This window comes from Heloderma suspectum, chromosome 9 (assembly GCF_057233095.1).
Source record: "Heloderma suspectum isolate Gila_16-S chromosome 9, 16-S_ref, whole genome shotgun sequence".
In the NCBI taxonomy this organism is placed as follows: domain Eukaryota; kingdom Metazoa; phylum Chordata; class Lepidosauria; order Squamata; family Helodermatidae; genus Heloderma; species Heloderma suspectum.
This window is the reverse complement of record NC_139466.1, coordinates 31,236,997-31,309,085: the sequence shown is the minus strand read 5'-3', so window position 1 is coordinate 31,309,085 and position 72,089 is coordinate 31,236,997. Positions and strand designations below refer to the sequence as shown.

The 72,089-nt window shown below is 45.2% G+C and overlaps 1 protein-coding gene across 1 annotated transcript; it reads left to right on the top strand.

Moving 5' to 3' along the window:
* Positions 1–26,175: 26,175 nt before the first annotated feature.
* Positions 26,176–55,793, top strand: TBX22 (T-box transcription factor 22). Its single transcript, XM_084813345.1, has 8 exons — positions 26,176–26,308; positions 28,330–28,465; positions 33,285–33,386; positions 38,707–38,881; positions 40,569–40,733; positions 42,430–42,494; positions 45,258–45,343; positions 55,180–55,793. The coding sequence occupies exons 1-8, from the start codon at positions 26,176–26,178 to the stop codon at positions 55,791–55,793; spliced, it is 1,476 nt and encodes a 491-aa protein (XP_084669471.1).
* Positions 55,794–72,089: the final 16,296 nt, after the last annotated feature.

Here is a 72,089-nt window from a genome sequence, read left to right as displayed (position 1 = left end):
CCCAGGTGGTGCCCATCCAAACACTGACCAGACCCAGACCTGCCTAGCTTTAGCAAGGTGGCTGCCTCATGTGCCTTCAGACCATGTCCTGGGAAATGCTACTACAACACTCCTGCAGGCTGCAATAAACACAGTAAGCCAGGTATCCCAATCTCAACTGGTAAAGGAAAGAATAGTAGTAGCATTGTCTCACGAACACTAAGACCTGCAGCTGGTTGACACTGTAAATTACTTCACAACGTCATTTCAGTTCATCCCAAACTTTGAGAATATATATATATTGTACAGTTCACATCAACATTTATAAGCGTTATTGTGCACATTTCTCCAAATACTTGTATGTTTGTACCCATTGTTGCCTAATAAAACACACTTTTTTTCAAGCAATTTCCTTATGTGATGCATTTTTTAACATTATGTTCCCTTATATAAGAATTGTTGTATACTTTTGTTGTTGTTGTTAGAGAACTCCATTGCAACATTTGGAGAAGTGTAAATTTTGAAGGATAACTGTCTGAGTTTCAGTTTGAATAGTGGTTTGAAAGTGTGGACTTAGGTGAGTGAAATTGCCTTTTGAAATGTGGACTGATTGTCTTTCTCCCCTGTCCCTAGTATACAGAGGCATACTGAATCACCAGGGTGAGTGATGCTGGCATGAGAAATAACCCTGCATTGTGTGACCAAACAAAGCAGAAATGGCTCCCATGCCCCCACAGTAATGTATTTATTGGGCTTAAACTGCTGTATAGTACTGTGGTCTATGCAAAATAATTCAGGTGATCATTCCTCATAAGAATGGTGTAATACAGGAAGAAACACAACATCTGGCCATTCATAAGGTTAGCTGTGTGGAATTGCTATGGTGGCTCTAAATATGGAAACAATTGCAGAGACTGAATCTGACGTTTGGGAGGGCTGGAGAGATTACAGGGTGGGCCTTGAAATATAGTAAGTGTCCATCTAAAAACCAGAATCCTGGTCATTTGGGATTTCCAGGCAATGAAATAAGAATTACTGCCAATGACAAGAGTTATATTCTAAACCTATTCCCTACAGAGGATTCAGATGAAATTGCAAATGTTACGCAGGGCAATTCGTTGGAGATATTTAAAAATTATAAATATCATCAGGCACAACCTTGTTTTACTACAGATGAATAAGAGAAAGCAGAACACAGGATGGGGGTGCAAAAATGCTACCCTATTAACAGCTTGATCCCACAGATTCCCCCCTTCTGACATTCCAGATGCTACATCCCAAGGGCAGTGAAAGATTTGACATTTTTATGGTTTAACACAGGGCTGGACAACTTCAGAGGGTCTGTGGGCCAATTTCCGATGCCCCAAACCCACCGAAAGCCACACTCCCCCTCCCCCAATCTCTGCCACTGCCAAATTGCCACAGAATTGCACCAGCATTTCAGTGGCAGCAAAAAAGTTGTATTTTCACTTTAGAACATGGCGTGCAGGGAGCATGTGCCTTGTCTTAATGCAAAATCATGCTCCCAGAAGCCCGGGGTGTGTGTGCATGAATGTGCATCAAAACACATTGCACACTTCCTGTGCTCCTTGTTTTAAAGTGAAAATTCAGCTTTTTCAAAATTCATACTTGAAGTGACTCCTGTGCCTCAACAGTAATGTATATATCGGGCTTAAATACAAGTAATGTATTTCTTGGGTGAGAGCAATAGACTTCAACTATAGCATTTGCCAGTATCCAGAAGTAAAAACAGTCATGTATTTAGAGCAAGAGATCAAGTGGCTTGTATAAGTTCCTGAAAAAGGAAGCATTCCGAAGCGTGTCGAGCACAATAAATTCTGTTTTCTTGAGCACCAGAGCTTGTCTCTCCCTTCTTCAACATGGTGCTCTTTCCCTCTTCACTTCTGCATCAAACCTCTGTGCCATCTTCATGGGCTTCCCCCTGCAGACATCCATGCCAGCACAAAGATGTCCCTGGGGCAGGGCCAACATCAGCAGTTATAATGCGGAGCTCCCTTGATATAATCAGCACATGAAGCTAGCTATAGTTAAAATAAATCAACCCCAGTAGTTGAAAGAAAAGGGGTACAATCCAACATATGTCCTATTTCAAGTAGACCCATTGACATGAATGGGACTAACTTAAGCCCCATTAATTTAAATGGGGCCACTCTAAGTAGGACATAAGTTGAATTTTACCCAAGACCCATAGCTCAATGGTAAACCACATGCTTTGCTTACAGAAGGCCACCAGTTCAATCTTTAGTGGTGCAACTCCTGGTAGGGGTGGAAAATACATTTGGAAAAGATTCCTGTCTGAAACCCTGGAGAGCCACTGCCAATCAGTGGTTCAGAGGTGGGCAACCTTTCTTCTGTCAAGGGTCACATTATCTCATGGTTAATCTGTTGGGGACTACATCTGGGGCCTTCCTCTGAGTACCTCTGCCAAGGGGAGCTTGGAAGGTGACAACAATGGAGAGAGTCTTCTCAGTGGTGGCCCCCTGACTTTGGAATGAGCTCTGGAATGATCTCCCCACTGAGGCTCACCTGGCACCAACACCATCATCTTTTTGGCACCAGGTTAATACTGCCTTCTGTGCCCAGGCATTTAATGGCATATGACGGCATATGATGGGGCACTTATGTCAGCTGTCTTGAACAAGTTTGCTAAACTGAGAAATGAAATTCTTTTTAGCCAGTAAATTGTTTTAAATTTTGAATCTTAAACATTTTTAGACAACATTTGATTATAATGTTGCATTATGTTTATAATGTTGTAGTTTTTGTATTTATTTTTATGAACTGTTGTGAACCACCCAGAGAGCCTTGGCTATTGGGTGGTATAGAAATTAAATAAATTTGATGATGATGATGATAATAATCTTGGCAGTGGGCAGGGCTGAAATGGGTAAGCCAATGGGTAAGGCCAGATCCAGAAATGGGTGGGTCACCCCTTTTCTCTCTCTGCCACCCCCTTTCTCTCTCTGCCACCCCCTTTCTCTCTCTGCCACCCATTTTCTCTCTCTGCCACCCCCTTTCTCTCTCTGCCACCCCTTTTCTCTCTTTCTGCCACCCCCTTTTCTCTTTCCCCCTCTTACTTGTGGCTCAACAGGCTTCCAGGGAAGAGAGAGATTGCTCTGAACTGATTTTATGCAGACGGTATTTGAAATTAGGTTGAGGACCCCAAGACCATGCCACCGTAAAGCTGCAGGTTGGGCACACCAGTATAGAAAATACTGAGCTAGATGGACCATGTTGCTAGATTTACTGATGCCTCTGGTTACTGTGTAAAATGGACCAAATCAATTCACAAGCTAGGGGAAATGTTCCATGTAAACATAGCCTTCTCCTACAGGTTTCTTGCTGTGTATTAGCAACTCATTTTAAATCCATCACTTGAATGCGATTGGACACCCCAGGTGAAATGAAGGGGGAAAAAATCTACCTTGATTTGCAATGGTGTCAATCCAGAATGGCCAATTTCAGTCGTTGAAGGAAGTATGGATTAAGGGTAACAAGTCAATGAGGGTTTTGATAAGTGCCTAGGCAAAATTCTTTGAGATGGTTTCCTCTAAAACTCTGTGTGAGTGCATGTATTAAAAAAATAAAATAAAGAAAAATTCTATATGATTTTTCTGGATGCTAACCTAGGCAGCTGATAGATTGTCCCTCATTACATGTGACAGGTACAACCCCCACCCTACCCTAATCAAGTAGCCTTCAAAATATTTTTTCATACACACAAGAGAGAGTTGGGCCTTGCTTACATTACATACATTTTGTATCCTGGAGCATGGGCTCTCATTCTCTTCCCCAGAGTAAAATTTCACAGACTACATTTAGATGTCACTCAAAACCCTCCCCCCATTCCCAGACCTCCATTTCATTTTATTCATACAGGTTAATCTCTCTCTCTCTCTCTCTCACACACACACACACACACACACACATTCCCATATTATTGCACATTCTTTAAGTATTTTTTTAAAAAGTATTATGAGAAGATTTGACACATGTTGAGGATTCCCCCCCCCTTCGATTAATGGGAGAATGTGAAGTTGTTAGGGTCCTTTTTAATGGTTCAGGGGGAAATTTCCAAGAGAAAGGGTCTTTACAGGGGCTCTGAAAATGGCTCTCTGCAAAGGTCAGCAGGGTAACAGGAAACTGTTTGGGGATTTGCTCTTCTGAAGGGCTGTATCGAGGAAGAGTCCAGAACACTTTTCCAGCAAAAAGCGGGGAAGAAATCAAAACCAAAACACTACTGCATACCTCATACCAAACACTGTAACTTGTGAACTTTCCTGATTTGTCAGCTAGGAAAGAAAAATAGGAAACCAGCTGGTTGAAGGATTGCCCAGCTTGGGCCTCTTACAGCTTTTAGTAACCTGGAGAAAGATTTAGCTCACTGGCTGGAACCCTTAAAGGAGGCACTTCTGTTAGGAGATGCACTAACTAGGGGTGGACAGTTCTGTCAATTTCACTTCCTTCCACATTTGAATGTTTCACTTCTCAAGTTATTTCTGTCCTGAATATGAAGAAATTTGCATATTTTTGGTAAATCCTTATCAAAAATGAAGTGAAACAACATTCTCACTCATCTGCACTGGCCAAATTCAATAAGTACAGCTATTCCCAGCATGGAAAGGACCATAATGCACCTGCCTACAGTGGCGGCTGGTTCCCACTGTGCCTGGTGGGGCCGAGGACAGGACAGATGCTCAATATTCAACTGAGATTGCCAGGGGGACACAGGAGAAGACCACAGGTGGCACTTGGAGGCAGGGGAGCAAATGTACCTGGCTCTGGAGGGAAACTCTCTGCCACAAGTGGGTAGGGGACAGGCAGGGGGTCACTGCCCCATTGGCCCCGATATAGAGCTGCCTCTGGCTGCCTGCCTTAGAGCTAGGGATGTCAGAGAATTTCTCCACGAATCTCAGGGAGGCCGAATGGCAGCGCATTCGCCCCCCCCCTGAAATTGGTGGCGAAACGGTCTGCCCCCCCCCCGGACGGGACTTACCTTGCTCGAATGTCCCTGGCGGCGGCTGCTCTGGTGGAGGTGCGGCGGCAGCAGCCGGTCTTCTGACTGGCTGCTGCCGCCACCATTTCCAAGTAAAACAAACAAACAAACAAACGTGATAGGCTACGTAAAGATTTACGTAGCCTATCACGGCTAGTTTTTTTAAAAACATCATGATAGGCTACGTAAATGTTTACGTAGCCTATCACGGCTGACTTTGAAAAAAAAAAAAAAGCGCGTATGCAAATGGCGGCGCCCATGGGCGCCGCCATTTGCGTTCCTTATTTTGGCACGTGTAGTCTATGTAAACATTTATGTAGACTATGGCGAAAATAAGGGGAACGCAAATAGCATTGCCCTTATTTTCACCGTAGTCTACGTAAATATTTATGTAGACTACACGTGCCAAAATAAGGAACGCAAATGGCGGCGCCCATGGGCGCCACCATTTGCATACATGCTTTTTTTTTTTTTAAGTCAGCCATGATAGGCTACGTAAACATTTATGTAGCCTATCACGGCTGACTGCAGGGATGCAAATGGCGGCGGCTACGGCTGCCGCCATTTGCGTCCCGGCAGGAGACGAGGTTTCACGGCCGGAGGGACGGGGCGCCTTCCCCCCCGGTCAGAATTTCGGCGGGGAGGGACGGGGCGCCTCCCCCCCAGCCAGAATTTCGGGGGGAGGGACAGAGCGCCTCCCCCCCACCACGAAGCAAGCTTCGGGATCAGGTAAGGGACTTTCACCCCTCCCTACTTAGAGCTGTTAAAAATGAGGAGCCTGTCAGAAAAAAGAGGTGAAAACCTGAATTCTGTACTAAGGTGACTGAACACACAGGGCTTCAAACCCAGACTTTTAAGACCTAAGCACTCAAAGCCCTTTGCCTGTGTACATGAAAATGTCATTTTGGTTCCTCTCAGGTTCATTTTTGTTTTACATTTAAAGTTCTTTTTGTCCCAAATATGTAGAACTTTGCACAATTTTGTAAATTAAAAAAATGAACGGAAATGAACTTCTCATCCACCCTTAACACTGACAGATGATCTTGCAATTTCATTGTGTAGAATAAGTATAAATAATCACATCCATTCACAGGTCTGGAATTAGCATTCAGCATGGCCAAGTCTCTATGGGGCTGATACTCCACCAGAGAACTAGAGATGTCAGAGGATATCCAGTTGGGGCTCAAGCTTGGTGATTTCTTACCAGCTTGCCCCCCCCCCTGGACACCAGTCCGTGGATCCCTGCACTTGCCTGACTTGGTGCACACCACGTTGGGCAAGCACAGGGATCCCCGCTTACTTGCGAGCCATTTTGCATAGAAATTGTGGCTGCTTACATAAATTGCCATTTCTGCAACATGGCGACTGTAAATAGCACCATTTACTCAAAATTGCAGGCGTAAATGGTCTAATTAGGCCATTTGCATCTGTAATCCTACATAAATGATGCTATTTACAGCCACCATGTTGCAGAAATGGCAATTTATGTAAGTAGTTTACCCACAGTTTTTACACAAAACAGTAGCTTGCAGGAAGAAGGGGAGCTATATGCTGCTCACTGGGCCAAACATGGACCATCTGGCGGCTTGCCCACAGTGCCAAACAGGGTCAGATAAGCAGCTGGGGTCTGGTGAGCAGTGCACAGGGTAGGCGTGGAGAGGTTTGCCCATCCCTACAAGGAACCCACTGCCAATGAGAGCATCCTAAAGTGGCCATCTATCTGGCTCTGCCGTAGGATTAATGTGATGCTATATTGTGATAAAAACCAATTGAAATGTGTGCACACAATTTGATCCAGAGGGAATTCACATCTAAAAACTGGAATCCAGAAGTACCTGCTCTCAAATCCAACTACTAGCCAATAGGGATGTACAGATTTTGTTTAATCCATTCTGTGTGTATTTTGAGGATTGCCAGGCATCGTTTGTTCCATCATCTACTCATAGATGGAATTAGACTTTTCCCCCTTCAGAAAAGTATGCAAAAATGTCTACCACAATTTATGGAGCTTTTGCTGATTCCCAATATTTTGCGTATTTTTCTTAGTGCTACACAGTGGAGGCTGAAGAGAGGAGACGTTTAAAATTCTGTTGTTTATAAAAAGGGATTTATGCTAGCATATTTTCTACTAACTTGTCTGCTGTTTCTTATGACTAAGTTTGTGTACAATTCTGGAAAGTTAAAAAAAAAAAGTTCACAAGTCTGTGGAATCCACGCACCTTGGAAGATGCCAGTCGGGTCAAATTCATAGAAATCCAAGGTTATCTGAATCTGTTTCAGATTTCTTTGACATCCCTACTAGCCAACCATAGAGTGCTGTGCACACACAGATTGCATTAACCGAGATTTAGGATTCAGGGTGTTTTTTTTAAATGATGGCAAACTGGAACTGCTAAAATTTCAAAACCAGAAGATATTGTGGAACTTTGCTAATGCACATTCCGATCTTCCAATGGGAGAAGCTATCTTAACTTTCCCTAGATTTGGACTTCCTCTACTTCCTGCAGACATAGAGATGGAACTTTCCACAGTTTCGGAAACTCCTCCATGAATAATTTTGATCGTTGATAGAAACAGTAAAAGCCTAAACACTGGGCATATTAAAGATGGAGGAGAAAAATCTTGGCACTTTAAAATGATTGGCTAAATTTCCAAGATTTAGTCTTATCAATGGTCTTATTAATTAATGGCCTCTATAATGGTCTTATTGGCTGAAACAATGACTTGCTTATTTAATTAACAGTGTAGCAAATAGCAAATTATAATTAGGGCCATATGTTCAATATCTAATCCATTTTGATTTGGGGGCTTTGGGAGCAGGGAGGTTTCCTGAAAAACTCTTTGTGAGTGTTTTCTCCTTCCTTCTGCCCTGTTCTGTGGTATTGTTTCGCCTATCTGTGGTTGCTTCTGCGCACACATACCCTTTTCAGGTCACTCTTTCTTTCATCTTCCTTGATTTGCCACATGGAAAACCCTAGCCAGTTAGGCATCACATAATGAATGGGATGAGATCATAACAGTACATAGCCAATCAGATTTGGGTCCATGAAAATATAAGTGAGGGCAAAAAATGGCAACTGAGAATGAAAGTAATACTTCCTGGATCAGTCACATACATGACATGAGTCAGAGATCATGCATCAAATGGGATGTTTTCTTTTATTTATTATTTTTATTTTATTATGACATTTATATCTGCCTTTTCCCTTCTTCCAAGGAACCCAAGATGGCTTACATGGTCCTCCTACTTTCTATTTTATCCTCACAACAATCCTATGAGGTAGGTTAGGCTGAGAGCAGTGACTGACTCAAAGTCACCCCGTGAGCTTCATGGCTGAGTGGGGACCAGAACCCAGATCTCCAGAGTCCCAGTCCAACACTCTAACCACTACACCACACTAGCTGGAATTTATTACGTCCCAGTCCAAAACTCTAACCACTAATACTACACTGGCTGTCTTACACTGTGTAGCCAGTTTGGGCTATGTAACTTTATCACCAAGAACAAATGAAGTTAAATGACATGGAGAGGAGAGAGAGAGAGAGAGAGAGAGAGAGAGAAGGAGGGCAAAGTAGATGAATTGGAAAAGAGGTGGTTATGTATCAATACTGCTAAGAAGCCCCTCCCTTGAAAAAAGAAAAACAGTGAGCAGTTTTGGCATAACCCTAATTGTAACGTTAGTGGATGTAAGAGCAGGGGCTTATTAAAGTCCATTATGAGCCAGATAAGATGGAGAATGAAATTATAGCTATGCTGCGGGACTTGACATTTGAGCACATAAGGGAAAATAAGTTGGGCATGACTGAGAATGGACTACTAGGTATGATGACTGCCAATTTTTTTTTACTACATAAAAAAATACTTTTATTAAAGCAAGCCCAGAATCCAGAGAACCACATAATGGGTTAGATACACCCATGGGAGCATTAGACAAACAGCAATTTGTATTTTGATTCATAGCCTAACATTCCATTTACATTTTCCTAATAAATGAAGCTAATATAACTTACATCCTAGCCCCATGTGTTTACTTGGAAATAAACCCCATTAATTTCAATGGGGTTTGCTAAGTCATAAGTGTGCAAAGGACTGTAGCAGCTAGCCGAAGCCATAAACAACGGTAATAAGGTGCATGTGACCATCAATGGTGCCACAATGAAACCAACCTTTTCTCAAATGGAAAAAAAGCAGATCTGAAATGCTCCCCTGCTAAGAATTTTTCAAACTGTAGGGAACAATTTACCAATGTTCCACTTTGGAACTGAAAGTGAGTTGTATCAGATTTATAACTGCAGTGCTGTACACATCCCGTGCAGTATGTCAGATGCAGATCTAAAAGATATCAGGTGTCTAATGAAGTGCAGGTGATCAGTAGCTTTGTACTGTAAACCGAAAAGTCATACATCAATTCTTGCCTTTTATTTTTTTATTTTTTTTGTTACATTAAAAAAAAAAAAAGCTTTGCAAGCCAAATGTTCCTCAAACGAAATTAAAGGTGCAATCTGTTGAACACTGCTGCTGTAGAACCTCCTTTCGTTGCTGTCAGGTTTGTGCTTTGCACTCAGTTTTTGCAATGCATAACTTGGGATGAATGGATTTCCCCCTGTTATGTTCCTTGATTGTTCCTCTAGTTTGCTTTGCCCTTGCATTCCACTCCTGAATTCTGGATGAACCAGGAGAATTTCTACAATTAATTCAGGATTGGGGGGTGCAGCATTCACTTCATTTCCATCTTTCACACACTCATTGCACAGGATGCTTTACAGATTAATTAAAGCAACCAGGACAAGACAGGGCTTTGCAGAAAGAGCTTGTACACTGAATTTTGTCCATAGGGGAGACAACAAAGGGAAAGGAAGAAAGAAGAGAAGCAAAGCTAACAAGGGATGAGTGTGAGCAACACCACATTTGGTTTGGGAAATCAAATAAGCCCAAGTAGGTGATCCTTGCTTGATGATAGTAATATCAAGTGATGACTGATATGTGAGAATGGGCCATCACAGATATAGTACCACAGAAAAGGATGGTCATATATGTATTCCTTCCAATCGCCTTCAGCAGAATGCTGTTCAACTGAGTTGGTTCCTGTGCTGTTGCCATACAGGGGTCCTGTTGGTTCTGCCCCCCCCCCCAGATATTACAGCACCCTTCCCTGAAATCTCACCTTGCCTTTTAAAAAGACTGGAATAACTTGCAGGCACTAAACAGTGAACTTATTTTATGGTTCAGACAATTGTGCTCCATTTGTAAAATAAATTTTATTTTATGGAATCCAATTTCCTCCTGTGTGGAGGAGGTAAAAGCAGCTTGGTGGGGACAATTTTTGAAAGAAATAAAAGAGGTTTTGGAGGGGGAAGAAACACCTCCCTCCCCTACACCAGTCTCTCAAACTGAAGTCTCAGCATCATTTAGTAAAACAACAACAACAACACTTTCCTAAAAAGAATAACAGAATTGCATATAACCTCTGTTTCCGCCCGTAGGGCCAGTGTGGTGTAGTGGTGAGAGTGTTACACTGGGAGCTGGGAGATCTGGGTTCTAGTCCCCACTTGGCCATGGAAGCTCACTGGGTGACTTTGGGCCAGTCACAGACTCTCAGCCCAACCTACCTCACAGGGTTGTTGTGAGGATAAAATGGAGAGGAGGAGGATAATGTAAGCAACCTTCGGTTCCTTGCAAGAGGAAAAATGGCAGGATATAAATTCAACAAACAAACAAGGGCCAAACTAAATGAGCTAGCCAAGATCCATGATCAGCTCTCCTCTCTCATCTTTGTTAGTTGTTAGGTTTCATTCATATAGTAGTCCCTGCTGTGTGCATACCTGCGTGAGTTTTAAAATCCTGTTATCTGCTGACAGCCTGCCAGATGAGATCAGTTCAGCTACAGACCATTTTCTCTCCTCAGCATCCCTCTTCCAGTCAGATCCTTTGAGGCTACAGTCATAGGCATGCACATAGGCAAGCGGCTTAATTCTGAACAAACATGCATGGGGTAGTTCTCCTTGCTCCCGCCAATAAATTCCAAGGTTTCCTTTTCTTTGACTACGCATCCACACACAAAAAATACCTATTAGTCTGGTGGGGTTCAGCCTCTGTACTCTTGAAAGCAAGTGAGCTCACCCCCACAGCCACCTTGCCACTCTCACAATGCCACAGGTCCCCCCAGGTCATAATACGTACCACCCCTTATGAAAAAGCCCACAGTCCCCGAGCCAAGCTCAGTTACCTTTGGGCCTCTAGAAAGCCATGTTCTCTGAGAACAGACCTCCCAGGTAAGTTTGCATTAGAGTAAGGCTTAATACCATCCTCCTATGAGGACACAGAAGATGTGGCACGCAACGGAGGGGGTACAGAATGTTGAGAAGGATGAACGAAGGTCTCACTCTTTCCCAGTAGTGTGATTTTCTTGATGACGCCCCCCCACACACACACACACATTGCTTTGCCCTATCTCTAAGGGCTAAATATACAGGCCTGTCACATTTGGGGGTGGGGTTCCCCATTTTTGGACACAGAATGCTGAGTTAGGTATCTCTTTAGTCTGATCTAGCAGGATTCTTCTTATATATTAGAGAGCTTCAGCTATTAGGCGGTACAGAAATGTAATAAATAAGTAGATAAATAAAATATCACAGTGGTTACAAATTACCCTTTTCTTATTTTATCTTCATGGTAGGGTTGTTACCTCCAACCCCCACCCCACCACCACAGGAATATGTGTTGTTAAAAGTTGCACAACAGACGAACATTCAACTGGTCCATCTTTTTCATGGAGATCTGAAGACCTCAAGAAAACATCTGAAGATCTGAAGATGCATCAAGAAAACAGATCACAATGCTACAAATGAGGGGAGAGACAGTTCCGGTCCAAATGGATGAACCCAAAGCAGTGGGATTGATTCCAGATTAAGTGATCCAATAGGGTTGAGGTCAAGGGTGGGCATTACCAGGCCCCCTGCTGAGGCCCACATTCTGTGGGGTGGGCACTGTTGACCCCTGGAGCCTCTTACTCTGCTGCTTTCCCTCCTGGTCAGTACTTTATTTTATTTATTTATTTGCTTGCTTGCTTGCTTGCTTATTTATTTATTTATTACATTTCTATACTGCCCAATAGCCAAAGCTCTCTGGGTGGTTTACAAAGATTAAAAACATTAAAAATATAGTATACAGCGATTAAAAGCCATCTACATTTTTTAAAAAATGAACAGACAATATACACAAGAGAACATATATCTAAAACAACTTCAAGCAAGCAATCTCAAGCAGACAACCATAACCTTAAGACAATCCAGGATCAATTAAAATTCATCATATGCTGCCAAATGCCTGGGAGAAGAGAAAGGTCTTAACCTGGTGCCACAAAGATAACAATGTTAGCACCAGGTGGCCCTCACTGGGGAGATCATTCCATAATTGGGGGAACACCACCTAGAAGGCCCTCTCCCTTGTTGCTGTCTTCCAAGCTTCCCTCGGAGTAGGCAGACAGAGGGGGGCCTTAGATGTGGAGAGTAGTGTACAGGTAGATTTGTGTTGGGAGAGGTGTTCCATCAAGTATTACCAGCACCTTAAATCAGGCTCAGAAACATAAGGGCTTCCTGCTCACCTGTCCTCACATAACATCCAGGCAGTGACAGGAAGAAGGAAAAGGAGAAGCATCTTCCATTTGCCATGTGCATTCCTTCTAAACAATATTGTGAATTGTATCTACCCCAAAAACAAAAGGTAGCAGGACATCATGACCTTTCTACCCCAGGTCCTGTTTCAAACAAACAAAACTTGATTCTCCCCCACCCCCAAGTGCGTGCGTGCGTGCCTGCGTGCGAAAGATAAAAAGACTAACAACAGAGTATTCAGAATATATGTTTTAAGCTAAACGTTTCAGCTTCTGCCCTCATCAGTAGCTGTGCTGTTACATGGATATCAGGAGTGGCAGTTTGGAATGCCTGGAGATGAATATATCGTCACACCTTGTCAATTCCAATGCAGATAAAGCCCATCATTATTATACCAGATTGCAAGGGGTGAGGCTGTGTTTATGACATGTCAGCCCTGCAAAGTAGACCAGTGCTATAGCAAACTTGTAAAAGAAAGTGGGGGGAAGTTTAAAATGCAGCCCTCAGATCACCTCAAAGGATGTGGCCCAGGGGTGGGGGGGAATATTCTGGAGCAGACTGTGTTCTGATCTGCAAATGATTTGACAGCTGCAGATCAGGGAGTTTGCTCCAGAATGTGGACAACAACCCCTGCCTATATTTCTAAAGCATTCGTAACTGGATATATGTATTATTGAGCACACTGTATTTTGCAGAACAGAAGACCACTTAATTTAACTAAGCCATGCAGAGTCACAGACTGTTGATGCATTTAGCTAAATAAAATATCTTTTCAGACTACTTTTGAGGCCCAGATGTGTTTCATGCTTCTTTTCTTTGTCTTTCTTTTTGTTGTTGTTGCAGTGTTTATGAATGCACAGAAGTGAATGTGGATTTCAATAAAAACGCAGTATGAAACTGAACTTGAAAGATGCAGACTGAAAGATGCAAACTGAATGTTTGCTCTGTACAACATTCAGCAACAATGGCTGAACAATGATGAATCTGTTAGTACTTTGTTTAACTTGGAAACAATACCAGGTAATTCAGAACTTGAAAAATCTGGAGAGAAACTCAGATGCGGAGATATTTTGATGACAAGAGTGTAGGTCCTACCTTCATCATTTGCAAATACTACAGCAGAAAGGGCTCAGTCATTCAATGAAGATTAAGGCTTTTCATATTTATTTAAAAAGGGATAATAGTGCATTAATATGACCTAAGCCTCCAAACCATTTCTGATTATATCATCCCCAATCATGTTTTGCTTTTGTTTAATTCTTCACCATAGGAAATTAAAAAGAGTTTGGTTGATCCTTGGCCAAGGGATTTTTCTGTGTGTGTGTTTTCAAATGTGTTGCAGTGCAAAGGAAATAAAATACTTTTTTTTAATAACATGTCATCTCAGTAGAGATAACAGGTTCTTCATAATACCTTCAGCTGGCTTCAATTAGTATCAATAAGAGAACAAAGAAAGAAAACAAGTATGTACACTCTTTAAAAAAAACCACATTTCATCCTCAAATTGTAACACTCCATCATCACCAAAACTATGATCACATTTCCGATATTTTATATCTAAGCAAGGGCAAAAAACTCATATCTACATGGAAATGAAACCACCAAAACAAAAACCGTATGGTAGAGTGATTCATACTCTGTGAATATACCATAGGGATCTGGTAGAATGGGGCACAATATTAAGCATGCTGAGAATCTCAGGGTTTCTTTTCTTTTAAAAAAATCAAGATGCTAGTCCTTATGGATTTGTTTAAAAGATTTGAAAATTCATAGATAATGCTTTGTGAAATCTCAGAAAGTTGAATAGGGCTTTATTGCTCAGTGTGTGGGGTTACAAGATCACTCCTTACCACTGCCCACAGGCCCTACGGGTGGGGGGGGGCAACTATCCCCCCCCCAATACTTATTTCTTTTCCTGCTGTTTCTGTAAAATTTCACAGATGCTGCAAAACAGCTTGTCTCCTTTAGAATTTATTTTGGCTTTCCCCACCCATCATATTTCCCCCTTTAGCATGGCCACATAGCCCTTGCCCATGGCTAGGAGGAGAGAGGGAAAAATAATCCAAGAGATGCATAACTTCCATTATTCATCCCTTCTGGTCGCAAAATGTGTTGCTGTCATTTCTTCTTGATGAAAATGTGTGTTGCCTTGAGAACTTTAGCGTTGAGCTTGTTCAGTCCTACTTTGCCACAGTCTTATAAGGGGTTACGAGATCTCCAGGAAGCCCTATGGAAATGGATCATACACATTCCATGTCAATTCTGTTCATTCTTCAGCTCATAACAAGTTTGCACCACTGCATCATTCTAGGTCCTCTGACTGTTTGCTCTGATGATACGTCCTCTCCTATTTCCATTAACCTTTCCTTTCTTCCTATGTTTAGTCCCATTTGTGGATTACATTTCTATCCTGCTCAACTTTAAATAGGGCTCATGCCATTGGAGGCTGGGGGCTCCGATTTCAGTAGAGCTGTGAAACTATTCCGGGTTTCAATCAGAAACAGCCAGAACTGTAAAGAAGCTCTCCAATGTGCTGAGCCTATTTTTAGGATAGGATTCAGCACTTTACATAGCTCCTTTAGAGTTCTGGCTGAACTCTAGAATGGATTTACAGCCCCACTGAAATTGGAGCCACCAGCCTGCACTGGCTCAAACTGCCACGTTCGCCTTACCTCAACCCAGAAATATAGTCCGGTCTGAGAGACACCAAATTACCCCAGGTCACAGAGTGAGCATCATAGTTTTTTCCCTTATTCCCCACCCACCATGGTGTTCCTGTCTTCTGCTGTATTGCACCGTAAAAGATCCCAAACAGCCTTCCTCTTGATTCATGCAAGTTCTTTTAGCTACTGTATTAAGTCATTCCTCTCAGGACACAGATACATGTGCAAGCAGTAAACAGCAACATGCTATTTTCAAATCTGTACTAAGGACTAGCAACTTGTTGCTTACGAAGATGTATGTCATATATATTCTATTGAACTCAGTGGGAATTACTTCTACATATTGCATTAGAATAGTAAAGGTGGGAGTGGGGGGCCCTGTAATGTGTTGGCGATTATACTGAATGTTGCCATTTTGAAAGTTGGAACCCATGGAGAGAAATCTCTCTGTATTTGCAGGTTTGGACTTTGGCTTTAAAAATCTAGCTGCAATGAAGCTTCATATCATATTTGTTTAAAATTGCCAAGATTTCAGAATCTGAGTGCAACTTTTTGAATTCCAAACATTTTCACATTTTGCTTTTGAAATATAATTTATAAAGGATTCTAGAAAGAAAGAAAGAAAGAAAGAAAGAAAGACAGACAGACAGACTTTGATGCATTTTAAGTCTATCATGTTGACCGACTTTGAAAGTCACTACTTGTCCATGTTTTTCATTCTTTTTTTTGGCCATTAATATATTAAAAAGAAAGAAAAATGCAGATACAGGCACCGGGGCAAACAATAACTGATCAATTCTATCAATATTGTCTGGCAATATACACTTTTAGAAGTATATCTAAAGCCCCAAATACATAATTGGGAATATTTCCATAATTGGTAATTAGGTATTATGATTGGCATCTACAACTGCAAACATAAAAAATAGGTCTGCATTATTTACTTAATTCATTGATAAGGCTGATCAACTGACAAATCATTTGAGCTACTAAAAAAGCTGCCCTGATCCTGTATGTCTCTGCTCTCTCTCTCTCTCGCTCTCTCTCTCTCTTTCTGTGTATATATACACACACACACACGCATGCATTTTATGCTGTATTTTGTGGTTTTAATTTTTGTGAACAGCCCAGAGAGCTTTGCCTATTGGGCAGTATAAAAATGTATTAAATAAATAAATTATATATATATATATATATATATATATATATAATTTTCATAACGATACCTATAAAGACTTTTTTTGCTCCAGCTGTTGTTTTGTTTACATGTAACTTTATACAGATTCAACCAATTATTTGATTAATTTTAAACTCCTACAATTAATTAATGAAGATTTCTTGAATCGGTTAAGAGTCCTCCAAAGTACTGAATTAGGTGAGGATCCAGAGCAGAGTTTGCTTAAGAACCCTGAGCTTTGATTTATATTAGATTTATATAACTTGAAATATATCAAGTTATATTTATATTAACTTGAGTTCAGTGATGACTTGATACCTTTGAGTTCCTCAGTGGAATACGACATAAGTCAGTGTTTGATGTAAACGTCGGTTCCCAAATGTAATATCCAGGATGACCGCTACTTCTCCTCAAGGACACAACTAGGAAACAAACCAACAAACTGGGGAAGGGAGAAACCTCGCGGTTTCTGTCCAGAAGAGAACGCCTTGCGCAAAGGGACAGAGCCATCCTTGAGGCTGAATAAACGCCCCTCTCGATTTGCGTGAAAGACGGCGGAAACGTCCCCAAAACGAAAGTTCCTGTTAATCGCAACGTTCCAAACTCGCATTAAAGCCGTCACCGCGCGCAGGTTTGACTTCTGTTTCTTAGACGCGATAGCCCTAGCCCGCGTAGTGTCCTCAAAGGAAAGGATAAAGGGACGATCTCCAAAGGAACTACTGCAAGCGCGCGCTCCCCTTTCGTAGAGGGTTCGAGGCCCCTTTGAACCTGCTCAGCTTGATGAGAGCCGACGTGCCCACTTTAAATCGGAGTCCCTGCGTGGAAGTGCTTGGGGATAACGATTGATACAGGCGACTTCACTTTGGGGGTGGGCTCCCGCTGTCGTTCACATCACATGCAAAAGCAGGTGCATCACACACTATTCACACGCGTCGCCGTGTCCCAGGCTCTGGCTCTGCTCCCCGCTGAGTGACAAACCCGGGTTTGTGACCGTTTGTCTCTCCGTAAGGAGTGAAACGCCCTGCCCACTGTGACTGCGCAATTATTTAACTATTATCATTGTTGTTGTTGTTATAATTATTACTATTACTTTTTTTTGTTTATTTCTGGCTGAAAGGCGATAAGTAAATATGTAAATGTGGAAAGGAAAGAATAAATAAATGTGGAAGCATCATCTTTCTGAACAACAATCCGAAGAAGCAAAATAACGCTGCTAGCGTGTTTCCTCCATCTTTGGACGAACTGAGTCTACTTGCATGTAATTTGGAAAAGAGTCAGCTTGTTCTATTAATAATCGTCCCCACCTCCGTCACACACACACACACACACACACCCCAAGAATTGTTACGGTCAAAATGCCTGAGGAAATCCATCTAAATAGTTCCTGTACTCGTTTGATTTCTTCAGCCATTGGCTTCGTGGTGAAGGTTTGAGGGAGACTTTAAATCCTCTGTCCGCTTCCCTGGGAAAGAGTAGCATTGAATACAGCGGGGCTTCCTTCCCGGTAAACTTGCATGGGATCGGACTGGACATGCGGGGTACTTTGGATTGGAACGACAGATGTCACAAGTGAACAAACCCTGTAATCTAAATGTGCAGGTTGTATTCAGAGTAAATACCGTTTGCGCGCGCGCGCTACTGGCGTTAGAGACCCGTTGGGGTGGGGGGGTCACGAATGGAGCCCATTCCTAACCGTTCTTAGAGTACTGCAGAAGTATTGGAGTACCTGGAGGTCGCTTTTGTCGTGTAAGCAAAATAAGGACTGGAAAGACGGAAATAGAGAGGCGCGGGTGGGGGGCGGGGGGACGACACACTTACATAAAAGGGAGGCGAACCATTTCGGCCAGCGTAGAGAGGGATTCTAGGTTCCATGCGCACTTCGTTTGTTCCAGACCACTCAAGTCAATGGGGCAACTTTAAGGGAGGTGTAAGAAGATTGGGGTCTCACATTCCGCGCCCCCGCCCCGTGGTCAACCGATCTTTTTTCAAGACTGCGCGTGAACGTGAGCACCTCCTTCTCCCTACTCCATTCTTAGCCCCAGAACCTATTATTTAGCATTATCATCAAGTGCGTGTGAAGGAATTGGGGGGGGGGAGTGCATTTCAGCATGTGCAAAGTGCTTTCCCCTTGGCCACAGAGTCCACCCGTAAGGTTTTTCTAGGGCAGGGGGGCTGACTTGCAGGGGTGTGTGGGCTGTGTCCCGGCAACCTGTTTTTAGAGTGCTGGGCGAGGGCGAGGGCGCGCGGAGGGGGGGTGGTGCGAATCGCTCAGTTTGTGGGTCTATGCGCGCTTATTTGGTAGGATGCATTGGTCTGCGAGATCTCTGGTTCCCATCTCACTTCCGCCACAGATGACGACCTTCTCTTCTTCTCCGACGCCACCTCTTTCTGCAACAGGGGAATGACAATCTTTATCTACTTTTCGGGGCTGTTGTTTTAAGGATTGCTGGGGTAATGTGTGGGAAGCGGTTTAAACCATCCAAAGTCGGCAGAGATTGCTACTCGCGCGTGATTCCGAGGCATAGAATGCTGAACATCAAAGGGGACTGGAGAATCCAAAGAACTATATACAGTTTTCACTTTTTCCGCCCCCTCCCCAGCGGAAATGGTCTCCCCCACTCCCCGCACTATTCCGTGATACATCTGTTCCCCAGCTAAGTCGAGATAAGAAGAGAATTCTTGAGACGCACACGGATCTCGTCATGGGTGATATCTTTGGGGAGATTGGCGGAGAGGGTGCTGCCAACCTGGCCCTCTCCCCCCAGCAAAACTGGCGAAGATTTTATTAGTTGACGCGCGCCCCTCCCCTCCTGGGCTTGGCGATATTTTACTCCCAGGTCTCCTCCAATGTAAACAGGTGGAAATCAGATCGCACCTTTTCTTGTACCAGAAAGATGCATGCTCAATTGACAAGATCAATTACAAGGAAGTTTGTGACCTATTTATTTTCCCGCTGGCAGGAACACTTGGGTCTCTCTTGCCCTTATGTCCCTATTGGAGACCGATCGCTAGCCATGCTTGAGATCTTGTTCTTGATAATACAAAAGACGGGTGTAACTTGAGCCCTAGGATTCTTTCTTTCTTTCTTTCTTTCTTTCTTTTCTACTGCGATCGGGAATGAAATACCCACCTGTAAAATGCTTTGCAGGAAAAGAGCAATCCTATCCTAAAAGGGTACCATAAGGCCAATCCTACGCATGTCTACTCAAAAGTAAAAAACTAACGAGAGAGAAAGACACAAATTATGTCAAAACCCGCACTGATTCTTCCTCACTTTCGAACTAGTAGAGTTTTCAAAATACACGCTGGAGAAAGCCGAGAGGCGGCCGAGGAAGGAAGTGTCTTTTCGAAACGCGTCGGGCATATTAAAGCATTTTCAGGCGCCTGAGAATATCTTCTCTCTCAATCTTTTTTTTTTTAAACTAAGATCATGGCATCTGGCCCCATCACTTCCTGGCATATAGAAGGGGAAGAATTGGAAGAAGTGACAGATTTTACTTTCTTGGGCTCCAAGATCACCGCAGACGGTGACTGTAGCCATGAAATTAAAAGACGCTTGCTCCTTGGGAGGAAAGCTATGGCCAACCTAGACAGCATAGTAAGAAGCAGAGACATCACCTTGCCAACAAAGGTCCGTCTAATCAAAGCTATGGTTTTCCCAGTAGTAATGTATGGCTGTGAGAGCTGGACTATAAGGAAGGCTGAGCGCCGAAGAATTGATGCTTTCGAACTGTGGTGCTGGAGAAGACTCTTACGAGTCCCCTGGACTGCAAGGAGGTCCAATCAGTCCATCCTAAAGGAAATCAACCCTAAGTACTCATTGGAAGGACAGATACTGATATTTTGGCCACCTAATGCGAAGAGAAAACTCTCTGGAAAAGACCCTGATGCTGGGAAAGACTGAAGGCAAAAGGAGAAGGGGAAGGCAGAGGATGAGATGGCTGGATGGCATCACCGATGCAATGAAGCTGAGCACACTCCGGGAGAGTGCACAGGACAGGAAGACCTGGCGTGCTATGGTCCATGGGGTCACGAAGAGTCGGACACGACTGAACGACTGAACAACAGCAAAGACCTATTCAGTTCAATGGGACTTACTTCCAGGTAAAGGCCTTAAACGCTTATATTTTCAACCCGTCCCACCCGGAAGGCTTTGGAAGAATTTACAGCGGTGTAAACCCCTATTTTGAATGGATCTGCCCCCTGTCTATTTGTCTGGCAGCCGGTTCACACGTGCATATTGCGGGGCCATCGGGTGCCGATTTCGTCCAAGTGGATGAGCCACCACAGATGAAAGGCCAGGAACAAGCGCATTCCTCTCTCGTCTGGAACACAAGGCTTTGTAATGGAATCAGTTCACACATTCGGCTATTACTCATCATGTGTTGAGTAATACAGAGATGCGCATGCATATGTGAGCCAGCTGTTTGCCATAAATGAAAAACAGCAGCTGCTTCTTTTTAAACCTAACGAAACAGTCGCCTCAGCCACCAAAACACTTCTTCGTGCAATACTTTACGTGTCTACTCAGAATAAGTCCCATTGAGTTCAATGGAACTTCCTCCTGGGTAAGTGGCTATAGGGCTGCATCCTCAGTGGTTTCAAATTAAGTTTCCACATTCTGTTGGGGTTTTTTCCCCAATTCTATACTGTTCTACTCAGAAGTAAGTTCAACTGAGTTCAATCAGGCTTTCTCCCATGTAACCCTAAACCCTCTACTTGGGAGTAAGATGTATTGAACTCAAGGAGACTTACTTAGTGAGTAGACCTGGCTAGGATTGCACTGTTCATCTTGCACTAATACTTGTATAATGCACTTTTGACTGCGCAGGAATCCGGTTTATAAATCTCAGGCGGGGTTGGGGTGGCGGAAGATGTGCTAACACTATGAATGGATGTGCTGTGCTGTGCCTGAAATATGTACACCATTTATTACTAATGAATTGTGTAGTCTCTTCCTTAGTTATGTGAAGGAGTGATGGGGGTGGGGGCCCCTCCTACACTAGTTGGAAGGCAACACACTGACAGAAGGAGAAGTCACGCTTGTTAACTGAGATGACACACATTTTTGCAACCCTGATGTGGACGTCAAATATGACATCACTAGCTGATAATTTGGGCTGCGCGATTCTAAAGACACTTCCTTGAGGCTGGGCCATCTGTTTCTGTATTCCAGCTTCCATAAGCCCTAGGCCAGAATTGTTGGTCTGGTTCCAAGGATGTTGGCAGTTGCAATCCAACAATATCAGAAGGAGTCCTACAGGGTGTCCACCTTTGTCCTAGGGTGTAGGCTCCTCTGAACGCGGTGGGGCTTACTTCTGAGTAAACATGCAGAGGATTGCCCTGTTGAACAGTTTTCACATCACTCCTGAAAATACCCTTAGTTTAAAGTTTGATTTTCCCCATTTCTGTTCAACATACACAATACTGACACAGACCAGCAAGCCTTCTTAATAAATTAATTTTTAAACTCTCTCCTGGGGCGCATGCACGCGCGCGCACACACACCAGCCCCAGTCTAGACTGGACTAAGGCATTTGAAGACCAAAGCAAAAAGTCCAAATGGTGTTCTCCTTCCTCTTCCAGAAGTTAAAAGGCAATAAATAAAGGCAGTAGATAAGGATTTACCACTTTGTAATGGTGCCCCAATTATGCTAGCCCGATAGAGTTAGCTTGGGAGTCCCCATTTGGGGGTGGGGGTGGGGGTGGGGGTGGGCATATTGTAAATAGAGTTATCTTTGCAGTAGGCCAGCAGTAAAAAAACAAAACAAAACACCAAAACCTTAAATAAAATGAATTTAATTCTGACTAGTTTGTGTGAAACATTCTGATTATTTAAAGTGGAGCTTTGTGTAACTGACTAACTGTGGCCAAAATATGCTGATATGATCAAATACTTTATCAAGGAAAAAGTCCATACCTATTCCTACCCTTAGCCCAAAGAAGGAGTGAAGTATGTATACATGGATAAAGCAAGGCTAAATAAATACACAGCTATTTCCCATTTGGAACTAAATGGGAACTTAGTAGCAGCTGTGCTTTATACCCTGCAATCTGATACATGGCTACTCAGAAGTAAACCACACTGAAAGTACTGCAGCCCAAACAGCACATCCAAACATGAAATAGACTTTTTAATGCAAAATAACTCATGGAGAAACAGTGGTCTGAGTTTATGTTTAAACTAGTGCCATTTTAAGGTTGGTGGGTAACAAGATTTAGGCTGCAATCCCATACGTACTTACCTGGGAGTACGTCCTATTGAATTAGGTGGGGTTTACTTCTGAGTAAACATTCATAGGATTGCACTGTGACTCCAGTAAAATGATTCACAGGAGAATAGTTGATGATGATGATTGGAACAATAATATATCACAAATATATTTACAATGCATTGCTATAACCTATGTCTGTCCTTACTATATTTTGGACACATTGGGCATTGCAAGCCTCTACATGTTTACTTGGAAGTAAGACCTACTGTCTTCAATGGGCCTTACTTCCAGGTAAATGAATATCCTAAGCCATCAGACTGGGGGCTAGTGACCAGGGAGAGGTTTATTAGGGTGTTGTTGTTTTAGCTGGGGTTCTTATGGAACTCCCTCCCAGCAAAAACAGGTCTGCTATCTACTCTGTCTATTGCAGCGCCAAACAAAAACTTTTTTCTCCACTCTCCCAGGCTTCCTAACTACCTCTTTGAATGCTTTTTAAAACACTCATGGTTTTATAGTGTAACTCACTCTATCGTTTTTAGATTTTTAAAGTACGGGCGGGGGTATGTATTGTAAACTGCTCTGGGATATGTATTTCAAAGGGTGGTGTATAAATGTTTTAAATGAGTATATATATATATACCCTTGGGGGCTGCAATCCTAAACATTGGGATTGGAAGCAACGTCCATGTAAGTCAGGGGAAGTCACTACTGGGAATAGCCTATTCTTCTTGGTCGGATGATATAAGATCTTGAGGGAGCAGCTGACATGAGCAAGCCTAAAGGAATTATCTGTCTTGTGTGCAATCTGTCGTAATCCCTTCCTCTGGTAATCTGCCCCAGAAGAAGTGACTTCTGCGTGGTTCTGCAACAATATGATGGTCGCCCCACCGGCTTTGTAAATCAAAGTGTGGAAATATCACATCCTGCGGATTCTGAACCTCAACCAGTCCGTTTTGAAGCTGCAACAAAGGCCTGCAGCAAGGCTGGTTTTGGCTTCGTTATAGGATCTCTTTTGAGAACTCTTCCCCCACCCCCATGGCCAGATCTACACCTGGTGTCATATCCATACGATCCCATCACGGTGACCCTCGATCCCTCTTGGGCATTTACACCTGGTAGGACACACACACACTGGCATCTGTTGTGGTATTTTGGATAATGTGGAATACAAAGTGGGAAATAACGCTAGAAATCGGTATCCGGAACGCGTAATGTACCACGATGGTTCCCAGTGCACTTCAATACCGTTAAAAAGCACTCGTCTAGATTTAGCCCATATTTTCAGTACGTGGAGTTAAAGCACAATCTGATTCCTAGGCATGCTTGGACAAGGGGGGTGGGGGGAGTCCTTCCACTCCCGGCATTCCCCGGGCAGCCATGGCTGGCTGGGGAATGTGGGAGTGGAAGGAGGGCGTTGTTGTTGTTTTTGCCTGAACATGGATAGGATACCGCCCTAAATATGGGGGTAAAATATGGGGGTGCGGGAAAAACGTGTTAAGGCAGAAAAAAAGTCCTTCAACTCTCAGCATGCCCCAGCCAGTACGGCTGGCTGGGGCATAGCGGGAGTCGAAAGACTCCCCCGACCCCTAAACTCTTAACCTACCTAGGCTGCTTCTCTACTCCTTAACACTCCTGAAAGGCAACATGATGCCGCTAGACTCAGCATGTCGTAGGTTGCAATCCCGTATACACACTTACCTGGGAGTGAGTCTAATCGAAGTCAATGGGGCTTATTTCTGCATAGTCGTAGGATCGCTCTGTTAGAATCTCAAGCAACAAGGAATGTTATTTCTTTTTCTTCACCCGCCCCTCGGCTCTCCCCACTCCCCCCATGCCGTGTTCGACCCTCTCCCGGTCGGAATTCAGGGCTCGATCCCTATTTGATCGCGCTAGGGCGGGATTAACAATCTCCTCTTGGAATCAATAGCCGTTTCGAAGGGCCGGCTCGCGTCTTCCCAGTGGCAAACGCGTGGCGGCAGCGACCCGCCTTTCTTGCCGCCCTTAGTCCCTACAAAACCGTTCACGTCTTTGAATCTCGGGGAATTATCAATGAACTGTCGCTTCTTCTCATCAGCGACACCTTTGCTGGACAATGGATTGCAGTGGATTGCTAACAGAGCGAACCTATGCATGTCAACTCCGAAGTAAGTCCTATTGAGTTCATTGGGGTGACTTCCGCGCCTGAGGAGGTATAGGATTGCAGCCAAACTCCCCCGTGAAAGCCTTCTTTGGAAGATCACATCGTGTGTGCCTATGAATAACTTTTATTTCTTATTACATTTACATTCTGCTTCCCTCCCCGCCCCCTTGCAAGGAACCCAAGTTGTTCCCCCTCTCCACTTTATCCTCACAACAACCCTGTGAGGCGGGATAGGCCGAGAGTCAGTGACTGGCCAAAATCACTCAATGAGCTTCATGACCAAGTGGGGACTAGAACTCGGATCTCCCCGTCCAGCACTTTGGCCGTTACACCACACTGACTTTCAACAGGAAGCCCGATCCTATGCATGCTTACTCAGAAGTTAAGTTCCCTCCCAAATAAGAGCGCGTAGAGGATTCTTGTGACTGAGTTTTAGTATTCGAATACGGGTATTAGTATTCGAATACGGGTATTAGTATTCGAATACGGGTATTAGTATTAATAGACAGGATGTGAAGCAAAGTTCTTGAAACGCTGCTTCTAATCTCCAAGCATCCCACCCCCTCTCTCCAAAATCGCAGGGGGACAACTCGCCAGGCCTTAGCTGCGAGAGCAAAAGGGTCGCAACCTAATGGGACGCAGTCTCTGGTCCTTTCCAGGCTTCGATTGCCAAAACGGCCCCCAGTGCGCAATTATGTCGAGTTTCCTTCGAAGTTTGCCAACGGAACGGAGAACACCGCCTCTGGAATCCATCCCCGCAAGGAGGGGCGAGATCCCCCCAACCTCTTTGCCATCTCCTCCCCTTCCCCATTTCTCTCCCCCCCCCTCCATCTTTCTATGATCTCTCCCTCCCTCCCTCCTTTTCTTTTAAGCGCTCCCAGCAGTTCCCAAAACAAACTCCGGAGACACTGCCGGCTCGACCCCGGTTCGGCGGATGTCGCCTTTTTTCGCTCCCTTCCATACCCCTATGGAGCCTCCGGAGCTTCTCCGCGGGATTTGCCAAAGAGGGCAGTTCTGCTTCCCTCCTTTCAAGGGATTTCCCTTGTCTTTTTCCTAGCCGTTCTCTTGGAGAGCCGTTAGAAGGGCCTGGATGGAGCAGGAGAAACGGGCGACCTTTCCCCCGCTCTCTCTAGGATGCTGCGCAAACAGATAGAAGACGGGTGATGTGGACGCACGAGAACCGCTGAGCTGGACTGACGTTTTTGTTAGGGTTTGGGGAGGGAGGGTCGTTGACGGGGGGAGCAGAGGAAGGCGATTTCCTGCTGTTTGGGGCATTTCCCCCCTTTTTCTTTCTTTCTTTCTTTCTTTCTTTCTTTTTCTTTTTCTTTTTTTAAATTGAAAGAAGAGACCCGGCGTGGGGCGCGGGCATCATGGCTTTGAGTTCCAGGGCCCACGCTTTCTCGGTGGACGTTTTGGTGGGCAATTCTCCCAAGCGTAAAGTCTTGGATTTGGAAGAGGAGCGCTCCGCGGAGAAGGGAGTCTTCAGGAAAAGCCAGGTGCCAGGTAAGCTCCCCCCCCGCCCCGACTGCCACGCACGCACGCACACACGCACCCCTTGCTGCTCAATAAAATACTAGCCAGACAGCAGTCAGTATCGCCGTCCTCACTTCAACGCTGATTACTGTCCATGTAAGGAGCAAGCTTTGGAGTCACGCAGGACTCTTTCGCGTCCAGCCCGAGCACCGGCTTGTTTGTTTACTGGCGAGGCGGGGTGGGGTTGGAGTCCCCTTGCATGCATTGGAGCTTACACCTAGGGACGTGCGACCGGGTGCAGCTAGCTCGATCCCGCGGACATTTCCTCGGGAGTAAGTCCGAGAAACGACGGCTATTGCGCTGGTTTTGTGTACCGCTTCGAGCGCAATTCATTGCGGAAACTGCGGGATTCGAAGCCACGGACGAGGGCCAAACCGCGCAGAATTCCGCGGTTCTTGCTTCCGAGGGAGGGGGCAACGGATCGCAGCGCTGTGCAGCCCAAATTGTAAGTCGGTGGAACGGAGTTCTTATTGACCGTGCAATCTTATCCATGTCTACACAGAAGCAAGGCTCATTAAGTTCAAAGGGGCTTAGTCCCAGGTAAGTCTGGCAGCCTTAGTGCGCCTATCAACAGTGAAAGTCTATGGTCAGGAGTAAGTTCCATTGTGTTTGCTGGGGTTTACTCCCAGGTAAGTGTGCAGCCTTAAGTGTGGCGAGGTAAACGTTCAGGACCCGCCAAAGATACTATTCTCCTTCCTTCGCCAACCTGAATAATCCTGTGTGACCCCCAAAGCTTGCCTCTTACACTTTCAGTACCACTTTCTCGAAATAAAAAGACATTCTTTTGTTTGCTATGTTAAATAAGCAAAGGATTATTTTGCTTATTTACCAGGACCACAGATAGGCAACTCCCCCCCCCCCAAAAAAAACCCAGCCTTGGATTGTGATCCTGAACTACAGCAGCTGAGAACTGGGTTCAAGCGTGTTCCCTCAACCCGCCTGCGGAGGAGCAGGCCAGAGAGGTGGCTTCTGTTCTCTTCCGGGGCACAGCCCTAAACTTCTGTAATTATTCAACTGCAATGCAGTGGGAGAGATTTCAGCGGGAATCACAGCCAAATCCTTCATGGATCCCTAAGTAATCGTGTCAATATAGAAACCCAACATTCACATGGGGGAAGGGGATTTGCACCGTTTACAGGCTATTCCTCCAGATGTTTGGGGGTTTTGTTTTGTTTTTTTACTTGGGAGCCCCTCTCCCCAGCGTCTCTAGGAATCAAACGATGACAATGAAAGTACAGCGCAGAACTGAGAAACGGAAGCAGGACAAAAAAATCCAGTAGACTAAGGCTGAATCTTCACATATCAGTTTTGCCGTTATCATTATCATACTGCACTGATAACTATTGGTGTCATGTGGACCAATAGTCGTCATTAATGGTAAAACTGCTATGTGTAGATTCATACTTGCAAAACAGATCGCAGTGGCCTCTCCTTTCTTCCCGGCGCTTTGTAAGAATTGCTGACACCTAAAAGGATCGGGCTAGGAAATCTTTCCGATGCTTCTAATGCGTATTTCATGGGACATCAGAAAATGAATGGCCGACAACAAGCATTCGTAGGCCTCGAGTGCATTTCTACGGCCATTTGGAAGAGAGAACCAATGCTTTCCAACGAATCATGGCTGAAGGCACAATCTTATGGATGTGTAGCCAGAAAAAAAAGTCCTACACCGGGGCATGCTGGGAGTTGCAGGACTGCTTTTTCCTGTCAAGTATGCATAGGATTGAGCCCTTAGGGAAAAATCCAAAGTCCTACTTAGAATAGATCCATTGAAATGAATGGGACTAAAATTAAGTCCCATTCGTTTCAGTGAATCTACTCTAGGTAGGACATAGGTTGGATTTTAGCCTTAGTCTGTACTCTTCTATTCGCACTTACCTAATCTCACTGAACTTAATAAATCTTGATTCTGAGTAGGCACATGGATAGGACTGCAGGGTAAGAGTCCCTTTCTTTTTTTTCCGTCCGCCCCTGTATTTATTTCCTCTCAGAAAAGAAATCTAAAGGAGAAATGTCTGAGGAAACCAAAGAAGCAACAGGGGAGATCCAGGTGGACTTACAAGGTTCGGAGTTGTGGAAGCGATTCCATGAAATCGGCACGGAGATGATCATTACGAAAGCCGGCAGGTAGGGGTTTGGTGTTTCACCTGTCGTGTGTATTTCATCTATTCCTGGAGATCACATACATTGACCATAAATAGCGCTGCAACGCGGGGAGAATTTGCTTCCCAATGAATTCGCGTGTCACCGATTGTGCTACAAGTTATCACGACTCTGCCTTATCTTTTCAAATAAACTAGTAGCGCTGTCTTTTTCTTTCTCACACTACATTTCTGCGTGTCCGTTCTTAGTTAGGCTGGCCAGGAAAACGTGGTCCGAGGTCCGTGTTAGGAGTCCGCTGGCGCAGTTGTGGCGGTTATTGATCAAATAATCCTGTCTTTTTAAAACGCGGGCGCGCTCACACGTGATTTCCTCGTTTCATTTAGCAGTTCTTGTCGGGGGTTGTTCTGATTAACATCCTATTTACGAGGGACACGATCCAGGCCAAGCAAAGGAATCCGTCCCACTGGGTTCAATGGGAGAAACTTCAGCCTCTGTTGCTCAGCTCCCCCTTGTAACTCAATACAGCTCTCAGCGCTTAATTTGGGCTTAATTCATGGGGAACGTACTGTGACAGCTGATACGCATTTGCTTTCCCAACAACAACCCGGTGAGGGAAGTCAGTCCTATTTCCTCTCCCCTCTTTTCTTTTTGTTTCATTTTTTCTTTCTTTCTTTTAACGGAAATAGAATTGACTTCTGGATTGGGAGATCAGGTGACATTTGAACTCAGTTCCTCCAAGTCTAAGGCAGAATTCCCATTCATAGCATGACGAGCTAAACCGAAATGTCCGAAGCTGCCTTATATCAGACTGACTTAGTTAGAGCACATCCCTATGCATGTTTAGACAGAAGAAAGTCCTACAACTCCCAGCATAGCTGGCTGGGGAATACTGAGAGCTGTAGGACTTTCTTCTGTCTAAACATGCATAAAATTGATCCCCCGGACAATTAGTCAATTTACCCCAATAAATTATTCTGAACTGCAGGAGCACCTCTTCATGCTACCAAAAGTCTTCTCGTTGTTGTTTTAACTTGGAAGGAATCCCTGCTCCCATCCCCCAATTTACACTTAGATTTTATTTATATGAAGAAACCAGCTGTTTCCCATCTGAAGAAGGGCAAGATCTGTGGGCTAAGACTATTAAGGCCAGAGTATTATTATTGTTGTTGCTTTATTATTATTTACATTTTATATCCCACTTTTTCCCTCTTGCAAGGAGCTCAAGGTAGCTTACATCGTCCTCTTCTCCATTTTATCCCCACTACAGCCCTGTAAGGTAGCCTGACTGGCCCCAAGTCACCCACTGAGCTTCATGGCTCAGTGAGGTCTAGAACCCAGATCTCTCCAGTCCCACCAGTCCAACCCCCCCCACACACACTACTTAACTGCCCCACTTTTGCTCAGGCCTTGTTTCACAGGAGGTATGGCTTACATTGCAGTCCTAAACATGCTTACTCTGAAGGAACTACCCTTGTGTTCAATAGGGCCTTCTCTTGAGTATGTGTGTTTAGGATTGCAACTTAAAAAAAAAAAAGTTTATGGGGGTTGAAACTGATCTTATCCAAATAAACCACTGCCTGCCCCATCCTCCATGCACACATGCCCCCCCCCCCACACACAGACACCATTCCCTTGAAGAAAATATCACTGGAAAAGGATGCTTCCTAATAATAAGAGGTAATACCGTGGTGACCCTGGTAGTGGTATGGAAGATTGTGATTTGGGAGAGCAAGAGAAACAGACGATAAACTGATGTATGAACCAGTGAAACCCCCCACCTCAAACACTGAGCACTAACATCTCTCTCCAAATGTTGTGACATAAAGAAAACTTAATCTAATTGCCAAGAAGATAAAGCACTGATAATTTTTCCCCTCCCCATCTTTTCAAATTGCCCCTTTGAAAAGCTTATTCAGTCAGAGACAACCTCTTCAAAATACCTTAGACCAGGGGTCACTTTCTCTCTCTTACCTCCTCGCCCCAAGTTTTAAGTGCATCCCTTGCTGACCCAGACATGTGGCTAGTAGTCACCCCTTCTGGCTCATTCTCCCGTGTGTGTGCAGACAGTGCAGTTCTGTACGTATAAACTCATAAATAAGCACCATTGGGTTTAATGGGAATTACTCCCAGGTGAGCATGTTAAGGATCAGGGCCTCAATCACTTTAATTCCCAGATTTTGAGCAGGAGCAACAGTGCAATTCTAGGCATCTCTGCTCAGAAGTAAGTTCCAAAGGGTTGGATCCAGACTGAGTCATTAATGTCTGTTTCCAGATTTTGGGACATTCAGAAAACTTAAACCCATTGCCAAGGACATGGAGTCAGTCACTGACTTAGGTCCCCTTGCTTTGGATGGGTCTAACAAGTATGATGAAATGTGGATCCAGCCCAGTGTGCTCAGTGAGACTTACTTCCAGGACAGCCTAAGGATGCAAGCCCATATATACTTACCTGGAAGTAAATCTCCTTGAACTCAATTGGGCTTACGTGGGAGGAGACATGCATAGGATTGCACTGTAAGCCTCATGAGTTATGAGGATGGAAGACAATTTTCTCCACATGATTTTATCAACCAGCAGATGGTTGACAGTCAAAGTTTTAGGCCAAGGGTGAACAAATGGACATAGCTCTGAAGAACAAGGGTGCCTCTGAACATATGCTTAGCTCAGGAATTTGTTTTCAAAAGGTGAGCTTGCACGCAACATCTACTCCTGTGTCCCCCCCAAGTTTCCTTGATTTCCGCAGCCTAATTTAGGAAGAAAATAAGTCTCTTTGTTGTAGCTGCTGCTATTGTTCAACTACTGGGAGTCCAGAAACACTTGATCTACAGCAAATCATCCAAAAATCCATCAGTAAACCCCAATCCAGGACCTGAGTAGGTGTGCTAACCTTGAAGGAGGAGATAAAATGTACACGGCTTATTTTGCATAGAATATGGCTACAACCCTCTATACACTCACCTAGGAGTAAGGAGTAAGAACTCAGAGGGACTTACTTCTGAGTAAACATGCATAGATAGGATTGCACAGCACATTTCTGAGGAGCCCTTCTAGTGTGATGTCATTCTTTAAGATTAGTTAACAAATCAAATAATAAGTATCTCCTCTGACAAAGAGTTCTGTGTAACACCAAGGTCTGGGCTTCCAGCATTTTGAGCCCCCACCCCTTTGGGAGATGAAAGGCATGGCTTCATGGCTTCTGTAGCTTTGGGCAGCTGGTCTCTAGTGGATTGACCTCCCCCTCCTTTTCTTTTAAAAGGTTTTTAGCGAGAAAGATCTGTCTATAAAATATGAAAGTTAATGAAGGTCTTGAGAAGCCAGCCTGTCATTTCAGAGTCAAATTTTTCAATCAAACCAGCAGTTTATGAAGCTAGTGGTAGTATTAGAATGTTGAACAGGTCTCACAAACCACTGCTGGTGAGAAGATGAAAACTCTTGTAGGGCCATCAGAGCTGCTCACTTCATTAACTGCCCTGGAATAACAGAAGAACAGAGTCTAGAGTGGGGAGCTCGGCTGTGTTAGTCTGTTGCAACAAGCAACAGAGTCTTGCACCTTAAAGACTAACACATTTATAATGGCAGAAGCATTGGTGGGCTGGAGCATTATTTTCTTTTGAACATCTTTCCTTGCATGCATTCTATCCCTTTTGCAATTGAGCTAAAACTATCCAATTCCATTGCATCTTTCTTTTCCGCTCCAGCTGATATGGCCTGGCTTCTCCAGAAGTTCAGTTAACGAAACAGTCAGTCAGTCTGATACCTGCTTTGGGTTGGATTAAACCTTCCAATCCTAGGAGAGGAAAAAGATATCTCTTCCCCAAGCTACGTGTGTAAGGTTTAATGCCTCTCATTGAGACTGAACAAGCACATCTGGAGTAGACCCTCATTCGGATGTAGAACTGTTCTGGAAAACAAAACAGTCTCCCTGATTTTAAGCTTTAATGGGCTTCTGCCACGCATTAAAAACGTGGTTGTTCAGGCAGGCATTTGGGGTGGGTTAGGGTATTTTTAGAAATACAGTGTTTTAAATGTGGAATTTTATTGTTTTAAACTGTTGTACTATTGTACATCGCCCAGAGTGGCAGGGTGACCAGCCAGATGGGCGATTAAGAAATCAAATATAAATAAATAAATAAATAAATAAATAAGCAAGCAAGCACTTTTAGGTGGGCCTACCACTAGGATTAGGTGACATTAATTCTATCATAAAGCTGTTTCTCATAGCCGTTTGTGTGTAGCACTTACTCCCAAGAATACCTACAACAACCGTCCACATTATTACTCCTATGAATGGTTCTCTGGTCCTCCTCTTTTGCTGCTACACCTCCTTGGAAGTAATCCTCTTTCTTTCTTTCTTTCTTTCTTTCTTTCTTTCTTTCTTTCCAATGTTCGGAGGTTGTAGCAATAATACTCTGTAGTAGCAGCAGCAAAAATGAGGACCAATGCAGGGTTCATGTTTTCTCAGAGAAACACGCCTCACTGAGTTCAACAGGGCTTACTCCCGACCAAGGCCACATAGATTTCAGCTTTAACGTTGCATCTCATGTCAGTCGAACTTAAGCCTCATTCATTTCAATAGGTCTACTCTAAGTAGGACTAACATTGGGATACGTCCCTTAGAATCATTCCAACTGATCAAGTGGCATTGATCGTAAGGGAACTTCTGTCAAACCGAACTTAAATTCAAGCACTCCTGGAAACTTTGCAGTAAAGGTCTTTAAGCTGGTGGTGTTAAAACGCGGTGGCACTAACACGTGTATCGACGTGGTGGTAAAGCGGCAAGAATCCCTTTAAGGCATGGCAGCAAACGAAATCTACCGCGTTCCTTCCCTTCTGCTTTCCACAGGAGGATGTTTCCGTCCGTCAGAGTGAAAGTTAAAGGTCTGGATCCAATGAAACAGTATTACATCGCCATAGATGTGGTGCCGGTCGACTCGAAAAGATACAGGTAAAAGCAAAGGTTCCTCGCTGTCACTGTTCTCTGTTGTCCCTAAAGCCTGGATCCTACGCAGTTGGTTGACACGTGACGTGCATGGTGTCATTCGGGATTGGCTTGCCTGTTGTGTGCGACAGAACTCGCAACATCACACCAAACGCAATCCTTGTCAAGGCGAAGCCCCCACCTTCAGTGACGTGTCGTGGGAGGATTCATAGTTGCACGTGTGAATCAGTCCCAGTGGCGTCGGAGGGATCTATATTTTCAGTCGAAGCCAGGCAAGGAGAGACATCGTTTCGGATTGTCTTTATTATTCAATATTGTTCGATTTATTATTCAAATATTTCCCACTTTCATTCCCGTGTTTCACGGACACGGCATATTTTCTCAGAACAAGTCCCTCGGAATTCAATGGTACTCCCTCTCCAGTACGCATTGTTCAACTTGCGCGGGGGGGGGGGGATCCCCCGAAATCACTGAGGCCTGAGGGATGGGGGTGATCACGTAACCAATTCCCTTCTTTTCAGTTTTCCCGACTCACTGGTAAAATATATCAATAGCTGATCGTTATTTTTATTTAAAAACTGGAACTACGGTTTCACGGAAGTTCAGCGGTAGTGGGACCTAATCTGTTGCTCTTCCCATTAATTCTACCCGGTCTAAACTGCTAAAAACAAACACACAAAAGCATCTATCAGTCTCCTTCGGCTTAACAGATTTGTGGACAGGAGCCCTCAAATGTTTACCCCCAAATACGATCGGCGCGAAAGCGAAACGAGTTTTCGCAGCAGCCGTCAGTTTCTACAGAACTTACTTCCAAGGAAGGTGCGTCGTATCGGGGCTGGGGGCGCGCGGGGGGAGATGTGTATACTATAAACAGCCCTCAGAATCTGGGAGCATTTGGCAATGAGGCGCTCAGGACTTTCAAAAAGTTACCTTTCACTCCAGCGAGAGGTTTGAGTAGATGCTGGAGCGGACGTGTTCGCTAAGCCCGCTTCTCTCCTCTCCCCAGCCCAATCCAGCCAAAATGTAAGCATTTTAAAGGCCCAGTGGTTCCAATGGGAAATATTCAATCATGTGTTTGAGTCTCCCACTGAAATCAATGGGACCTAAGGCGCAATCCTATCCATGTTTAGACAGAAAAAAAGTCCTGCGACAGGCAGCATTTCCCAGCCAGCCATGCTTGGGAGTAAGTCCCATTGAACTTAGTGGGACTTACTTCTGAGTAAGCATGGATAGGATTGCAGTGTGAAAGGGTCTTTGTATGCGTGCGTGTGTTTTAAAGCAGAGAGAATAACTTCCCAGGACATAATCCAGCCAAAATTAAGCACCTTTAAGGACTTAATTTTGTGCTTATGGGCTTAAGAGTGCTTAATTTCAGCTGGATCATGTCCTGGGAGGTTAGATTATTTCTCTCTCCCCCTCCCCTGCTCTCTCATCACTTTAAAACACCAGAGAAGACCCTTTCACACTGCAGTCCTGCCCATTCCTACTCAGTCAGAAGTAAGTCCCACTGGGTTCAATGGGTCGTACTCCCAAGTGCATAGGATTATAACCTTAGGCTCAAGGCTGAGATCCAATGCACACTTACTTGGGAGTATGCCTTATAGAACTCGATGGGTCTTGCTTCTGAGTAAACATGCATAGGATGGGTGATCATCAATACCGGGAAGAAGAAATGAAGCAACATCTCTGTGCTTGAAAAGGGTATTGCAGGAAGCATTCCCAAAGACCCGTTTTCCACATCCCTGAGTTCTCCTGACTGACATACTTGGATTTCAGGAAGGGAACTTCCCAAGGGCACTACAAATAAATAACTTCTTCGGGGAAGAAGTGGAGACTCGGGGGGGGGGGGGCTTTAAGGCATATATTTCTAAGGAGCACAATCCAGCCAAAACTGAGTCCTTTTAAACCCCGTTCAGCCAGTGACACACAGTTGCATCAATGCCCCCAATGCGTTTATATTACAAGTCAATGATCCTACTAACTTTTCCCCTGTCTGAGAGGACAGCATTCTTTGCAGACAGAAGGAGCCAAAAATGCATCCTTCCATCCTGCATGGTTCCTTTTGTTGCACGTGTTAATGCAGGGCAGGATGCACAAAGAACAATCGAAACACCCCCACTTGCAACAATGGAGATTTTTACTCTGAAATGACAGACTGATTTAAGGACCAACTGATGGAAGAACCACATGTGATTTCCCCCCCCCCAATACCCCCATTTTCATATCTGATGCAGCAGAAGTCAGGTTCCCAGGGTCTTTCACAGTTGTTTAGAAGAAGGGATTTAAATATTTTAATTTTAATTATTATTACATTTATATCCTGCCATTTTTCCTCTTGCAAGGAACCCAAGGTGGCTTACATAATCCTCCTCCTCTCCATTTTATCCTCACAGAAACCTTGTGAGGTAGGTCAGGGTGAGAGTCAGTGACTGGTCCAAAGTCACCCAGTGAGCTTCATGAGTGGGGACTAAATTACTGATCTCCTGAGTCCCAGCCCAACACTCTGACCACTATACCACCCTTTGAGGGGCATGGAGGCAACAGAGTTGTTTGCTGCCTTGCTTTAAAAAAAGCTCACCTCTGGAAATGCCCTCTTCATAACTATGATGGTATGGAAATCCAGTTCTCCTTGCATATGGTCATAAACATGTATTATCATCATTATTAAAATCATCATTTATATCATCTGCTGCTGCTACTAAGAAAAGAATATAAGGAAGGGGCCAGCTATTCTAGCTAGGGATGCTGGAGAAATCCACCACAGATTCAGATGATTTTGGATTTCTATGAATCCATCCTGTGGATTCTGCAGCAGACTGGCTTTTTCTGAGTCAGGCAGGTTCTGCCAACTTGCAGACTGTTTTTTTTTTTTTTTCACTTTGGGGGAGTATTTGCATTAATTTGCATTAGCGCTAATGTGTATTAGCACAAGCAGAACAAAGTTCCGTGTTGTTGTTGTTTTTAAAAATCTGATTTCATCAATGAGCAGATGACAGAATGAAAGATACCTGATAATCTGCAAAACAGAGATGGAACAGATTTAATGAAACCCATGCAGCCCTAAGTCTAGTATCCTTCTTCCAACCATGGTCAGCCAGATACTTCCAGTGAAGTGAGCTGTGGAGGAAACAGCCCTTTTTGCTCCACAGCGCCTGGGTACCCTGACTGTTTCTGGACCTGCAATTTCCACTGACTGTGGATTTGCCTTTCAAAGCCATCTAATAAGCTCCTGGCCATTGCCACAACTTGTGCCAGCCTCTGTATCAGACCTCCCCCAACCTGGCACCCTCCAGAGGTTTTGGACTTCAATTCCCATCAGCCCCAGGTAGTATAGTCAGGAATTGTGAGAGCTGTGGTCCAAAACCTCTGGAGGGCACTAGGTTGGGGAAGGCTGTTCTATATTGTGCAGGGGTGGATAACATGCCCCCCACAGATGTTGTTGGACTGCCACTAGCCAGTGCTGAAGGATGATGGGAGTTGTAGTTCAACAGCAACCGGAGGTCCACAAGTTGTCTACCCCTAATATGGTGCTTTGGAGTGCTGAAGGTGCATCACATACCTCAGCCTTCCCCAACCTGGTGCCCTCTGGATGTTTTGGGTTACAACTCCCATCATCCCCAGCCAACATGGCCTAAGGCTGGGGATGATGTAAGTCATAGCCCAACACATCAGGAGGGCACCAGGCTGGGGAAGGCTGACATTTATTATTATCATTGTCTCTGTAATCCTTTAACAACAAACCAGCTAGGCAGGTCAATATTAGCTCTGCCTTGCAGACTTTGCCATCTTCATGATTTACTGTGCTTTATTCATAGTGTATAAAAATAATCTCAGTACACAGAATTCCAGCCTCATTGCCACTTGCTTCTGATTTCCAATAAGAAATAGATGGATCCCATTACATGGAAAACCAGTCCAATTTATTAAGCCTTTTCTTTGATGTGCTGTGTCCATCAGCTTACTCAACGTTGGTTCTCTCCCTGACCTGCTCCCCCAGTAATGAGCAGAAGTAACATTAACTGTGACAATAAGATTCACTGCTAGCAATCTGGGAGTGCTGGGGGAATCATCTCCCAGAAAATTTAAAGAAATTTTAAAAGCACCTCAAACTTCAACTGTTCACCCATCACATGAATTATGACCTGGATCACCGGCTGCCAATAATCACAGATGCCAGCTCCAGGTTTAAAGGGATCTTGGGCAACGTGCCTTGTGCTCTAGCTGTGGACCCTGGTGGGTTTATTTAGCAGTGAAAGGGAACGGTGCTCTGAGTAGTGATGGGTGACTGGATCTGGCTCTCCTCTTAATTTCTCACAGCGCCCTGGAGCAAAGATTTACTTATAAAGAGCGGGAGAGGGCAGAGCAGGGCTGGCCCCACCAGCTTGCTTGGGCCCTGGCAGCTGCCCACTGATGCTTGGTGTTGGCTCCAGCCTTGCCAGAAACATGGGCTTTGCGGACCCTGCTGCCAAATGTTGATAGAGATCTACATTGTTATTAAGACTGCACCTCCATGAACTGAAAACAGGGATATCAGAGAAATGCACAATGGAACCATATTTTTATTTATTTATTTATTGCATTTATATCCCGCCTTTTTTCCTCTTGCAAGGTACCCAAGGTGGCTTACATTATCCTCCTCCTCTCCATTTTATCCTCACAACAACCCTGTGAGGTAGGTTGGGCTGAGAGAGCTTGGATTTTCATGAATCTGACCTGCGGATTCCACAGTGGACCAACATTTTCCCTGTTGGGTGGATTCCACGGACTTGCGGACTGATTTTCTAACTTGCCCGAATTTTGCACAAATTTTGTCATAGAAAAGCATGCTTAAAAAACAACAACAATCCAAAATGTTCATTTACCCCATAGGCTAAAGCATGAAAATGCACATTTAGGGGAATTTGTGCATTTTCACATTCACAAAATTGTTCAGTTCTATTTTTTGCAAATGCAAATTTGCAGATTCGGGAACTACAAAAAATCTGATTCCATGGATGGGAGACGATGGAATGAAAGGTGCCTGTGAAACACAGATGGAAGGGATTTTACACAATCCGTACATCCCTAACTGAAGATATTAACTTTGATGGAGTTTATTTCATCTGTGAGGAGTCAGATACCCTTGGCATAAACTTTTGCACTGGGCCCCTCTAAAAGGTGAACTTATCATAAAAGTTTAACTGATTTCATGCATACTAAGCCCAAATTACAGATCAGGTTTGCAGAACTTGCCCCATAGATATGGTGAAACAATTGGGGAACTTCTCTGGGTTATTGCCAAGCCATTGATAACTGTGCAATCTCTGTCCTTGGTTTTGGTTTGAAGGTATGTCTACCACAGCTCTCAGTGGATGGTGGCTGGAAACACAGATCACTCCTGCATCACACCCCGGCTCTACATCCACCCAGATTCTCCTTGCTCTGGAGAGACCTGGATGAGGCAGATCATCAGCTTTGACCGGGTGAAACTGACCAACAATGAGATGGACGACAAGGGGCATGTAGGTGTGGATTTGAGGGTGCCTTTCTCTTATGGGAGGGGGGGGGAGAGAGGGAGAGAGAGAGAGAGAGAGAGAGAGAGAGAGAGAGAGAGAATGTAATCTCCCAGACAAAATTAAGCACTTTTAGGGAGCAGTCCTATGGCTGCTTGTCAGTGGCTAGATGGCCATAGGATATGTGGGTTTCTGGGAACCGACCTTGGAGCCCACGCTCCATGGTCGGTTCCTGGAGAACTAACCTTCCCCCTGTTCCATGTTGCCTCACAAGCAGGGCGAAACGGCCCTGCACTCCCCGCTCACAGGAGGAGAGCGGAGCGGCCAAAACGGGGCATTCCGAGGGGTGTTCTGGGGCAGGGCAGGGAAGGCGGAAATGTCGATATGACACATCCTATGTGTCATCTGGCAGCCTCCTCCCCCGCTCCGCCTTCCAGCGGCTAGACATCCAAAATCGGCTGTCTAGCTGCAAATGCAAGGCAGGAGAAGCATGGAGAGAACGATCCTCTCCATGTGTCTCCTGCCCTGCACTGGATAGGCGGCCGCCTCCGAGTTCAGAGGCGGCCACCTATCCACATAGGATTGCACCCGTGAGGACTTAATTTTGTGCTTAAGGGTTTAAAAGTGCTAAATTTTGGCTGTCCTGGGAAGTTAGACTCTCCCTCTGTCTCCCTCCCCTGCTCTCTCATCACTTCAAAACACCGGAGAAGACCCTTTCATACTGCAACCCTGCCCATGCCTACTCAGAAGTAAGTCTCACTGAGTTCAATGGCTCTTACTTCCAAGAGAAAGAGCGTGTGTGTGAATGGGGACTTGAACATAGGTCTCCCTAGTTCAGCTTTCCCCAACCTGGTGCCCTGCAGGTGTATAGGATTTCAGTTCCCATCAACCACAGCCTGCATGGTTAGGGATGCTAGGAGTTGTAGTCCAAAAGAGGTTGAGGAAGGTTGCTCCAGTTGTAACCTGGCATTCTTTAACCATTGCATTATGCTGCATCCCTCCACACATGGATATTATGCACCTTTTATAGCACAAGTATTGCAGATTGAAAATTCAGAAGCAGGAATGTCAGAGAAATCTGCAACAGAATCAAATGAATTTGGATTTCTATGAATCTGACCCATGGATTCCACAGCAGACTGCTTTTACCGAGTTGTACAGATTCCATGGACTTGCAGACTTTTTTTTTTTTTTTTAACTTTTGGGAATTTTATGCAAAGGTAGCCTTAGAAGAATACATATTTTTTTTAAACACACACATGCTGAAAATGTGCATTTTTCTCCATAGGCTAAAGCACGTAAATGCACATTTTGGGGGCTTTGCACATTTGGAGGGGATTTGTGCATTTTCGCAAGTGAGAATTTGTGCATATGTGAATTTGCACAAACTCTGGAAATGGAGAAAAAACCCAGTTCCGGCAATGAGTGGATGGCGGAACAAAAGGCACCTGACAATCTGTGAAATACAGATGGAATGGATTCTACAAAATCTGTACATCCTTACTCACAAGACACAATCATGATGAGACTTTTTGTATTAATTGAAAATTGCAAACCATGATGAGACTTTTTGTATTAATTGTAAATTAAGTTAGAACTACTTCCAAGTAAGCATGCTCAGTTTTTAACTTTATTTTTCTCTGAAGATGAAGATAAAGTGTTTGTGTTTTTCTTATCCCCCCCCCCCCGGTTACAGATTATTCTGCAATCCATGCACAAATACAAGCCCAGAATCCATGTCATTGCCCAAGATTCCCGATTTGATCTGTCCCAGATCCAGTCTCTGCCAGCAGCAGGGGTTCAGAGCTTCTCATTTAAAGAAACCGAATTCACCACTGTCACAGCTTATCAAAACCAGCAGGTAAGTTACTTAGGACAGGCATGAGCAGATGCCAGGCTTGTGGGATCGACTTTGTATTTTTACTAGGACTTCAAAACCCACCAATTATAGTAGGGAATAGACAAATCAGTTTATTTCTGATCCGCATTAGTTTTGCATGTATTCAGTCATTATTCCATCCTATTTCCACAAGCACAAATTAAAACAAACTTCGCATTTATTTTCAAATGCAGTTTCCCCTAATATACCGGTTTTGAACATAATTTCCCTTAATATACACTTTTTTGTATGCAGCTTTCCATAATATACATATTTTTTTGCACAGTGTTTTGTTCCTCCCTCCCCCCAAGAACGGCATTGCAAAATTTGAAGAAGTGTGCAATCTGAAGGATAAGTGTGCTCTGATCTCCATATCAGTCTAGGAAGTGCAAATTAGATCAGTTCGCTACAAAATGCAGACCAAAGGAAATTATCTCCCTTCCCTACAAATCAGTGGTCCAGGAAGGCATAGACATAGATGCAAAATAATGGCTCAGGAGCGAAGGCAATTATCTGTTGTGCCTGATGCACTATACGTACACTGGGATAGCCTGCATATACAAGTGCAAATCTGCTTCTGAGTTTCTACAGATCAGGGATTCTAACAACCAAATTTTGTCTCGCTGTTGCCATTGTGAAGCAACTGGGATTCAGAAATTCTTACTGATCTTCTGCAAATCACCCAGGACCTATCACTAGATTCTGATCTACCTTCTCCCCAATCCCTGCAGTGCTTTTATCACATATGTACATTAGTAACATGGCCATTTCTCTCTCTCTCTCTCTCTCTCTCTCTCTCTGTGTGTGTGTGTGTGTGTGTGTAGCAATGCAAAAGAATTGTAGGATTTGAAAGGTACAGGGAACTTCTTATGCTCCGATTCTGGAATTGATTTTAGAAATTGTGCTGCTTAAACTGGGAGTGGAACCCAAGGCAGAGCAAGAACAGTATTAGAACTGGACAGGAAAAGCTTCTCATCCCAACATTTAACCCCACCTCTTAGCCTTTATTTATTTATTTTTTGCCTCTACAGAAGGGGTGGCATTCCTTTCGCAGTAATTTGTTGTGGGCTGCATTTCAGCAGTGGGCAGGGGCAAAGCCAGTGGTAGGTGAAGCCGGAGCAAAAAGTGGACGGGACCTCCCTTTACTTTCTCTCTCTCATCTCCCCCTCTCTCTTTCACCCCTTCTTTCTCTCTCTTTTTCTGCCACCCTTTTCCTCTCTCTCTCTCTCTCTCTCTTTCTGCCACCCCTCTCCCACTCACTCCTGCCACCTTCCTTCCTGCCCAAAGGGCTCTTGGAAGAGGAACAGATCAGTCTTGCCAGAGTTCTGAACTGATTGCTTGCAGAGGGCTTTTGAAATTAGGTTGAGGAGGGTCACATGAATTTAGGCCGAGGCCTGCCTGTGGCTCTAGGACCAAAGTTGCCCAGCCTTGTTCTATGCTGACATGTACCTATTCTTCCTAACTGAAGACAAAATTCCAGGCAGCTGGCGATGTGGTCTTCAGCCCATGAAAACTTATGCTGATGTAGCCTAACTGTAATCTTGAGCATTCATTTGAAACTCATTCAAGTAATGATGAGCACAAAGAGGTGACACTGTCAAACTCGCTTTTGGCCATCCCAGCGCTTACAGTACTGAAATAATTCTCTCTTTGTTGTTTGGTTGCAAAACGTTGATAGATAACAAAACTGAAGATAGACCGTAATCCCTTTGCTAAAGGATTCAGAGACCCTGGGCGAAACAGGTAAAGGATTGTTATTTTATGTGTTGGATTGTCCCTCTATTAAAGATATACTTGCAGATTCATAATATGACTTTTAGTTTATTAATTGGATAACGAATTGATGATGTTTGCATATAATTAAGAACACTAGATCTCAGGCACAACCCCCCCCCCTTTCTTGGTTGTTATTAGGGCTGTGCCAAAAATTTCTCCCACATTTTTTTGACCATTCTCATTCAATTTCATAGAAGAGAAATTGCTTCCGTAAAGAAATTCAAGGGTGAAGAAATTTCAGATAAAATCTCACGTGTTGGGTTTGGGTTTCTTGGGCTTACCTTACTTAGGAAATGGCTGAGGAGTAAGCACAAGAGTCCTGTCTTTCATTGTCCAATCATTTCTCTGGCAGCCTGTAGCCTCCTCAGCTTCCCACACTTCAATTAAAGCCCAGGGGAAGACACCATGGAGTAATTTCTCCTATGGGGCTTTTTCAGATCAGGATGTGCAGGCAGCCTGGGAGGCTAGCTGTGATTAGGTAAGCTCAAAAATACCAGAAAAATAAATTATAAAACATCCTGAATGAGGCAGAACAATGGAAGCCTTTTTCGGGGGGGGGGGGCTTTCAGGAAAATGGAGGACAGATTTTAGCAGACCACTAATTCCACCTCATCCCTGGAGCTGGACACAATACTGCCCCCACCTGCATTGCAGTGGATGTAAATTGGGGGCCAGCTTGACAAGACAGTGGATGCTGTTGCACCATGAAACCTGCCCCCCCCCAACCCCTTACCAAAACAGGAAGAAGCTGTGCTATGCATCCTGCCAGTCGGGAGTCCTACCTGGGAGAAACTGTTGAGAATTTATCCTCTCCTTAGAGAAATTCGATGAAATTGTCTTCCACATTTCTCTGCCCACAAGTAAGGTGGAGAATTTCAGAAGGCCATTTGCACTCAGCTCTAGTTTTTACATATGTTGTAGCAATATCTTGTATCCAAGCCTCACCGGTCTCCTCCCCTCCCTGCCCACCAGAACACCCTTTTCCTCCTCCTCTTCTTCCTCCTCTGAGGTTGCTTTTCTGGCAGCCGGGGGGGGGGGTGTCTTTCCACACCTGCTGCAAGGTCCCAGATCTCCAACTCCCCTTTCCATGATGAGAACACTATCTCTGACCTCAGAAGGGTTTTTCTGAGTAACTGAAAGCTCTCCCAGGGACCATAGAATTGCTCTCTAAAGCTCTTATGGCCAGCAACTAAGCCTTAGGAGAGGAATTTCAAGCTTTTAGAATGGGAAACAACCTGCACAAAAGCTGGGAAACCACCAAATGATCAAAAGTGGTCCCAGGAGAAGGGAGCATTGTCATCTGGGGGACCCCAAAAAGCTGCATTGGAACCCCATGAGGTCCAGATTTGCCCCCCCCCTGGGCTTGAGGTTCTGCCCCCCTGCTCTAGAAACATGTGAACCATCTCCTGATGCCCTGTTTGTTTAAATAACAGTTAAGCTTTAACACTAAAAAGGAGCTGAGTGCCTCTGTACAAACTTGTTAGAGTCAGAAGATTTGCACCAATGCAGTCACCTCCTGCTCATGAGGAGGGGGCAATTCATGCATGGAAACCTGTGCACGGATTGCTCCTGTCAGAATTGAGGACTCCTTTCTTTCTTTAAGTTATATCCCACTGTTCCGCTAAAAAAAGTGCTCATTTTCAATGAGGCCATGGCAATATTTTGAAGTAAATTCACATTTGCTATATATAGCAGTGGGCTGGTTCAGAATAGGGTTGGATAAATATGTCCATTTCAGTTTCTCTCAGTTCTTCATTTTTCCAGTCTTTAATTTGGTTCATCCAGAAGTTTGAGAATTTTTTTTAAAGCTTGCATTAAATTTTGTATGTGTTTTTATGTGCATTTCTCTGAATACAGGCATTTTTGTATGCAGTTGTGCCCAATATGCATGTTTTTGCAAGCCATTTTTCTAATATGATATATTTTTGAATGTTGTTTTCACTGTTATATGCATTTTGGGGTGCACTTCCCCCTAATATACACATTTTTCTATACATTGTTTAAATTGGAGAATTCCATTACAAAATTTGGAGAAGTGCGAAGGGTAACTGAGTTTCAGTTTGTATATTGGTTCAAAAGTGTGAAATTAGAATGGCGAACCAAATGTGTTTCTTCCCCATCCTGAGTTCAGACACTGATGATCACTGTAACGTTCTACATGTGGTGTGGTGAGGGCCTTAGTCCTCCTAGGACCATGCACAAAAAGTCGAGTGTGACCCAGGTGAATGATGTGCTTGAGTTCCATGATTTCTACATCCAGAAGGAGTGGAAGTAGAAACTAGATTGCACCCACAAACATGGTACAACTGGGTGGGTTGTGTCTTATTTCCTACGTGAAGTCATGAGTAGGCACAATTGCAGGACCTGGGCCTATCTGCCACTGCATGTTTTATTATATTACCATATTTGTCAATAGCTGGACCAGCCCTCAGAACATATTCCCAGGCAAGCAGTGATTGCATTTGGTAATTCTTGACTCTAGATTTAATTATCTTACTGGAACCAGAGAGGACTCTTTAGATTATAATGGGTTTCTTCAAATGGTCTTATGGGGGGCATCTTTAGATGGTAATGTGTATGACTTTACTTCAAAATGTGGTAAGCCAGTCATGCTGTGTTTGTGGGCCCCTCTGCTGACCTGCTGAGCAGGGCCCCGAACATCTGCTCCAAAGTCCTACCCTGATGGCACCACTGCAAACGGTAGTCTAATTTCTACATTTCATTTTGTAGAGGAGTGCTGGATGGACTTCTGGAATCATATCCGTGGAGACCTTCACTTACTCTGGATTTTAAATCTTTTGGTGCAGAAAGTCAGGGTGAGTATTGAATCCCCAAATCATCCTGAGATTATTAAACTGAACTTTAAGCCAACAAAGTTACATTCTCTTCTTCAGCAATGTCAACTCAATCATTCCTTTGGAACCTGAGCAAGCTTTTGATTTGCTTGTCAACACGCTTATGCTTCATGCAAATTTGGATTTTTAAGCTTCTGGCCTAGAAAGTAGAAAAAGAAAAAGAAAAGAAGTATCCCCCAGCCCCAGTTAGTTATTTACTCAGGAATGTCAATTATGCTTATTGCCTATGTGCTCCTGAGTTGCTATTAATGGAGGGACTTGCAAAATCTTCAAATATCAGTCTTCACTGCCATAAAATAAACATTCTGTAAATGCAGAGGAAGAATCGTTTTTAATTTTTCATTAGCTTCCTAACTATTTAATCAGTTAAATCGATTACATTTAAATACATTTGCTGACTGTAAAAGCTTACTTTTGGATATCCTGGAAAGCAGGAGAGGGGGGCAGTCCATGGGAGAGTAACAATTTTAATCTCATTATAAGAACTGTAGCTTTAAGAACAGGTGCCTGAGGTTTCTTCTCAGAATTCTTTAGTTTTCATGTATGTCTTTTGCACCTGGCTCCAGTTTTATTTATTTAATTTATTATTACATTTATATCTCACCTTTTTTCTGCCAAGGAACCCAAGAGGGCTTAGATGATCCTCACAACAACCCTGTGAGGTAGGTTAGGCTGCGAGTCAGTGACTGGTCCACAGTCACCCAGGGAGCTCCACAGGCAAGTGGGGACTAGAATTCGGAATTCCTGAGTCTCAATCAAGCACTCTCACCACTACACCACATTGGCTCAGTTTCAGGCCTCAGGGTTCTGTTAAAAACAAAGTAGATCCCAAAAGCCCCAAGTCTGCCCAAGATTCTACTTTGTTCATTTAAACAAAAATGAGAATCCCTGTGGTCCAACGAAGTGTTTTAAATTTGCAAAGCAAGAGTACACATCACGATAATTTAAGAATGACGGCATAACTCAGCTGTGCTAGCTAAGTGGTCCTGAGTATATACGCTAGGGATGTACAGATTTTGTAAAATCTGTTCCATCTGTATTTCCTGGATTGTCAGGCGCCTTCCGTTCTGTTGTCCACTCATTGACGAATTGGATTTTTTTCCCTTTACCCAAATTTGTGCAAATTTGTATTCGTGCAAATTCACACGTGTGAAAATGCACAGATCGCCCCCAAAATGTGCATTTTCATGCCTAAGCCTATGGGGAAAATGCACATTTTCAGCCTGTATTTTTTTAATTTTACATATTTTTCTACCACTAAAATTGCTTAAAAAGTAGGGATGTATGAATTACCTACCTACCATTCCGGCAGGGGGTGCGCGGGGGGGGGAGGTGATCCGTCCCTCCCCCTGAAATACTCGCTGTCCAGCTGCACTCCATGGTGATACCACAGAACCGCTGGCCGGCTCCAGAGCGCCAGCAATATATTGCCGTATCACTGGCTGGGCTGACTGACTCTGGACACAAATGGTATAGCAGACGCCATTTGCGACTGGACTGGAAAACAATTAGATTAAGCTAAATGCAGCTGTAAATGGCTACATTTAGCTTAAACTAAGGGCTTTACAGCCACAAATGGCGTCTGCTGAGCCATTTGCGTCTGGGTTTTTTCACACGATAGGCTAGCCTATTTCCAGCCGGCGAGGAGGATCCGGCTCCGTGCAGGTCCAGAGGGAGTCGGGGGTAGGTGGGGCTGCTCTGCCACAGATGCTGGAGGCCAGATTCAAAAGAATCATTGGGGTCTGTGGCGGAATTCTCTGACATCCCTGTTCAAATGCCAGAAAGTAAACAAAAAATTAAAATTAATTTTTAAAAAAATGGTCTGCAAGTCTGGGGAATCCATGCAACTCAGGAAGAGCTGGTCTGCTGGATCAGATTCATAGAAATGTGCACTAATTTGATTCCATTGTGGATTTCTCCAACATCCCTAGTATAACCCTCTCCCCCACGTTTATGGAGCAACCATATGCATGCCTACTCAGAATTAAGTCCCAATGTGTTCAGAGTGGCAGACATGGAAAGTGGCGTTGCTATCTGGGAAACCCCAGAGGTCCAGATTGAGACCTCAGTTGGGTCAGGTTGGTGCACTGGCTTGAAGTTCTACAACCCTGGTTTAATCGGACTTTAACCCATATGCTACATTAGCTGTGTTGACATTTAATTCAGTTGACTACAGTCAGGTTTAGCTGTTTTTTGTTCTTATTGTGATTCTTATTGTGAGAAAGAATGTTGTAAGAATTTTGCTCTGAAAGCTAAAATGTCTGCTGACTTTGAATGCCAAGTGGATGGGGGAAACATCGGTTCTAAATTTCTTTTTTTTTCAGCACTGCAAAGAGGGAGGGAGTGTTTCTTTGGGGCCCACGGGCAGTTTCCCCTGTGAGAATGCTGAGTCTTGGGCTCCTTCTGAGCCCGCCTGATTAATCAAAGGGGAATTTTTGTTCCACTTTTAGAAGCTTTTGCCCATTAATCTATCAATTAAATTGCTCAAAGCTTGCAGCCTGGAGAAATACCAAGGTTTACATTCTGGGAGAGACAATTACACACGCTTGATTGCAAGGAACGTTCGTTCCACTTCAAATGCTCTCTGAAGCGGTGTGTGAATGGCATAATCGATTAAAAAAACCCAACAACATGCTAAAACCGGCACATAAGGGAGGTCAAAGAACTTATTGGAGCACTCACCCCCTCCCCTCAAGATTGGCACCAGGATCCAGTTGCTGAAAATAGCTCTCAGTTGAATTTGTATGAATATGTCAACTAGCTTTACAGTTTCTGCCATGTCACAAACCCAGTGCACAGGCCGTCATTTCAATTAGGCTAATTGTTTTCATACCTCTTGAGAACAATCACTGCAGTGCTACCTCTTTTCATTTTATACCAGGGGTGGGCAACTTATGGCCTTCCAAAAGTTGTGGGACTGCAATCAGCCCTAGCCAGCATGAACAACGGTGAGAGATTATGGGAATTGCAGTCCAACAACATCTGGGAGGCCACAAATAACCCCTCCCCCCTGCCGCCACAGACCCAGACACACACACACACACACACACACACACACCTCCTTTAGGAAGCATATCCTGAGTCAGACCTTTGATCCGTCTGGCCCAATATCGTCTGCACAGACTGGCAGAGACTCTCCAGGGTTTCAGGCAGGATTATTTCTTAGCCCTACTGGAGATGCCAGAGATCGAACCTGGGACCTTCTGCATGCAAAGCATGTGCTCAACCAGTTAAGCCCCTTTCCAATTTTATACGACGTAGTTCCTCTGTCTGGCAGGGCCAGCCCTAACGTTGGGCAGAGTGAAGCAGCTGCCTCAGATGGCAGATGCTGGGAGGTGGCAGTAATGTGTTGGAGGGAGAGCTGTGTGTTAAGTGGCCTGCGTTGTGCCCCCTAAGCTTGCTTGCTGCCATCAGGCACGGTGAAGGAGGCTGTTCCGTGGCCAGCATTGAAGGCCTATTCAACTGCCAATCCAGCCAATTTTTGAGCATGGAATAGGAGGGGGCACCATCCTGTTCTTTGCTTCAGGAAGCAAAATGTCTTAGGCCAGCCTGTCTGCCTGGAGTGAAAGGTGTTAAAGTGATTGTTCAACCACTTTATACCCCAACAAGAGGGGAGGGCAACTTCTGCCTTCCAGATGTGGGACTGCAACTACCATCAGGCCTAGCCAGCACAGCTAATAGTCAGGGATGGTTTGTACAGCAAAGCAGATGCTTTGTATGGCAAACCATCTGAAAGGCCACAAGTTGTCCATTCCTGCTCCGCAGGGTAGTCCAAGAAGATTGTCATGGGGGCAGAAATGATGAATCCGTTTGTATTTTGATCAATGTGAGTGAGTTTCATACGTTTGTAACCAATATGACATTTCCACATCTCCCCTTTCCACCTCTCACAATTTGCCCTGCCCCTGACTGAGAAGGTGCAAACATCATACACTAGTACAGGGGGCCGCAACATGGCATCCCCAGGTGCTGTGGTGCCCATGGGGACCTTGAATGGTGCCCATGAAGCTCTCTGCTCCCTGCCCCCTTCAAAAAATTATTTTTAGTTAAAAAATACTGACAACTGTAAGGGTGCCAAGTTCTCCATCCTGTTCCTGAACCTGCTGCTGATCAACTGCTCAGCGGGCAGGAAGAGAAGGAAAGAGTTGCTTCCTGGCCCAGCCCAATCTTCTTCCAGCCACAAAGACCATTTCCCTTGCTCTGTCTCCACTCCCAGACTTTAGCCTTGCTATTTCTCTCCACCTGACCCCTTCCCTCACTATTTCTTTCCCTTCCCCCTCCCTAGCCTTCTTTCTCTCCATTCCTAGCCCCTAGCCCTGCTCTTTCTCTTCCACTCACGGACTCACCACTTTATCTAGTTGTTTCTCTCCATTCCCAGACTAGCAGCCTCTAGCCTCGCTATTTCTGTCCCCTCTACTCCTTTGCCTTGCTATTTCCCCCTCCCTCCCAGCCTCTGGCCTCACTATCTCCCCACCAACACCAACACCACTATCTCTCCACCACCACCAACAGCACTTTTGACTAGCAAGGCCCCCATGGCAGCCATCATGTGACTACCCACATCCTCTGTGGGAGCCATTTTGGGGTGGTGCCCACCACAGTTTCTCAAATTCCCAGATGTGCCCACAGGTCCAGAAAGATTGGGGATCCCTGGACTAGTGTATTGCAATCCACATTAGAGTAATACCTTTATTAGGCCAACCAACTCAAAGGTCACAAAACTTGTGCAAGCTTTTGAGATCTCCTGATCTCTTCATCTCGCAAGATGTTACAAGAAAGCAGGTGGGGAGAGGGGAACAGAGGCTGACTTGATGATGAAGTCATGATGTCTGCATGTTCAGAATCTTCAGATGAAATGTGAGAGGAGGTTGCAGACTTCACACTTCATCTGACGACTATGATCATGCAGACATCATGACTTCAACATCAAATCAGCCTTTCCCCCTCCTATTTCTATCCCCTTTGCACAACTTGCTTTTTGTAACATCCTGCCCAGGGTTGGCCCTACCATTAGGCAAAGTGAGGCGTTTGTTTCAGGTGGCAGATGCTGGGAGGCAGCAGGAAAGTGTTGGAGGAGAGAGCTGTGGGCCGTGTGGCCTGCCCTGCGCCCCCTAAGCTAGCTTGCTGCCTTCCTATGCAGCTGCTCCATTCCCAATACTGAAGCAAGATTCATCTGTAAGTCCGGTTGGCTTTTGTACATGGAATGGGAGGAACAGAATGCCTCAGGAAACAAAATGTCTTACGCCAGCCATGATCTTTCCTGAGGAACAGATCTGGAGATCTCAAAAGCTTGCACATTTTTTTGTGACCTTTGAGTTGGCCTAATAATGTATTACCCTAATATGGCTGTTGGATTTCATCATAGAATGCATCATAGAATCCTAGGGTTGGAAGGGGCCTACAAGACCATCGAGTCCAACCCCCTGCTCAGTGCAGGAAGCCTGATTCCCAGGCGGTCTCCCATCCAAGTACTAACCAGGGCTGACCCTGCTTAGCTTCTGAGATCAGAAGAGATCAGGTGCATCCAGCCCAGTTGTCATCTACCGGTTTGTGAATGACCAAATATGTCATTTGCTTTTAGTATATTTAAGAACATGAGCCTACTGCAGTGGTTAGAGTGTTGAGAGCAGCTTTGCCCTCCAGACATCTTGGACTGCAACTCCCATCATTCCCAGACAACATGGCCAATGGCTGGAAATTCTGGGAGTTACAGTCCAGCACAGGAGGGCGCCAGGTTGGGAAGGCTGCCTTAGAGACTAAAACTGAGGTGACCCAGTTTCAAATCCTCACTCAGCCATGACCTGGGTGACCCTGGGCCAATTACTCTCTCTTAGCCCAACCTACCTCACAGGGTTGTTGTGGGGATAACATCAGTGGCAATGGGCAGTGGAAGCTGGTGGCTCTGATTTCAGTGGGGCTGTAAATCCATCCTGCATTCCAGTCGGAACCAGACAGAACTCTAAAGGACCTATCCAAGGTGCTGAAGCTATTTTGGGGGTAGGGTTCAGCACCTTGGATAGCTCATTTAGAGTTCTGGCTGGTTCTGAGTGAAACCCAGAATTGATCCACAGCCCCACTGAAAACAGAGCCACCAGCCTCCATTGGCAGTGAGTGCAGGGAAGAGAATCTTGTAAGTTCCCCTGAGCTCTTTGGAGGAAGGGTGTGATGAAATAAAAATGTAAATACACACACGGATGGCATCAAAGCATTGGAAATATACAGGGCCATAAATGGAGAGACAGTGTTGCATAGTGGTTAGGACTGGGAAGATCCAGGTTCAAATGTTCACTTAGCCATGAAACTGTCAGGGTGGGACCTTGGGCTAGGGATGTCAGAGAATTCCGCCATGGATCTCGGGGAGGCCGAATGCCAGCGCATTCAGCCCCCCAAAATAGGTGGTGGAACGGTCTCCCCCCCCCCCCTGGGATGAGACTTACCTGCGTAAATGTTTACGTAGCCTATCACGGCTGACTTAAAAAAAAAAAAAATGCGTGTACGCAAATGGCGGTGCCCATGGGCGCCGCCATTTGCGTACGCACATTTTTTTTGTTTTTGTTTTACTCAGCTGTGATAGGCTACGTAAACATTTACGTAGCCTATCACGGCTGACTGGAGGGACGCAAACGGCGGCGGCTACGGCCACCGCCATTTGCGTCCCTGCTAGCCAGCAGCCAGATGTCCGGCTGCTGGCGGAGCCAGCCGGCGGCTCTGCAGAATCGCTGCAGAGCACAGCCAGCTGGCCAAGATTCCGGGGGGGGGGAGGAACGGAGCGTCTCCCCCCCTGGTGAGGATTCCGGGGGGAGGGATGGAATGCCTCCCCCCGCACCATCAGCATAATCCCCGAAAGGTAAGTACCTTTCGTACATCCCTACCTTGGGCTGGTCTTTTTCTCTGAGCCCAACCTACTTCACAGGGTTGTTATGAGGAGAAAAGTGGAGAGGGAGGGGAGAAGGTGGGATACAGCTGCTAGAAAACAGATAAATAAAATAACACCCTTCCAGTGCCAACACCTCCCCTATAATTCTACTTTAAAAAAGGAAAGGCAACTCCTCCTCCCACCCAAGCATGTGCGCATGCACACACAAACACACACACACAGCCACAGACATCCATATATTTAGGTAACCTCAAAATGATTGGACATGGGATGAAATCTGTCTACAGGATGTACAGGTGGCATGAACTCCAGACAGCCTTTGGTTGGTTCCCCGATTCCAGAAAAAAGATTCCATATGTCTCCTTGTTTGTCCCACAAAGGCTCATGTGCCACCTGTCCTCACATCTCTTCAGTCCATAGCACGTGCCTCAACGAGGAGTGCCGTTCACACATATGGGCCCTGGATGGTTGGTGGAACAACAAGTGTGCCAACAAAAGACAGTTCTCCTGCTTGCAGCATGGCGCTTTTTCCTGTCAAACCAGATGTGCAACAGATGTTGCCCTCCCCTGCTAAATGCAGCCATGGGTTTGTGTGAATGGCACTCCCTATGCCGATCCCTTGGGGGCAGCCTTCCCCAACCTGGCGCCCTCCAGAGGGCTGTCTGAGGATGATGGGATTTGTAGTCCTTCACATCTGGATGGTGTCTAGTTGGGGAAGGCTGCCCAGATGTGGGATGAGAGAGCCAGTGTGGCCTCACTTCTGGACGCATCCAGGCTGCCAGGGTCAGATGTGCTAGGCAAAACCATCCCATCGCTGAAACAAAATCCCCCATGGAGCAGAGTCAAAAAGCAAGGGGTTTTAGAGGTAGCGGCGGTGGGAACTCTCCAGCAAAGATTTCTTAATCCAAATTCATTTAGCAAAAGCAAGAAGAAGAATCAAACTTTTAAAAATCCCAGACAAAATGAAGATTAAAGTATAAAATGTGGCAAGTTGATGCTTGATACAATTCCTTCACCATTCATCAACAACACTTTGGGCTGCATCCAGGAAGGGCTCTGCTCCTGGAAGGTTCCTCACCCTGATTTTGGGGGATCCCCTCTTCTCCATGAAGCACAGGTCACCATGTTTAGCAGGATCTCTCTATCTCTTTGTGTAGCATTTTCTGGGGTCTGGAGCGGCTGTCATGGGAAGAAGGGGATGGGAAGGCACACTTCCACCAGTGCAATTGATCCAGCTTTCAACTTGGATCTGGCCCTTTCAATGTACATTTTCTTTTAGAAGTGCCTCTCAAAGTCAAATGAAGTCAAAGTGAAAGAGGGAGAGTGGAAACGGTTTAAATCCATTTTGAATTCTGAAGTATGGCCAAATTTCAAATGTCTTTGTTTTTGTTGTTTCTGTTCTTGTTGCTTGGGCAAGATTTCAGTACACCTCTAACATGGTCATGCCCTTAAGGTACAGGTAGACAACCTGGTGCCTAGGGATGTATGGATTTTGTAAAATCCGTTCTGTCTGAGTTTCGCGGATTGTCAGGTGCCTTTTGTCCCATCATCTACTCATTAATGGAATTGGATATTCCAATTTCCCAAATTTGTGCAAATTCACACTTGCTCAAATTTGCACTCACGGAAATGCACAAATCCCCAAAATGCGCAATCCCTCCAAGATGCGCAAATCACCCCCCATGCATATTTTCATGCTTTAGCCTATGGGGGAAATATGCATTTTTGGCTGGTGGTTTTAAGTATTTTTCTATGACTAAATTTGCATAAAATTCTGGAAAGTAAAGAACAAAAACAAACAAAAAAAAACAGTCTGCAGGTCTGTGGAATCTATGTGACCCAGGAAAAGCCAGTCTGCTATGGAATCCCATGGGTTAGATTCATAGAAATCCAAACTCTCATTTGATTCTGTTAGGGATTTTTCCAACATCCCTCCTGGTGTCTTTCAGATATTTTTAACGACAATCTCCATAATCCCTTAACTTTATTTATTTATTTATTTCTTCTTAAACTTCACCCTTGCTGGCTGGGGCTCATGCAAGTTGCAATCCAAACATATCTGGAGGGCCCCAGGTTGCCTACTTGTGCCATAATAAAGAGATTTCTGCAGTGCTAGGTCTCCTGTTTCAGTGCAACCGAGGGCCAAACTGCATGTGACTGAAAGTTTCTTTAAATGCAAATCACATCAGCTGGGGGACAGGAGTGATAGTGAACAGGCCAGGGTCAGAACAGGCCTGGAGGGTGAATTCAATCCTTTTTGCCCCTCTGCTGCAGTCCTAAGAGAAATCCCTCTTGATTGTGTATCTTGTCAGGATTCAGCTCATTGTCCCTCATCCAGCCCATAAGTGCATCCAGCCATCCGTTCCGAAGGTGCACAGCCTCTCCCAGTTCAGAAGTCACAGAGAAATAGAGCTTCTTTCCCCGAATCTCCTAATGACTGCTCCCAACAGCGTCATATAAATGTTAAGCAGCACTGGGGACAGAATCTTGCCCCAAAGGACCCCACATTTCAAGGGCTGAGGGGCAATCACCCACCCACAGTTCTTGGGCAAGTTGCTTCTTTTTTAGCCTCACTAGTTGGCCTTTCTGTGTAATGGCCATTTTGTGACTGGCTGCACCCACCTTGGCAGCCATTTTGTGAATCCCCCCCTCATGGCAGCCATTTTATGTCAGTGCCTGTGACACCATTGCAAAATTCCAAATGTGCCCAACAGCCCAAAAGGGTTAGAAAGCCCTGCTCCAGTCTGTAGCACTGGGGGCTTCCCATGTGGAGCAGCTGTGGAATGAAACAACTCGGGGCTCCTAGATGTATCTCCAGAAGTTCCAGACATTGCTTGACTAAACTTTATGAGAGATGGATAAAAACATTCTCTTCTATGCGCTAGCCTTTAATGACATTGGTCTGCTTGCTTTATTATAGGTGGAAGTCCTGGCTCTTCTCCTGTGACACCCACCGGGGGCACCCCATCTCCCCTCAGCTCCCTCCTTTCCCCTTCCTGTTCTCCTCCAACTTTCCACCTGTCAGCAACTAACCTCGGAATGACCTGTCCAGATTCTTACCTCCACCATCTCGGCCTCCCCATCTGCTACAAGATTTGCCCAACCAGTCTTTTAAGACAGCCGTCGCTGATGTTTCCGGGCCATCACAAACTGGGAAATGCAGCTGGTCCTCCCCTTTTGCCCCATTTCATGGTGGAGGTGCCCACACTGTCTTCTCTGAGCGTAACCAACGTCAAAAGCGGAAAAGCGGAAGACTCAAACCTGCCCAGCCCCCAAGGGCCAAGTTCTGCGGGTCACATGCTGTATGGTTTACATGCATCAGGAAACATTTTCCCATCGAGTCCTGTTACCCGGGAAACGCTGAATTGTGCTCTGCACCCTCCCTATGGTTTCTACGGTTATAACTTTTCTGTGCCCTCAAGGCTGATGAACTCGGCAGGCCATTTCAAAGCCGATGAGGGCATCCCATCCCCTCTCCTAGAGAACAGGTGCAACCATACTCCCTGGGCCTCCACAATTAACCACTGCCTCTAGTGGGACTCCTCTAACATTTTGGAAGTAGTAACATGCAAAACCCCACACAACGTCTGGCTTTGACTCTTCTCCAAAGGCTGGCAGATCATTGACTGTGGAAAACGTCATGACATGATGGGTTGGGCTAAAATGGCTTCCTGAAATTCTCCAGCATGTCCACTGGCATTGAAAGAGAGGGTTGTATCCAACAGTGTCTGTCTCCCAGCGGAGTGGATTCCCCCTCTTCCCTGCAGCCCCCCATAAGCTGCCCCACCCGTCTGCTTGAGAGGGTTGGGGAAACCCTCTGGAGCAGATTTGGGATTAGAGCAGGGGCTGCCAGCATGTGCCAGGGGAGAAGAGGAAGGAGAAAGTCCTGTTGTATAAGTGGGAGTCCACTGCCAGTGCAAAGGTTTGTGTGACATTGGATGTAGCCCTGACTGTTTGCGTTTATGCACGTTTGTAGGAGTTTGCTAAATGTTCTCCACATGTGTGAAATTCTCCAACAGCTTCCTGAGGGAGGACCTCATCACTGGCAGCAGCACAACAGAGCTTCTGTGCTGGCAACTCCACCGCCATTTTGTATCTCCCACAATGCTGGAGATGTAGCATCATCCTGGGGCATTGTGTGTGTATCTGTGGGTATGTGGAAATAGCAGCCACTGTCAAAGAAAGAGTGGAGAATATTTAGTGAATATTCCACAAAATGGCCCTCTTTGGGAAGGGGGCAGGGAGTGCTCCAAACAGAAAATTCTGATGGAGAATTGTACCAACAAGGTTTCTGAGAAATGTTGGCCCAGCTCTACCCAGGCTGCCCCATTGACTGTCTCAAGGAGCCATCTGTCTTCATGGTAACTATGCAGAACATGGGGGACAATGAAACAGCCAAAAGCAGAGACACTTTTGTGTGTGTGTATGTGTGTGTTTGTATGTGTCAGAACTGCTAATTTATTTGGTCGTTTTCAGGGCCTGGGTAAAATGTAAATCTGTCTTTTGATATTTGCACTTTGCAGCAGGATTTGAGCATCACGAGATGACTGAGATGAAGAGTGATCTGAATCTTATTTTCACGAGACTCTGTACTTTCCTCTGAGGGTTTTCTTTTTGAGAATAGCTTTGCATACTCAGATTGATTTCATGGATCTTTTAAAGGACTGATGCTTCAGTACCTTTCCATCCCCTGCCACTGACCATTCTCCACTGAGTAAAGCACTTAAGCATATTTTTTGCAGCTCATCTTCTCCCATATTAACTGTTGATTAGCAGCTTCAAAGTACCCTGTACCACAGGCCGCATTTCTTGTGGAAATGGTTAATCTGCACATGGGTTAGCCTGGCCACTTAAGAATCACCCCCACCCCCAAGGAAATGCATCACCAAAAAAGAAGACATAAGAGTACAGTGATTTGCAGGACAGTTGCTAATTTATATGTATTTGCATGACATTTGCTAATTTATATGTATAGATGCAAATTTAGAAATAATTATTATAATTTAAATAGAAATAGTGTACATCTCACCATAGTGTGGACGGCTGTGACCAGGTGACCTAGGTACCTGCCTGTTCAGTCTATTGTCTGGGTGCTGACTAGGGCTGTGCACTGCCTCGTTACGAAGCCTGAATAACAAGGCGAAGCGGACTGTTTTGGAGCAAAAGCCTCGTGATACGAGGCAGGTCAGAGCAGTATTGAGACGCTCCGGGGCGAAGCACCCCCCCCCCCACAAAGTGCCTCCTCCGCCTTGTATATTTGGAGCTCTACTGAATGCCTGAGCAGTCCAGGCAGGCTGTCTCCAAAATGTATCAACTTCTCAATGCTCATGTGGAGGGGCATGCGGAGGAGGATGGAGGTTGGGGGAAGGCGAGCGGAGGCGGGAAGTGGGGGAGGTGGGCAGGCAAGTGCAGGGGGAGCAGGGACTGTGCTTTGGCGAATAGGAACCCTCAGCCAGACCGACGCTAGCAGTCTCCAATCAGAGAGAGCGGTGGAGGAAGGGGGTATATATGCTTCGGCGAAAGGCTGCGTTCGGTTATTGCACTAGCGGTGTCTTTGGGAGAGAGGGCTGGTGTGGGTAGATGATCTTGTGTGTGTGTGTATGAGTGTGCGTGTGCATTCCTAGGAGTTGTTCCTTCAGTTTATTCAATTTGGATCGCCATTAGGCTTTCCTCAAAATTTAAATTAAAAGGAAACAGCTTGGTTGTACTGGGAGCATTCCCTTCCCTCGCTCCTTGATCGTCCGTCCCCATTGGGATGGTGACTTTTGCAGCACCTCTTCCAGCCTCCTTCTCCTATTTCTTTCTACCTCCAACTCGTTTGTTATTTGTATTTGATTATTCATCTCTCCTTTCCATGTTTTTTCAAACTAACATAGCTTTTCCTTGCAAGCTGCTGCTACACTCTCCCTCCCCTGCCATTCCTGTGTTTGTTTATCTCCATTTTGGACTCTGGAAAAAGGTTGTGTTTGTTGTGTAACATTGTCCCTCACTTCTGCTTTCTCCGTTCTATTTCCTTGTCATTTTTATCAATCAACTCTGTCTCTTTTAGATTTTTACAAACCCAGTCTTATTTCAATTTTTAAAAACAAACAATGACTTCTGGGGATGTTCTCCCTGCCCCCTTTTAAGTCATATTCAAGCATTTAGTTTCTTTCTTTCTAACTTCTTAAAGAAAGGCATATTATAGCAGCCTATGTGTGTAGTGTTTGCCCCCTCCCTCCCATGTTGAAGTGAACCGTCTGTGTCTTCTCTGTGTTGACCCTCCCAAAACAGAAATTAAAGAAGGCTTAAAGGGGGGGGGGGTTGATTTGGCTGTTATCTAATCACCCATGCTGTCACCCTGTATTTCTTGAAGTTATCCTGCCTTCCATAAAAGAACATGAAATATAAAACAATAAATTAAAGACACCCGTCATTTGCTTAGGTAATTCTGCTTTTCTTTAGCTCTTGTGTGTCTGTGACCATGGGTGTGTGTGCGTGCGTGCTAGGTTGTTGTTCCACCAACACTATACATTCCAATTTCAAGGCAGTGTTGAAAAAGTACGAGACACATAGTATTTATATTAATTATTCCAATAACGCTCCACTGTATGGCAAAGCAATCCGGTGCAATATGAGGCATCTTCACGGTGCTGGCAGGGGAAGAGGTGGGGAGAAGTTACAGCTCCTTGCTTTGGGAGTTTTCCTGGAAAAAACTAAAAATTTCACCTGTGCCTTGCACACAAGCCAGTGGGCCAAAGTGCCTGGAATTTGGCAAGTGGGATGCCCGGGGGGGGGGGGTGTTACACATGTCTGTAGAAACAGGGAGAAGTTATGGCTCTTTGCTTTCTGAGTTTCTTTGGAAAACCTCAGATTTCACCAGTACCCTGCATACAAGCCAGTGGGCCAAAGTGCCTGAACTTTTGTGGGTGGGATGCCATTGAGGGGTGCTGGGAGGGGCCCAGGTTTCACACACATCCATGGAAACAGGGAGAAGGTACGGCTCTTGGCTTTGGGAGTTTTCCTGGAAAAAATCAAATTTTACCTACACATAGCACACAAGCCAGTGGGCCAAACTGCCTGGGCTTTGGGGGGTGCAATACCCTTGAGGGGAGTTGGGAGAGGCCAAGGTGTTTCATGCATGTGTGGGAACAGGGAGAAGTTACAGCTCTTTGCTTGGAGAGTTTCTGTGGAAAACATCAGATTTTAACTCTGCCTAGCACAAATGTCACTGGGCCAAACTGTCTGAAATTTTGCAGGTGGCCTCCTCTCCAGGGGGGTGAGAGGTACCCAAATTTCATGCCTGTATCCTAAAAACTGAAAAAGTTACGGCCATTTGTGTTTTCCCATGTAAGTCAATGGGAAAACGCCAAAACCACGCGGTCCGGATATCCGAATCTCGCTTTGGATTTGGATCCGAGTCAGATTGGAGGGGGTCCAGATCGGTCCGAGGCAGATTGGGGTCACTTTGGATGATCCGAAGCAGCATCTGAAGCGGATCAGGGGGTCCGTGCACAGCCCTAGTGCTAAGTGTGGATGGGTAACAGTTCTTTATCTTTAAGCCAGAGTTGGATGGCACAGCCCTTCAAACTGAAGATGCCTTTAAACAGAGGACTGTCTTTTGTAAAAGAGGACACCTGGCCATCCAAAACTGTACCATTTCAGATTGAGTCTGCGGTGGGGGGCGGTGAGAGGTTACATTGTTTGCTTCTCCATATATTAAAAAGCGCCCCTGCTCGCTCTCTCTCTCTCTCTCTCTCTCTCTCTCTCTGTGTGTGTGTGTGTGTGTGTGTGTGTGTATGATGTTATGGAGAAATCTAGGCTAGAATGCTTCTCTGTGACACAAAGAGTGCAATCCTATGCATGTTTAGACAGAAAAAAGTCCTCCAACTCCCAGCATTCCCCAGCCAGCATGTCTAAACATGCATAGGGTTGCACCATTAGTTTTGTACATTGAGGGAACTGTTTTGCAAACCATCTGAAGTCTGAAATGCTACTGCCCAGACATGGCTTGACCACCTCCGTGGGAATAAAGGGCCAAACCACATTAAGCATGTAGTGGGCATTTCCATGCATGGTGTTTGTTTGTTTCTTCCTTTTTTTCTTTCCTGAATACCAACTGTGGAAGGGGCGATCCAGATTTGGGACCATGACATGGGGAGAGAGGGGATTTGACTCTTTGTACTTGCCATGCTTTCGATTTAGATTGAGGCCACTCTGCATGGTAGCTATTTGCCTTGCTGGGTACTGGGAGGAAGTTGCCCTGAATGGAAGGGCCACCACATAGCAAGAAAGCACAGGCTTTGCAAGGCAAAAGTCCCAGGTTCAATCCCCGCCATCTTCAAGCACGGCTGGAAAAACCCCAGAGAACATCTGCCATGTCTGAGCTAGGTGGAGCAGCCTAACAACTTGGTATGCGGCAGCTTCCAATGCTTCTACACTTTCCTCCTGAATCAAAAAACAGCCATGGGGCAGGTGGTGGTAGAACTGAGATCAGAACCATGGCAGGGGCAAAGTGTTATATCCCTACCACTGTGGCCGTAGTTAGGGATGGGCGGATTACTTACCCTGTTCCGCGTGGGGGCATCTGCTGGGGGGGAGGCAATCCGTCCCTCCCCCCGGAATCCTCCCCGGCCAGCTCCACTCTGCAGCAAGTCCACGGAGCCGCCAGCTGGGCCTGCCCACAGCTGGACTTCTGTCTGCTGCCGGGCTGCAGCCGCAATTGGCATCCGGCGTAGCGGCCGCAATTTGTGTCCCTGCGTTAGCCATGATAGCCTACGTATATATTTTCGTAGCCTATCACGGCAAAGAGTAGCGACGCAAATGGCATAGCGGACACCATTTATGTCTCTTCTCTTTGCTATGATAGGCTACGTAAATACTTAAGTAGCCTATCACGGCTAACGCAGGGAAGCAAATGGCGGCCGCAAACTGGGGCAGCCATTCGCAGCTGCAGACCGGGGCAGTGGATGGACCAGCCGACGCCAGGTAGAGTCTGTCCCGGGAAAATTTCGTGGGGGGGTGGGGGGGACTGCTCCGTTCCGCCATGGACTCCAGGGAATCTGTGGCGGAATTCTCTAACATCCCTAGTCCTAGTCTGGATCCTCTCATGGCTGCTATAAGAAAAACCAATCATGCAAGGGGCTCATCAAGTGCTTGATGTCACATCTAGTTCAGGCCTGAAGCCCCAGTTTGATCACATTCATGGCAACTTGCCCTCCTTTTGTTCCTTCAACGTCTTTTCACTACCTTTCATTTGTAATCTTTCTCTCTCTGATTGTTGGCATGAGATGTGTTGGAATGGATCTTGCTACACTAGGGAAAAAAGAAAATGTCAACAAAAACTAGAGCAGACAAAAATAAAGCAGGGATGCAGAACATCGGGTCTGTGGGCCAGCTCTGGCCTTCTGGGGTCCCCCAGAGGGCTCCATGCCCTTCCTCTCACCTCACCGTTTTCCCATAGCCACCGACCATTTGGTCATTTCCAGGCTTTTGCGTGTCTTTTTCTCCATTCTGAAAGGTTGAAATGTCTCTCCTAAGTCTTAGTTACTGGCAGTACAAGCTTTATGCTAAAATATGCTGGAGGGTTGAGCATTTAGCCCCATCCATCATTCAAATGTGGCCTCCGAACCTTTTCCGAAATGTAATTTGGCCCTTGGATTGGAAAAGGTTCTGCTCACCTGAAATAAGGGACTCACCCCTTTCTCTAAAAAAAATAAGACAACTCAGTCACAAACATTTATACCTCACTGTTAGCCTGGGGAGCTGAACCTTGTGCTTCATCCTGATGTCAATCCTGTGAGGTAAGTTAGTCCAAAGCAGCCTTCCTCAACCTGGTGCCTGCCAGACGTGCTGGACTACAAGTCCCATGATGGACGTGAGGGGAGTTGTATCAAAGCTATATCAGAGATATGTAATGCTAGATAGTAACTGCCACCAGGTTTTTTGGTTGTTCTTCCACAACGACCTCTGAGCAAAGCAGTTGATTAGAGGAGTGAGAACTTTTAATTTCAGCAGCAGTACCCTTACAGTAGGGTACCCTTACAGCAGCAGTACCCTTACGGGTCCACCAACTTGGTGGACCACTAGAAAGAGGCCAGCGGTATCAAAATGGGTTACCATCTGTCCACCCATGATCTGAAGACAACAGCAGGCTCAACAGAGGCCTTCATAAAGGAACCCCCTGCTCTAGCCATTGTCTCACACAGACTACTCATAAAACTGAAACCAACTTTTTTAAAAGGGTATTTTTTTACCCTACTGACTACAGCGCCTTGCTTGCTGTGCCTTAGGAGCAGAGGTTAGGTGTGGAGGGATGAGCCAAGCTGAGGTGAACTCAGAGCTAATATGTGAAGAGAGAGAGAGAGAGAGAAAACACTGAGGTTGAGCTGGAAGAAACTGAGCCCTGAACAATGGGTTTCTAGTTCCTCTAGAATCAAAGAATCATAAATTTGGAAGGGACCTTGGAGGTCATCTAATCCAACCCCCTTCTCAATGCAGGCTCTGCACTGCAGGGTGCAGCTCCAGTATCCCTGACAATCACCATCCAACCTCTGCTTCAATACCTCCAGTGAAGGCGAACCCATCACATCCCGAGCCAATCTGTCGCATTGCTGAACAGCTCACACCAGACGTTTCTCCTAAAGTTTAGCCAAAATCGACTTGCTTGCAATTTCCATCCATTCATTCTAGTCCTGCCCTCTGGAGCAACAGAGAACAAGTCTGCTCCATCTTCTGCATAACAGCCCTTCAAATATTTGAAGATCGCTCTTGGTCTACTGATCTATATTGTTGATCATCTCTTCTCAGTGCAGTTAGGGACCCTTTGGAATTTAATTTTTAATGTAATGTCAGCAAACCTTGATCACCTGTCCCAATTTTAATATATAGGCATACTTTGAGGGTCCTTTCTTTCTACTTGACATATAGACCGATGGAAGGGCTGCACATCTGTGGGTCAGCATCAGCCACTAGCTTTGGGGCCCACAAACTCCTCCATCTGCCCTCAGAAGGGAGAGCCTGGAACTGACATCAGCTCCAAGGAACCAGGAAATTCTGCAGCTCATAAGAACATAAAAAGAGCCCTTGTCCAGCTTCCTGTTCCCCACAATGCCAACACCCAGTGTTTGAAGAAAATAGCCTTTTCCCATGGTTGCTCTCTAGCAAATTGTAGAGTTGGAAAAAGTGCAGAAAGGGGCAACTGTTTATTTATTTATTTGATTTCTATACCACCCAATAGCCGAAGCTCTCTGGGAGGTTCACAAAAATGAAGACCACAAAGTACAACATAAAACAATATAAAAAATGAAAGCTTAAAACTACAGTATAAAAGTACAACCAGAATAAAACCTAGCAGCCATGCAGAGATTTAAAATGCAGATTTAAACCAGCAGAGCTAAAAGACTACAATGCTAAAATGCTGGGAAAATAAAAAGGTCTTCACCTGGCACCAAAAGGAGTACAATGTAGGTGCCAGGCGAACCTCTCTAGGGAGCTCATTCCACAGCCGGGGTGCCACAGCAGAAAAGTTCCTCTTCCTGGTAGCCACCTGTCTCACTTCCTTTGGCAGGACATCCCAGAGAAGAACCCTGAGGATGATCTTAGGATCCAGGCAGGCACATATGGGAAGAAGTGATAACCCAGCCCCAAGCTGCTTAGGGCTTTGAATATTAATACCAGTGCTTTGAATCAGGCCCAGACATGGACTGGAAGCCAGTGCAGCTGGAAAAGTACTGGCATAATGTGATCTCATTGGCCAATCCCTGTTAACAATCTCACTGCCCTGTTTTGAACAGCTGAAGTTTCCAGACCATATTTCAAAGGCAGACCCATATATAACACATTGCATTAATCCAGACGAGAGGTTATCAGAGCATGGATAACTGTAGCTAGGCTATCTCTGTCCAGATAAGGGCATAGTTGGTATATCAGCCTAAGCTGATAAAAGTGCTCCATGCCACTGAGTCAACTTCACCTCAAGTGGCAGTTCAGGGTCCAAGAGAACCCCCAAACTATTCAGTTACAAACTAAAATGATCAAGGGGTTGGAGGGAGCAACTCCACTATGAGGAAAAGTCACAGCAGCTGGGTTTGTTTAGCTTAGAGAAAAGGCGAATAAGGGGAGACATGATAGAGGTGTACAAAATTATGCATGGTGTGGAATAAGTGGATAGGGAGCATTTTTCTCCCTTTCTCATAATACTAGAACCCGGGGTCATCCCATAAAATAAAGTACTTCTTCACACAGCACATAGTTCAACTACGGAATTCACTTCCTCAAGAAGATGTAGTGATGGCCACCACTTCGGATGACTTTAAAAGGGGACTGGACAAATTCCTGGAGGAGAAGGCTATCAATGGCTGCTAGAACTGATGGCTAAATGGTGCCTCCAGTATCAGAGACAGTATGCCTATATACACCAGTTGCTTCTGGGGAACATGGGTGGGAGGGTGCTGTTGCATTCATGTCCTGCTTGTGGGTTTCCTGAGGTCAGCTGGTTGGCCCCTGTGTGAACAGAATGCTGGACTAGATGAACCCTTGGTCTGATCCAGCAGAGCTCTTCTTATGTTCTTAACTTCAAGGCCCTGGCCTGCTCTGGCTTCGTATGGCTCTTTATCTTGAAACCAGACTGGACCAGACATCCCTTCAAATAGAGGACTGTCCTCTGAAAAGCAGGACACATGGCTACCCTAGCATGGGAAAGGCCCTCTACCTGAGACCCTGGAAAACTGTTGCCAGTCAGAGTAGACAATGCTGTGCTAAATGGACAAATAATCTAAAATGAGGTTGCAGCTGCCTATTTTCTTGCCAATTTTGAGCAGGGCCTTGGTCAAAGATCACTATGGGGTTAGGGTTAGGGAGGGTGCTGTTGCACTCGTGTCCTGCTCGAGAGTTTCCTGAGTGCAGCTGGTTGGCCACTGTGTGAACAGAAATGCCCTCACCCCGGCGCCAGCTTGTCTGGCTAAAAGGGGGGGCCATTGTGGGCGGGTGGGGTGACAAGACGTAGGGGCTCTGATTGGTGCACCCCAGTGGCACCACCAGACAAGGAGGGGCAGGCTGGGTTGCCTTAAACTCAGCCCCCCTCCCAATCTTAGCTCTCTGGCTCGACGCAGCTCCTTCCCACTCTCCCCTAAGCAGTGTGGGTTCCTTGCTGGTTGCCCCTTTGGGAGCCACGTAGGAATTTTTTGGTTCACAGTTCGATTGGCCTACTTACTGTGAGTCTTTTTCACCTACGTCACGCTGTTATGCAGGTTGAGTGTGTCCTGTAAGGGAATTCAGTCTATATCATCGGTCACATGCCAGTTGGCGATAGGATGGGCAAAACAGGAAAGGGAGTAGGGATGGTGTGCATGCAGAGGCACCTTATGGTGACAGGTGACGCCTGAGGCCCCCCGAATGGGTTGTGCGGCTCGGCGGCGGGATAAGGGTTGCCTGGGAGACCAACCCTACTCACTCACCCAGGTGTTGTGCGGCACTGGGTCGGGGATGACACCGGAAGGTCTACCTCCCCCAGAAGGGGCAGTTCGGAGGGATGGCGAGATCACCGCCACCCCTCAGGCTGGGTGTGTTTTCACCCAAGAAGTGCCAGCTAGCCGCTGACACAGTTAGATGCCTGTCCTAGTTACCCCTTTGCAGGTATTTCAATAAATGTGGCCCAATTTTCAACCCAAGCTTGTTGTCTGTGTCTTCTTAAACCCATCTCTGCTCGCAATGCTGGAACAGATGGACCCTTGGTCTGATCCAGCATGGCTCTTCTTATGCTCTTAAACAATATTCTACTGCCACTGACCATGGAGGCTCCAGTATAGCCCTCCTGACTAATAGCTATTGCTGGCTCCATCCTCTGTGCATCTGCTGAAATTTCATGAAAAACTGTCTAGCCTAGCAGCTACCACTGCAACTCATGGCAGTGACTCCCAGAATCCAACCTGTGAATCAGCCAGCCCCTGAATCTATCTGCAGCTTGTTCCTCCTCGCGGCAGAATCTGGACTGGCTGTGTTATGAACTGCTGAAGACCACATGAGACTGCTTTCCTCCCTTATACTTATAAGACCCCTCCGAGCCAATTTAGCATCTTTGCAATCCTTGAGGGAGCTAAATATCACAGAGGTCAAAACTTTTATATCTCTCTTCCCCAGCTCAATAAATCTATCTCCTAGCACTGTAACCCTCCCAATCCTCAGGAAAACAAAGCTTCCCTTGTTCCTTGTCAGGTTCTACAACGTTGAACTTCTAACGCTTCCAGGGCTCTCCCCTGCCGATCCCTCCCATGTGCCATTTGGATAGCAGGCTCTGCAGTTTGGACTCACGGCTCGTCCCTCGCTACGTCCTGCCCCCACTGATTTCTGGAATGCTGTGATCATTTTCAGTGGGTGCAATGTCAGGAGTCCTGAGCTTTGATATTTGGTCCTGCCTGATTTGGCTTCAGACGCGCCCACCACTGGGGAGCTGCTCTGAAATGGAATTTGGCTCTTGGGCTAAAAGAAGTTCAGCACCCCTGTTCTTCTAAGGCATTCTGGAAAAATTAAAACAGCCTGCCCCCTTCTGCCCCCTTCTGGGTTTTTTTAACAGCATCCTCATGTGCAGAAACTAAGCAGGTGAAACTCTTCTCATCATTGTATCTCCAGGTTTTTATTTTTAAAGTTAGCAATTCTATCTATCAGTGCTAAATCATTAGGCTCTGCCTTGAGCTGGCATCTTACCTTGTACTAGTAGGCTGGAAAACTGAGAGTGATGGGAGGGTTGGAGGACCCCCTATTATTATTATTTCATTTCTGAGGCTCTCTGGATGGTTCACAACAACTTAATGTTTTGACTTTATGACGTTATGGCAGAGGCGGGACTTGAACCGATGTCTCCTAGTTCATTTTTAAAATTATTTCTGGTGCAATCCTATGCATGTTTAGACAGAAGAAAGTTCTGCAACTCCCAGCATTCCCCAGCCAGCATGCTGGGAATTGTAGGACTTTCTTCTGTCTAAACATGCATCGGATTGCACCCGTAATATATATTTTAATCCTACTTTGTCATGAACTTATTTTTCAAAGCAGTTTACAAATGAAAACTATCCAAAGATAGCAAACATTAAAAAAAAACATTTAAAGCGACACTGTTAAACTTTTCTTTAAAAAAAATTAGAAGTAGAGGAGTAAACAGCATCATCGCCTATCATTATCACACCCTTCAGTCGAAAAGCAGCTCACAGAGAAGTGGACCCTGACTTCAAGCTTACAATCTAAAAGACATGACATATAAGGAAAAGGAGTTGGGTGGGAGGAGGAAAAAAAGCAAATTCAGGCACAAGTTCTTGGTTACTAAGTGTTCTTATAAGCGTTCTTCCTGTTCAAACAAACAACAGTGATACAATTGTAAAAATGAATAAAACAAAAATATAGTGGGATGCTGGTGGTTTTGAAATACCACAGAAAGATTGAACGCTTTATTGCAAGCCTTCCCCTAGCTGCCCTAGACACAACTGACTCTTAAAAGGATACTAAGGGTGCAATCCTATGCATGTTTAGACAGAAAAAAGGCCTACAACTCCCAGCATGCCCCAGCCAGCATGGCTGGCTGAAGCATGCTGGGAGTTGTAGTCCAATACATCTGGAGGGCACCAGGTTGGGGAAAGCTGCATTTTTATATGGCAGTAGATGGGACTATGAAGTAGCACCAATTGGGAGGTAAAACTGATCTTTTAAGGCACAATCCTATGCATGTTTAGACAGAAAAAAAAGCCCTACAACTCCCAGCATTCCCTAGCCAGCATGGCTAACTGGAGAATTCTGAGAGTTGTAGGACTTTTTTCTGTCTAAACATGTGTAAGATTGTGCCCTTAGGGTGCAATCCTATCCAGATAGGCAGCCGCCTCCGAAGTCGGAGGTGACCGCCTTCCCAAAGCAGGGCAGGAGAAGCACGGAGGGGATCGTTCCCTCCGCTCTTCTCCTGCCCTGCATTTGTGGCTAGACAGCCGACTGTAGCTGTCTACCATGGGAGGGCTGAGCAGGGGAGGAGGCTGCTGTATGACACATTGGATGTACAGGCATTTCCGCCCTCCCCACCCCGGAATGCCCTCAGACACACCCCTTTTTGGCCACTCCATGCTCCTTTTGTGATCGTAGAGGATGGGGCTGTTTTGCACTGCCTCTGAGACAGCACAGAAGTGGGGGGAGGTCGGTTCTCCGGGAATCAACCTTGGAGCATGGGCTCCGAGGTCAGTTCCTGGAAAACAAGATTTCCCATGGCTGTCTAGCCACTGTCTAGTGGCCATAGGATTGCTCCCTTAACATCCATTTAAGAGTCAGTTGTGTCTAGGGTAGCCACGTACCATCACCAAAAAAAGAGAAAGGGGACAAAAGTGGACAAAAGGGATTTGCAAAACATTCGTATGTGTTAATTTAGATGCAAATGTAGAAAGAACTGTTGTACTTTAAATAGAAATACAATACATCCCACCATAGTGGGGAAAACTAACCAGGTAATCTGTGTTCTTACTCAGTCTGCTGTCCAGTTGCTAACAAATGATGGGCAATTTAAAGGCCCAGGTCTTCCTTCTGGAGGGTCTTTATCTTTAAAGCACATTTGGACTGGCCAGCCTTTCAAACAGAGGGCAACTTCAAATACAACTTGGGACCAGGTTACCTCTAGAAACATCTTCACTATACCAACCTCCCTGGGCACTATGATCGTGGGGTAGGGGTTGTCTGTGCTGCAGCCTATGGATTTCCATTAGGTGGCAATGCAGAGACAGGCCTTTTCTGCAGTGGCACCTGCCTTGGAAAAAGATCTCCCCTCTGTGGTATGCCAGGCCTCAGTGCTGGCATGTTTTAGATGTTTATTAGAAACATATCTTTTTACTTTGGCTTTCCCCCAGCTGGGAACTGGCTTTGAATTGGTCTCTAATGGTGTACTCTTTATCATATTGTTTTCATTGTATTCCTTTGTAAACCCCTTTGGGATTTGTGCCAGGGAGAAGTGGTATGGAAATATCGCTAATAATTAATGGAGGACTGTCCTCAAAGTAGGACACATGGGTCACCCTAGTTATTTACCCACTCACCCTGTTTGCTTCTAAGCAAAGAAAAAGATGTTGGGAGACCGCAGATCTCCATCATCACCTCTAGTTTGGTTCTAAATTAGCAAAATTACCCTCCACTGTTCAGTCAAACTCTGCTCCGAACTCCTAGATTTTCATTTCACCTCCATCACTCAACCCCTTTCCTAACTTTTAACCCCCACCCCCAGCAGTTCCTTAATGATGGTTATTGTCTCCTAAGCCAGGGTTTGGCAACTGGCAGCCAAAAGGTTAGTCCCTGCCCCTGAGTGAATTTTATTTCACTAGTATCCCTAGTATCACTATCAAATGTTAAACTGTTTTATTTTACTATTTCACTAGTACCCTAGTATTGCTATCAAATGTTAAACACTGTATGGTCAAAAGCTTACCTGTAACATTGCTCATAATGGAAATGAGCCAGAGCCAGAGTGGTGTAATGATGAGACTGTCAGATAGTACTGGGGAGACTCAACAATGGAGCTCACTGAGTGGCCCTGGCCCAGCTGTTGTCTCTCAGCCTGACCTACCTCACACAGGGTTATGAGGATAAAATGTTGTGTGGTGGTGAAGGTGGGGAAAGAGAACTGTGTATGACATCTTGAGCTCCTTGGAGGAAAGGTGGGATATAAACCAAATGAATATTAGTATTAGAGGTATTTGCTGTTTGGGGCATTTTGTTCTGCTTCAGTTAAGCTATATCCATTGTGTGGAAGCCCCGTTATATGGTGCAACCCTGCACAGCTCCTTCGGAGGGCAAAATTATATAAAATGGAGGAAACGGGCGACTGGTCCTGTGCCTCAATGTTTCTTCATGTTACTTCAAAAGCAATCAGAGGAAGGCTGCTAATTTTGATCAGAGCAATGGTGCTGGAGAAAGAGTGTTTAAACTTTTTCACTCACACCGTTCCCCTAACAGAAACTAAGTTTCTGTTTCCTGAATTTAAAACTTTCCCCACTCTTCTGCTGACCTTTTCGTTTTGTTGAACTTCATAATTGCCTGGCTCTTCTGAGCACAACTTCCTGACCAATACATTCTAACTTATCTTTTGACCTCTAAAGTATTAACCTTTTGGCAGAAACTGACTAGCAGGACAGCTACACTGGTGGGCACGAGGGAGAGGGCCTTTTCTGTGGTGGCCCCCACTCTGTGGAACTCCCTCCCTAGGGAACTCCATCATGCCCCCTCTTTAATGAGCTTCCGCCGTGCATTAAAAACGTGGTTGTTCAGGCAGGCATTTGGGGTGGGTTAGGGTATTTTAGAAAACCCTGACTGCTCATTGGAAGGACAGATACTGAAGCTCAAGCTCAAATATTGTGGCCACCTAATGCGAAGAGAAAACTCCCTGGAAAAGACCCTGATGCTGGGAAAGATTGAAGGCAAAAGGAGAAGGGGACGGCAGAGGATGAGATGGCTAGATAGCATCACCAATGCAATGAATATGAATTTGAGCACACTCTGGGAGAGAGCGGAGGACAGGAAGGCCTGGCGTGCTATGGTCCATGGGGTCACAAAGAGCCGGACATGACTGAACGACTGAACAACAAAAAAATTGTTTTAAACTGTTTAATTATATGTTATACATCACCCAGAGTGGCTGGGTGACCAGCCAGATGGGCGATTAAGAAATTTAATAAATAAATAAATAAATAAAATAGCACACACAAATATTTAACCCCATAGTATCCTAGAACCAAACTAAATACAAAAATGGAGGACAGGTCTGTTCCTTCATACCCCCTATCTTGCAAAGCCCCACAGCAGAAAAGATGCAGATACCGCCAATGCCTCAGTTTGCCCTGATCAAAGAGCAGTTGCTTTAAATAAAAAAGAGAAGTGCTTGGAGATCCTGAGAACATAAGAACAGCCATGCTCGATCAGCCAAGGGTCCATCTAGTCCAGCATTCTGTTCACACAGTGGCCAATCGGCTGTCGACCAGGAACCAACCAGCTGTCAACCAGTATTATGAGAGGGGGAGAAAAATGTCTCCCTGTCCACTTTCTCCACACCATGCATAATTTTGTACACCTCTGTCATATCTCCCCTTACTCACCTTTTCTCCAACCCCAGCTGTTGTAACCTTCCCTGGTAGGAGAGATGCTCCAGCCCCTTGAACATTTTCGTTGCCCTTTTCTGCAATTTTTACAGCTCTACAATATCTTTTTTTAGGTATGGTGACCAGAATCCTATCACAGATCCCCTGCTCCTCATGCTGTTTGGCCCTCTGATTGCACCAGGCATTGCTGACTTACTTCACAGAGTGCCTTTTCACGGATCTCTTATAGACATGCTTTTGACCATGAGTTTCGACTGAACTAAATTTCCCCTGATAAGTAGCTTATTCTAATGCAAAAAGAGAGAGAGAGAGAGAGAGAGAGAGAGAGAGAGAGAGAGAGAGAGGTCAGTTTTCTTGTTATTTTCAACAACATTCATTTTGCATGTATTAATCAGCTCCTCACCCCTGTCCTCACAACACCCCCACAAAGAAAACTGCTTCATGCCAGGTCAGTCTATTTGTCCAGCTGGGCCAGTACTGTCTACTTGACAGGCAATGGCTTTCCAGGGACCCTGGCAGAGGTCTTTCCCATCACCTGGGGCCTTTTACCTGGAGACACCTGGGATTGAACCTGGGATGTTCTGCATGCAAAGCATGTGAACTGCTACTGAGCTACAATCGCTCCTACGATGGGAGGGTGCCAATCCATTGTGCCATGCAATTCTGAGCCTTAAGGACTAGGAACTTGTGGTTTTCGGGATGCTAAATCCTGTGGCCCCTACCAATTTTTGCACTTGCACAG

What these genes read in the sequence shown, in the direction of transcription:
- TBX22 (XM_084813345.1), top strand. Translation starts at nt 26,176, where the DNA reads ATGGCTTTGAGTTCCAGGGCCCACGCTTTCTCGGTGGACGTTTTGGTG. An exon ending in ATCATTACGAAAGCCGGCAG is followed by an intron (nt 28,466 to 33,284) that starts GTAGGGGTTTGG and finishes TGCTTTCCACAG; the next exon opens with GAGGATGTTTCCGTCCGTCA. An exon ending in GTCGACTCGAAAAGATACAG is followed by an intron (nt 33,387 to 38,706) that starts GTAAAAGCAAAG and finishes TTTGGTTTGAAG; the next exon opens with GTATGTCTACCACAGCTCTC.